The sequence below is a fragment of the Eurytemora carolleeae genome, unplaced genomic scaffold (genome assembly GCF_000591075.1).
Source record: "Eurytemora carolleeae unplaced genomic scaffold, Eaff_2.0 scaffold1511, whole genome shotgun sequence".
Classification (NCBI taxonomy): Eukaryota; Metazoa; Arthropoda; class Copepoda; order Calanoida; family Temoridae; genus Eurytemora; species Eurytemora carolleeae.
In genome coordinates this window covers 68-72,156 of record NW_019397400.1, presented here as the reverse complement: position 1 = coordinate 72,156, position 72,089 = coordinate 68, and the positions used below count along the sequence as shown (strand labels likewise).

Here is a 72,089-nt window from a genome sequence, read left to right as displayed (position 1 = left end):
CAGTATTGAAAAATAGACATTTAAAACTTAATTTTAGTTTACTCACAGAGAAAACGATTCATAAATACTGGGACAAGATTTAATAATCAGTGAGAAGTAGTTGAATCACGTACGACCGGTTCAACCAGTTCTCTTGTAAAGTGGTTTAATTTTATCCATGTCGTTGAACTATATACTTCTCCTTTTCATAAATCCTGAAAGGAAAATAAATAATCAGAACTTTTTTATTGAACTCAAAGCACAAAGATTCAGCCTGCTTATAAAAAGTCTAATAAATTTTTAAGACAGGGTCGAATTTGAAGTGTCGCAGCGCCTTGGGCTTTGATTTTACCGCTCTAACTCGCTTCTACATTTCTGTAGTCCTTTACATGTACTGTACAGTGTACATACACTATATAACTATTAAGCACTTATTGTTAGCTTTGTTTTTTAAGAAGTAATTGGCAAATCACAATGAAAGGTGATATTATTTTTGATTTGGCCGTTTTCATCCTTTTTTGTGGTCACACTACAACCATAGATTAATTAAAATAACAGATAAGACACTAGATGTCGTCTTTTACAGATTTAGGGGTTTTTCGTTCACAATAACCCTGAGGGAGAGGACCAAAGGAGTTCCGCGTAGGTCACTCTCTGTCTTGTAATTCAACGCTGCCTACGCGGAACTCCTTTGAACTTCTGCCTCAGGGTTATAGTGAACGAAAAAAACCCTAAATTTCGAAGAATGGTTATTTCTAAAAACTCCTCTAATAGTTTTCCTGTAATAATGCGCAAGTCACTTTTGCAGAGAAATCACAATCGAAAATAAGAATTGCATGTTGAATACTTTTAACATGAATATATGATTCATAATAGACCAGACAAAGCTTTAAAGGGTAATGTTGTGAATCGAGCATTGCCATCTTCGGAGGGTCACTTGAAATTATGATCTCCATCCCTTTAAACAACGCGTAATTAACTTTTTACATTTGGATATATTCAAACTGAAAACCCAAACTAAAGTTAACAATCAAACAGTTCACACTTTTGTAAACAGACTAAAGAATCCTCCTGACCCTTTCAGTTAGTGTCATGTCAAATGCACAATGGTACTATTATAACCTTATCCTGATGAAACATTTATGAGATGTCCTGATTTATTTATCTGAAAATTGATTATTTTAATTTATGGTTTCTCTGGAGACGATAAGGGAAATTGACAGAAGTAAAAACTAAAGACAAAGACGCCACTTTATTCCCTTTTTGTTTCTCAGATAGTGGTATAAGAGGGTTCCCCTGTGAATCTGAAATGCCACTTTTTAAATGGAGAGGGTAACTTAAAATCACGTCCACAGCCTCTTTATACAAAACATGAAACCCAAATTTAAAAATATAATTGCAAAATTAAAAGTTGCGTTAAAGGGACTGTATGCGTAATTTCAAGTGACTCTCGACAATCTACATGCTAAGATGGAATGTCTGATTCACACCTGTATCCTAAAAAGAAGCTTTGTCTTATTTATTTTAAATTATATAGATAGATATGTTTTGTTTACTAGCCTTAGAGGGCGCTTCGCGCCCATCTTCTAAATTAATTGTGAACATGTTCTCTTTGTGTACATCGTAAAACAAAACAAAAATAATTCGCAGATTTTCACAAAAAATTTCGTGGATTTTCAAAATTTTTAAAAATTTAATGAAGATCGAATTTTGATTGAGACAAATATTTAAAATTTCAATCATTCATAAACCTTCCCTGGGGTCCTTAGATGTCCCACAAAAAATTTGGGCCCGATCGGTTCAGCCGTTTTGACGTTTATTGGATACAAACAGACAGACAGACAAACAGACAGACAAGCCAAATTTATATATAGATTTAAACTGTTTATTTTCTTTGTTGGTTTGTGAATTGCGTATTTCTTGCTTAAACGAAGCGATGGAGAAAATAACAAAAATATAACTTTTTATAATCTACATTTTTGCATGGAGGGTCACTTAGAATTACGCTTTCATTTTCTTTAATTTTGTGAAGGTTTGGTTGCACCAGATGGAACACTGAATCCAATAATTATATTCAAGAGGAACTCTCATTTCTGAATACTCAATTCTCAATTCTTATTCTAATCTTGGATTCATTCTTTTCATATTACCAGGATACAGAGAGACAGAGAGACAGAGAGACAGAGAGACAGAGAAACAGAGAGACAGAGAGACAGACAGACAGAGAGACAGAGAGAGACAGAGAGACAGAGAGACAGAGAGACAGAGAGACAGAGAAACAGAGAGACAGAGAGACAGAGAGACAGAGAGACAGAGAGATAGAGAGACATAGACTCAGAGAGACATAGAGACAGAGAGAAAGTGAGACAAAGAGACATCATGCTTGTTACTCAAAAATTTGAAAAATTGGTTTGAATCTGAAAAGTTGTTTATTTTGATGCTATTTTTTTGCATCTCTTTGTGCACTCCTCGATTTTGCACGATACAGTGTCTTAATTCCTCCCACGAATGTTGCAAAAAAATGAAAAATAATTGCGTAAATCAAAATAATCAAATCATAAACTGTATTCTCAGGTCACATTGTGCAGATAATTGCATTCTAGGGTTTCTACTATCCTGTTGCCATAATGCACCTTCAGTTCTCAAATATAAAAATTTGAAGAGAAAAACTCTTTTAAATTACAACTTATTCACGACATAACATTTACGACTTTTTGTCAACAGCAGCAATTCTCAATATTAGCGAATTCAAATTATTAAACCAACGAAGGGGGGTCGATTATTATAAAATTGCGCTTTGGTCAATCGGATCAGGAATCGACTTGAACATACAATTGAGCAACATTCAGAGAAGACGATTTTTGAAAATCAAAATTGCCATGCAGATTGACGAAACCGTTAATACTTATTTTAAAGCAAATAGATGTACTAAGGAAAGTGAGAAAAGAATATTTCTTTACAATACGTTCAATTTCGTATCAAAAGATTCGTATTGAAACACAGAACTTAGATACGTTAAATTGAAAATTAAACATGTTATATAGGCAAAAATCCGGTTTGGGTGCCCTAGATCCATGGCCATTTAAAAATATATAAATCGACCCCACTTTCAGGTATTCATCAATCGTTTTTTAATCGTTATGTTTGTTTTCGCTAAAAAGCATTAGAATTCAATAATTTGAAGTAATTGTTCATTTAAAGAGTGATACCATGCAATTCATTACAGCACTCGTTTGGAACGCTTCGCAACACATTTTCTAATAATTAAGTAAATTATTAAAATCTAAATTAAATTGTTTTAAAATTTGTCTAAATTTCGACTGACCATGAACCTTTCCTGTGGTCTTCCTACAGAAAACGTTTGGCCCGATCGGTTCAGCCGTTTTGACGTTTATTAGATACAAATCAGTAAAGGAAGATACACATATATGTTGCTTCATAGCCTTAAAGAAAAGCAAGACGAGAGAAAAATTTATTTCAACTTTCAAGTTAGGGTTTTATCGAAAGTTTTCTTATTTCTGCAATTGTGCAAAATCATCGTTTTTGAACAACACACAATTTAGATATTTATTTCCTACATTTAGTTTAAGGTATATGAGACCAATTTTAGAAAACTTTGCTTCTGAAATTTTAGTTAAATGTTGATAAATTAAAATGAAAATACTTTATAATCGTTTGTCTAAAAATTAATACGAGTGCAATAATTTGAAATTTAAAGAGATGAACTTCTTTATTTGAATTTTTATGTTACCAAGTGTGACCGTAAAAGCCAAGCAAAAAATCGAACAGCCTTTTTTCAATTTTAATCAAAAGCTAGTTTGTAAATGAAAAAGTATATATGAGCATTATTACGCATAGTAAATCCAAAGGCCAAGGAGTTGCGACGCTTCAAAGTCGAAATGGTCTAGAAAATTGATGCCGAATTTTCAGAGATCTCTTGATCTCTGTGATTTCCAATGATTGTACAATTTAATTGTCACACAATTCTGATGATGGGATCGTACACGTCACATGATTTTTAGAAACCAAAATATTCAGGATTCATTATTCAGGTTACAATATTCAATTATAACCAGTAACAAATTCAATCAAAGCTGAACGATTGAGAGTGGATAGAGGATCAATATGGCTCTTTCATTAGAAACTCTAAAAATTCGAAAATCCAAAATTTTTGCAAAATCAAGTTTTATGTTGATATATTGTAAATAATACCATTTCAAATATGCAATAATGGTTTATTACTCTTCACGGACTTCATTTTTCATTTTTAAATGGGATGTGCGTCGGGTTTTAACCGTTCGATCGAAAAAAGTTTTACGTTTCGTTTTCGTTTTTCTAAAAACGAAGGGTCACAACGAACGAACGATTCGTTTGGAACTTTTGTTAAACGAAACGACGATACGATCTTGTCTTGAAAAAACGATCGTTTTCGTAAAAATAATCTATTCTACAAAGACAGATCTTTAACGAAGGGCTGTCACGTCAACGAATGTGCGGTCATTATAATAATAGGGTCCGAGGTCGTCGTCAACGGTCGATAACGATCGTTAAAATCAAAGAAACGACTTTTGTGTTTTTTTTTATTTAAATACTGATGTTTTTAAAAACCACCGTTTCGTTTTTCGTTTTTCGTAGTTGTGAAACGATCATCATCTAAATTACATTTCAGATCTGAAAAGTCCGGGATTATTCAGTTTCTGTTTTGATCCACTTTTTGGCCAAATGTTAATATATTTTTTTGCACCAAAACAAATAGATCCGCGCAAATAAAAAAATTATATTTTCAATTATTCCATTTGTATTGTAGACTAGAGACCTAACATTACAGCCATTTATTATTGGACAATATTGAATTGTATAAATTATACAGAGGGGGATATTCATTAAATGTGACGGGGGCCTCCAAACCACTTTTAGCAAAAAGTTTCATTGGCATGTTAATTACATCTTGCAGGCTTTAATTCCTTGGATTTTATGTCATGCATAGTTTAGACATGTGTCAAATTGAATACAACATTCTCGCATATATATTGGAGTTCAGTTTCTAAAATGCAAAACAATGCTTTAAGTGCTGTTTAATATTCAACTATTTGAACTCAATAATAAATCTTAATTTTTTTATCTAGGATCAGAATTAAGTCTATCTGTCAAATTGAATATTACTTTTTTGTTTTCCATAGCTTGGGAACCCAACCTTCTTTGGAGTTTTTCCATTACAAGTCAACCCACTCATCTTAGAATTTTCAAACCAGTCTAACGAACATTGCCGTTGTTCCACCGACTTCCCTAATCAAAATTTGAGGCAAATCGGTCCAGGGGTTCATTAGTTCGGACATTCAAATAGAGATTATTACTTTACACATATATAGATGTAATTTGAAGTTTAGTTTTAAAAGATGTTCAGAATTCATCTATGAAAACTTAATTATAAAATCCTAATTGTTTAACAATAAAGCGTATTTTAACGCTCGAATAGATGTTCCTGTACGCAAGAACAATCAAAACTATTGGTTAATATCAGAAAACCGGTTTTACAGTTTTGATACTTTTCGCATATTGGATTCGACTAAGGATTTAAAATAGGTTGTTTGAAATTAAAAAGGTGAACACAGAACAATGATTTCTCTAAGTGCATCAAACAATTGCCAAAATTCACTTAAATCCATAAAAATCTTAGAGATATTTTTTTAAGTTGAATCTTTAACAATAATGTATAAAGGTTGGAAGGGGAAAGGGAATAAGGAGGGGGGGAGGAGAGAAGGGATAGGGTAGGGTAGGAGGGGGAAAGAGGATAAAAGGGGGAGGGGGAGAAGGAGGAGTTGATTGCTGTCAAATCCCAAACTGCACTTTTGGTTCTCATGAACCTGACCTTGGAAAGGATGTCACATGACCCCAAGAAATGCATCTAAACTGCATTTTTAAATCTCAGTTTATGACTTTTGTCATCTCAAACTTCCAATAAAAATGGCGTTGGTCCTTAAAGGGACTTATCACTATTTTCTACTCAAATGCCTGTATAGTAACATTTTTTATGGGATGGCGAGGTAGGGGGGGGGGGGGTTAGATTTATCAATTAGTGTCCAATGTTTTTTTTTATTATTTTAAGGAATCAATCTGTGAATTCCAATCAAGTAAAAAATATCTGAATTTAATAACCTCCCTGTAAAAATTATCAGATCGAAAAAAACGATGCAAAATTTATCTTGCAGCAATTTGAAATTGAAATGAAAATGCGCACAATGCAAGTTTTCCCACAGTTGCAAAAACAAATTAGGTGGATTATGAATAAACATTTTTTAATCAGTTTTTCTCATGATTGCTTTAAAAACAAAAGTTAAAATAATTATCTCGACAAAAATTTTCAAAAACCTAATCCAAAATTTTCAAAAATCATTTAATAAAATTATCAATTATGATTATACAATTTCTCATTTTATTGTAAAATAGGTCAAAGTTCATCCTACAGTTGAAATGACTTATTTTGATCAACTGACGATCTTAAGATGATCTTCTGGTGAATCAAATGTTGAAATTAATCACAGGACAATCAAACTGTTGAATTGATAATCAACAGATAAATTGTGCAATTATGCAATTGATCTAAGGGCGTGCAATTGATCTAAGAACGTACAATTGATCTAAGGGCGTGCAATTGATCTAAGGACGTGCAATTGATCTAAGGGCGTGAAATTGATATAAGGCCGTGCAATTGATCTAAGGGCGTGCAATTAATCTAAGAACGTGCAATTGATCTAAGGGAGTGCAATTGCTCTAAGGAAGTTCAATTGATTTAAGGACATGCAATTGATTTAATGACGTGCAATTGATTAAAGTCGTGTAATTAATCTAAGGATGTCCAATTTATCTAAGGACGTGCAATTGATCTAAGGGCGTGAAATTGATATAATGACGTGCAATTTTTGTAAGGCCGTGTAATTTATTTAAGGGCGTACAATTGATCAAAGGACATGCAAATGAGGTAAGGACTTTAAAAAATTAATAAAGGCTGCTTAAAGGGGGTATAGTTCTGCACCCTTCCCCCCCCCCCATCCCTCGAGAAAATATTGTATTTTCTTCCCTTGCTAAAACAAAGTTACCCTGCGATGCTTGGCTTGCAATCCTATAATGAGTGAAAATTGAAGGAGAAACTAGAAAGAAACATTTTAAAGAAAATTAACCTTGATATTTGCGTTTGACTGAAACTACTGAAAAAAAGAGAAAAAATAGGAACAATAAAACTTTTTAAACGTTTCTTTGAAAGGTGGGAAGAGGGCAGGGAAAGAATAGACCATGAAAAGAAAGGGCGGGGAGGGAAAGAAGGAATCTACTTTCTACTTTATCATTTTGTTCTTGCTTTCTACGTTCTACTTAACTCTTTACATCTTGCTTTCTACTTTATAATTTACTCTGTAGGTCTTGTTTTCTGGGTGTTCTCTTTTATTCTTTTATTTTTGCTTTCTTCTTTCTAATATAATTTTCAAATATTGCTTTCTTTTTTGTCAGTTACTCTTTAATTCTTACTTTTTTAGTTTTCACTAATTTCTCTAATTTCACTATGCTTACTTCTTTCTTCTTTACGCCCTAAGTCTTGCTTTCTGCTTTCTTCTTTACTTTTTCAGTTATGCTTTCTTCTTCCTACTTTACTTTATAGTTCTTGCTTTCTTCTTTCTACTTTACTTTATAGTTCTTGCTTTCTTCTTTCTACTTTACTTTATAGTTCTTGCTTTCTCCTTTCTACTTTACTTTATAGTTCTTGCTTTCTTCTTTTTACTTTAACTATTTAATTACTCTGTACCGCTGAAGCCTTTTTTTTGTATTTTCTCTTGGTTTCTGGAAAAAGTCTATGATGTCTTGAAAAAGTCTACGGTTTCTGGAAAAAAACTATGGTTTTTGAAAAAAGTCTATGGTTTCTGGAAAAAGTCTATGGTTTCTGGAAAATCACAATGGTTTTTGGAAAATGACTTTGGTTTCTGGAAAAAGTATATTGTTTTTGGAAAAAGTCTATGGTTTCTGGAAAATGACTATGGTTTCTGGAAAAAGTCTATGGTTTTGGGAAAATGACTATGGTTTCCGGAAAATGACTTTGGTTTCTGGAAAATGTCTGTGGTTTCAGGAAATCTTGTCTATGGTGTCCAGAAATATTATTTATGGTTCAAGAAAACTTGCTTATGGTTTCATGCTAAATTGCCTTTTGCTTCATATAAAATTGTCTCTGGTGTCTAGAAAAATAATTTATGGTTTCAAGATAAATTGCTTATAATTTTAGGAAAGTTTATCTATCGGTTTCAAGAAAAATTATCAAAAAAGTTTGAGGGGTTCAGGAAAAATTAAACATGGGTTTAGAAAAGAATTGTCAATGGTTTCATGATTAGAGGGAAAAAAATCTTTGGTTTCAGGATAAAAAGTTTATGTTTTCAGGATAAAAAGTCTATTTTTTCAGGATAAAAAGTCTATGTTTTCAGGATAAAAAGTTTATGATTTCAGGATAAAAGGTTTATGATTTCAGGATAAAAGGTTTATGATTTCAGGATAAAGGGTTTATGTTTTCAGGATAAAATGTTTATGTTTTCAGGATAAAAAGTTTATGTTTTTAGGATGAAAAATTTGTGTTTTCAGGATAAAAGGTTTATGATTTCAGGATAAAAGGTTTATATTTTCAGGATAAAAAGTCTATGTTTTCAGGATAAAAAGTTTATGTTTTCAGGATAAAAAGTCTATGTTTTCAGGATAAAAAGTTTATGTTTTCAGGATAAAAGGTTTATGATTTCAGGATAAAAGGTTTATGTTTTCAGGATAAAAAGTCTATGTTTTCAGGTTAAAAAGTTTATGTTTTCAGGATAAAAAGTTTATGTTTTCAGGATAAAAAGTTTATGATTTCAGGATAAAAGGTTTATGATTTCAGGATAAAAGGTTTATGTTTTCAGGATAAAAGTTTATGTTTTCAGGATAAAAAGACTATGTTTTCAGGATAAAAAGTTTATGTTTTCAGGATAAAATCTCTATGTTTTCATGATAAAAAGTCTACGTTTTCAGGATAAAAAGTTTATGTTTTTAGGATGAAAAGCTTGTGTTTTCAGGATAAAAAAGTTTTATGTTTCCGGGATAAAAAGTTTATGTTTCCAGGATGAAAAGTCTATGTTTCCGGGATAAAAAGTCTATGTTTTCAGGATAAAAAGTTTATGTTTTCAGGATAAAAGGTTTATGTTTTCAGGATAAAAGTTTATGTTTTCAGGATAAAAAGTCTATGTTTTCAGGATAAAAAGTTTATGTTTTCAGGATAAAAAGTTTATGTTTTCAGGATAAAAAGTCTATTTTTCAGGATAAAAAGTTTATGTTTTCAGGATAAAAAGTTTATGCTTTCAGGATAAAAAGTATATGTTTCCGGGATAAAAAGTCTATGTTTTCAGGATAAAAAGTCTATGTTTTCAGGACAAAAAGTTTATGTTTTAGGATAAAAAGTTTATGTTTTCAGGATAAAAATTGTATGTTTTTAGGATAAAAGTCTATATTTTCTGGAAAAATTGGCTTTGAACTATTTTATTGCAAAATTTTTTAATTTCCATTGCTCTGTATTTGCAATTTAATGCGTAAGAGTAGTTTTGGATCTCGAAGATTGCAAAGCTGTTTTCAACCGAATTCAGCAAATATATTCATTACTTCAATTTTCTGTTTTAACTATTTTTCCTCAATTTTTTATTCTTTCCTGAAGTTAACATTGACAATTTCATGTTTCCTTAGAAAGGACAAGTTGTTTGTTGGCTCTGAGGCGGTCTCAGAATTGGATTGAGTAAGGCAGTAGTAGCTTCTGGTTTTACAAAGGACTCTTAGGATATTTATACGAAAATCGACAAAAAAGACAATTATTATTCATAATTTTACTGGCAGTAAATTTACATCAAATAAGACATTTTGGTCACAGTTTCAAAACAAAATTTTATTTAGTTGTCCAATTTGTCGTTAAAATACTCTTCTACAGGGGTCCTACTGATCCATGCAGGGCCTACACAACCCTTTGGTCTTGCTTGGTCAGAAGCAATGTAGCGCCGCCCTCTCTCATTGGTTGAATATAAACAATACACCGCTATATTTAGATAGTATGGTACACAATACAGAGATACAGAGATGCGAGGTTATAAGGATACAAGGATACAAGGATACAGAGATACAAGGTTACAAGGATACAGAGACACAAGGTTTCAAGGATACAAGGATACAGAGATACAAGGTTTCAAGGATACAAGGATACAAGGATACAGAGATACAAGGTTACAAGGATACAGAGATACAGAGATACAAGGTTTCATAGATACAAGGATACAAGGATACAGAGATACAGAGATACAAGGTTACAAGGATACAAGGATACAAGGATACAGAGATACAAGGTTACAAGGATACAGAGATACAGAAATGCAAGGTTACAAGGATACAAGGATACAAGGATACAGAGATACAAGGTTACAAGGATACAAGGATTCAAGGATACAAGGATACATAGACACAGAGATACAAGGTTTCAAGGATACAAGGATACAAGGATACAGAGATACAGAGATACAAGGTTACAAGGATACAGAGATACAGAGATACAAGGTTTCATAGATACAAGGATACAAGGATACAGAGATACAAGGTTAAAAGGATACAAGGATACAAGGATACAAGGATACAGTGATACAAGGTTACAGAGATACAAGGTTACAAGGATACAAGGATAAAGGATACAGAGATGCAAGGTTACAAGGATACAAGGATACAAGGATACAAGGATAAAGGACCAAAAATATATGTAGAGATACATTTATACAGAGACAATATTAGAGTTGCAGGGATACAAGGATACTAGGATACAGGGCCAAATGGATATGTAGAGATAAAGGAATACAGAGAAAATAGATACTAGAGTTGCAAGGATACATATGGATACAAGGATACCAGGATACAGGGCCAAGTAGATATGTAGAGATAAAGGGATACAGAGAGACAAATAGATACTAGAGAGGAAAGAATACAAAGATACAAGGATAGTGGTACAAGGATAAAGAGATATAACAAAATATATATATTTATATATATAATCATATATACATTTATACATATAACGAGAGAGAGACATATACAGGGACAAATAGATATCCCCAGGAAATCAAGGAGTCATCAAAAAAATGTGGGGCCTCAGATGATATGGCAGTACGTTGAGGTCTCAGACAGTACTCCAATGATTTTTTCCCAGACACTCTGTTATTATCTTTATAGAAAATGTTTTCTTTTTTAGAATCTATTACAGAGAGAGATATTTAAAATTTCTTTAAAAATATATTCTTTCCAATGCGCTAAGGGGGCGGGATGTATATTGATGGGGGGGGGGGGTATTTATATGATATCTGAGAAATTCATCAATCTAACCTGAAAAGAGATATTTGACTTTGGGTAAAAACTTACTCTCTTGATTGAATAACCTCAAAACCAAACCAAAACCTGCTTTCTTAAACCAAACCAAAACCCACTAAAACTTTCTCTCTTAAACCAAACCAGAACCAAATCAAATCCTTCTCTCTTAAACAAACCTAGAACCAAGCCAAAACCTTCTCTCTTAAGCCAACCAGAACTAAACCAAAACCAAACTAAAACCTTCTCTCTTAAACCAAACCAAATCATTCCCTCTTAAACCAGAAACAGTGCCTTCTCTCTTAAACCAAGCCAAACCAGAACCAACCAAACCTTCTTAAACCAAAATAGAGCCAAGCCAATCCATTCTTTCTTAAGCCAAGCCAAACCCTCTACTCTTAAACCGAGCAAATACTTTTCTCTTAAACCAAGTCAGAACCAAGAAACCCTTTTCTCTTAAACCAAGTCAGAACCAAGAAATCAGGTAGAGACAAGGGTAAACATAAATTATTTATAAATAATAAATAACTCTTTGCTACAACTCTTTGCCTAGAAATGGTTTTGAAAGTTGGATAACTAGTAAAAAATGTTCATTATTTAAAGATTTAGAAATAAAAACGACCTAAAATATTGAACCATTATTACATCAAATCCCATAGAATTTAAAAAAAGGAAAAAAACATTCTTGTCTTTTCGAGGAAAAACTTTTACAATTAGTCTCTATATTTAGTAAGATAGATGGAATTGTATTTTCGGCTAAAATAACGGTATATACATTTTAAATTGTATAATTTATAAATAAATGATTATTAGCCATGGCTCCTGCCTAACCATTTCTGGCTATTTTAATGGGTATCTAAAACTAAGGTCCTAGGGTGCTTCGCGCCCATCTTCTATTTCAACTTTTAATTGTGGTCTCATCTGTGAGCATCTTCTCTTTGTACAGTATAAAAAAGAATTTTTAAAAATTTGCGGATATCATAATATTTTTTCGCGAATTTTCAAAATTTTACAACAAAAAAAAACTTTTAAACAAAGATGTTTGAAATTTTGATCATTCAATAAACCTTCCCTGGGGTCAAGTGAGGTCCCACACAAAATTTGGGCCCGATCGGTTTAGCCGTTTTGACGTTTGTTGGATACAAACAAACAAACACCCAAGCTAAATTTATATAGACTAGGCTTTTAGGGCGCTTCGCGCCCATCTTCTATTTAAGTTGTGAACATGTTCTTTTTGTTTACATTTTAAAACAAAGAAGAAAAAAATTTTGCGAATTTTTAAAAAAAATTCGCGGATATTTTCAAGAATTTAATTTTTTTCAAAATAAAAAACCTTTAAAACACATTTTTAAAAAAAAATTTTATCATTCATAAACCTTCCCTGTGGTCACGTGATGTCTCACAAAAAAATTGGGCCCGATCGGTTCAGCCGTTTTGACGTTTATTGGATACAAACAAACAAACAGACAGACAGACAAGCCAAATTTATATTTAGAGAAAGAAGGTTTACCTAGGTTGAATTTTCGTTTTTCATTCTCTAAGGGTGGCACCGACTCATCTCCTTTTTAAATCTTTGCACTGATAAAAGCGCGTATAGATTTAAATAAATACGTTTTCTTATCATGATCTTGGCTTTTTGAATTGCGCCTTTTTTACATTATAAAATGATAACAATAAATTTATCAAATTTTTCTGTTTTCGTTTGCGAATTTTCAAAAATTGTAAAAAAAAATTTACCGGCCCAAACCTTCCCTGATGGGGTCAAGTGTGTTACCCCAAAAATTGGACCCGATCGGTTCAGTTGCTTTGACGTTTATTGGATATACCCATCAGGGAACAGCCCATAGAATAATTTTAAAAAAAATAGTTTTTTAAATGTACGTTGAGATAAACATAAATGGAGAAGATGTTTTAATATTTAAACCATATTTTAGAGAAAGTTCGAGACACACCTTTATCCCGAGTCCATTAGCGCCTCATCCAATCAGGATTTAGTCATGTGGTTGTTGTTTATTCTGAACCAACAGAAATAGTATGGCGGTAACATCTATCTTTCGATTTTTCTAATTATCCAATCAGATCGTTATGAATCCTTCAATCGGCGCTATCAGTAAATGGAAATATTTACTTCTGCTGAAACTATAGCGGAGAAAGAAAATAATTGAAAGTAATATTTACCCCTATATATACCCTTTTAATTTTAAACATGAAAATGAATTTAACCATGAAGATGAACATGACACCATTAACGTTGAAAATTTAAACATTAACTTGGAAAATGAACATGAACATAACCATAAACATTTATATAATTTATATCCATCTATATATCTGTTTAACAGTTTTATCTAGGAATATTCAAATCATATTATTACTTCCCCCTAAACTTATTTAAATTTTATTTCAGATTTTGAATAACAAACAAATTGTATTTAATTTGTAGTTTATTAAAAATTAATAAACTAACTTTCACTCTTAGTGAAAATACATTAAACTTTAAGTATAATTATAAAGGATAAAGGGAATAAAAACTAGGTTTACTAAACTTTTATAAACTTTTCTTCAATCCATCTTACCTTAGGCGCCACCCGTAGACGCTCTTATTTTTACTCTAGAGGTTTTCTAAATATATTCATTTCATGTTAGAAAATAAAAAGAAAGGGGAAATGGAAAATAAAGAAGAAAAAGCCTGAAAAAAAAAATTAGAAAAAGAAAAAATTGAAAAAAGCAAGAAGAGAAAATAAAAGAATAGAAGAAGGGAGAAAATAATATTAAAAGGAACTGGAAGAAGGAAAAATAATATTAAAAGTAACTGGAAGAAGGAAAAAATAATAATAAAAGGAACTGGAAAAGGAAAAATAATAATAAAAGGAACTTGAAGAAGGAAAAATAATAAAAAAGGAACTAGAAAAAGGAAACATAATATTAAAAGGAACTTGAAGAAGGAAAAATAATATTAAAATGAACTGGAAGAAGGAAAAATAATAATAAAAGGAACTGGAAGAAGGAAAAATAATAATTAAAGGAACAGGAAGAAGGAAAAATAATAATTAAAGGAACTGGAAGAAGGAAAAATAATAATAAAAGGAACTGGAAGAAGGAAAAATAATAATAAAAGGAACTAGAAGAAAGAAAAAAAATTAAAATAGACAAATCAAAGGGAAAAAAGGAAATTGAAAAGTATTAAAAAAAGTAAATGACAAAAATATAAAGATAACAAAGAAAATAAAATAAAATTTGAGGAAAGCAAAGAAAATGAAGGAAAATAGAATAAAGAAAATGTGCCGCACAGAAAAAACTTGAAGAAAAAAAGAAAAGAAAAAAGATTAAAGTAAATGGCAAGGAATAAAAAAAGAGAGAGAAAACTAAAAAACGAGATTATCAGAAAAGTTAAATGAAAAAAGGAAAATGAAGCAGAAAAAAACGAGATTATCAGAAAAGTTTGAGAGTAAAAGAACGCTATGATGGTTGTGAGGACTAAGGAGGATTGTCTATTATTATGGTTTGACCAATGTCATCTATCTGATAAATGATCTTTTATCCTTAAAAATGGGGCAAAAATTGACTTCCCCTCCTATCCCCCCTTAATAGTGCTCCTCCCTGCCCTCCCTTATGCTCATGTGGAGGGGGCTGATTTACTGCCCGCCCCCCCCCCGTTAAAAAATAAATGCTCTGTGGTTCAAAATTAAGAAAAAATTTATTGATTTTGAAGTAAAAACTTTCCTTGTTCTATAATTTAATAATTTCTTAAATCAAGTCTGAGTGTGAAATCTCCCCCCCCCCTCCACACAGTGTGGTATAACCCCTGATAGGAAATCTAAGTTGAGGTTGCATTAGTGTAAAGTGGGGGGCGTTCCTGATCCGCCCACTTCAAAATTTTATACACTACTTCTGTCACTTGTAGCGGGAGATAGACAAAACTATCCAACGATTAGAACAATAGAATATATGATGCTATAAAACAAAAAAATAATTATTCTATTTTCATTAACTAGACAAACATCCTGTCTCCTTCCCTATAAACAAATTTAGTCTCTAATTGTTGCATTTTGAATTAGCGCATTTTCATAAAAAAAAAAATTTCCGGCTTGATTTTCTTCATTTTTACGGGCCTTCCCTGGTCATGTATGTCAATTTGTCAATTTGTGACATACTTGTAAAGATCATGATGATAATTAATTTTGATTATTCAAAGAATAAATTTAGAATTTTCTAGTTAAACTATTCAACTCACAGAATAATTTAAAATCATTATTCAAACTCCTCAATTTTTATAAAAAGTGTTTCAATTAGGATTAAAATCATAATTAATAAATAGCAAAAGTAGTCGAACTAAGTACAGACAGTTAAACTCATTTTTAGCCAGAAAAATAAGGATTTCTTCGTCATCTCAACCTTGATAGACCAATGGTTAAAAGGATCGTTGTGAATCAGACAAGGGTCACGTGACATCACGTTTTTATATATTGCGAATATTCCAATCTCTGGTTTCTTTTTTGAAATTATACAAAATTTTGGTTGAAGAATTTCTTCCGAGTTGATGGAACGTTTTTGCGCTTCCTTCCGGGGGTGGTAACCTCACAGAGTTTCGGGGATTTGACATTTAAAAAAAACAAAACTTTCAAGAATATTTAAATGTAAAGGATAAATGGTGAATTTACAAGTTCTTCACCAAGGTTTTCACACATGTAACCCTTTTTTTAGAAAAAATTGAATTCCTCCTGAAATCCTTGTACTCATGTCTTATTAATTTTCAGACAGAAAATCAAAGATTTCTCCATTTTTTAACATTATTTTTATTCAATCTTTTCTTTTATTCTGTCTGCAATATTTAAAAATGGCGGAACGAAAAAAAATCTTTTATGTGCATTAGAATTTTCTTTTGTTTAATACAAGCATCAGACATCTTATTCAGCTAATTTTTCACAGAACTCAACTTTTTACGACAAGAAACTTTTTTAAAACAGATTTTTGTGGCTTTCATGGATGACCAGAAAACGAACTTGAGATTTAAAAAAAAAAACAAGATTTCTTGATAAAAGTTTAAAATTCCATTAGTTATCACAATTATTTTTTTTTCTCATAAACTGGAAAGACCCCCTCCCACCTTAATTTCCAAAATTGATATAAAACTAAATCTACACAAACCCCTGATGTAAAATCTCTGACATGGGCTGTGTTGAAAACATCAATAAATGATGGGGCCGGGGGGTTCCTTTACCATCTTATACTTTAGATAATGTTTTGTGGTTAAATCCTTAGAGTATTATATTGATAGAAGAGTACTATATAGAGATAATTATCTATAGGTTTAATCCTTAGAGTATTTTACTGATAGAGGAGTAATATATAGAGATAATTATGCATAGGTTTAATCCTTAGAGTATTATACTGATAGAGGAGTAATATATAGAGATAATTGTCTGTAGGTTTAATCCTTAGAGTATTATACTGAAAGAGGAGTAATATATAGAGATAATTATCCATAGGTTTAATTCTTAGAGTATTATATTGATAGAGGAGTAATATATAGAGATAACTATCCATAGGTTTAATCCTTAGAGTATTATACTGATAGAGGAGTAATATATAGAGATAATTATGTATAGGTTTAATCTTTAGAGTATTGTATTAATAGAGTAGGAATATGTAGAGATAATTTTGTATAGGTTTAATCCTTAGAGTATAATATTGATAGAAGAGTAATATATAGAGATAATTATGCATAGGTTTAATCCTTAGAGTATTATAAGGATAGAGGAGTAATATATAGAGATAATTATCTATAGGTTTAATCCTTAGAGTATTATACTGATAGAGGAGTAATGTATAGAGATAATTATGTATAGGTTTAATCCTTAGAGTATTATATTAATAGAGTAGGAATATATAGAGATAATTATGTATAGGTTTAATCCTTAGAGTATTATACTGATAGAGGAGTAATATATAGAGATAATTAAATCCTTAGAGTATTATATTAATAGAGTAGGAATATATAGAGATAATTATGTATAGGTTTAATCCTTAGAGGAATATACTGATTGAGGAGTAATATATAGAGACGATAATATATAGGTTTAATCCTTAGAGTATTATGTTGATAGAAGAGTAATATATAGAGATAATTATGTATAGGTTTAATCCTTAGAGTATTATATTTATAGAGTAGGAATACGTAGAGATAATTCTGTATAGGTTAAATCCTTAGAGTATTATATTAATAGAGTAGGAATATATAGAGATAATTATGTTTAGGTTAAATCCTTAGAGTATTTTTGACTCCTTTTTTTATTTTTTTACTTTATTTACGTCAGAACTTCAATCACAGAATTAGCAAAAAATTTACCTCTTGAATAAATGAATGAAAATTGAAAGACGGTTAGAAGGTTTTAAAATTATGACTTCAACACCTTTTTTTAATTTATTGAGAGTCTGTTGGAAAGTAATTGAGTGAGTGAATTAGGTAGTGAGCAAGTGATTGACTAAATAATAAAGTGATCATGAGTAAGAAAATGAATAAATATGCAAATAATTAAGTGAGTAACCGGTTGAGTAAGTGAGTGAGTGAGTGAATAAGTGAATGAGTAAAAAGTCTTTAAACGAGTGAGTGATGATAAGACAAAAATGTCGGACATAAATTCATAAAATATTCTGTGCTGAAAGTTTGAAGGCTGAAATAAACAATTTTGAAGAATGAAACCTTAGCATTGTTTTTATATCGCCCCGTAATAGGATTTTTACATCCATAAAACACTATAAACCCTTCCACCTCATCAAAATCTAACTACAAGAACGGAAACTAGAAACTAGCTGTATCATAGGATTCAATATAACTAGCTGTATCATAGGATTCAATATAACTAGCTGTATCATAGGATTCAATATAACTAGCTGTATCATAGGATTCAATATAACTAGCTGTATCATAGGATTCAATATAACTAGCTGTATCATAGGATTCAATATAACTAGCTGTATCATAGGATTCAATATAACTAGCTGTATCATAGGATTCAATATAACTAGCTGTATCATAGGATTCAATATAACTAGCTGTATCATAGGATTCAATATAACTAGCTGTATCATAGGATTCAATATAACTAGCTGTATCATAGGATTCAATATAACTAGCTGTATCATAGGATTCAATATAACTAGCTGTATCATAGGATTCAATATAACTAGCTGTATCATAGGATTCAATATAACTAGCTGTATCATAGGATTCAATATAACTAGCTGTATCATAGGATTCAATATAACTAGCTGTATCATAGGATTCAATATAACTAGCTGTATCATAGGATTCAATATAACTAGCTGTATCATAGGATTCAATATAACTAGCTGTATCATAGGATTCAATATAACTAGCTGTATCATAGGATTCAATATAACTAGCTGTATCATAGGATTCAATATAACTAGCTGTATCATAGGATTCAATATAACTAGCTGTATCATAGGATTCAATATAACTAGCTGTATCATAGGATTCAATATAACTAGCTGTATCATAGGATTCAATATAACTAGCTGTATCATAGGATTCNCCCCCCCCCCCCACCCCCAACGCACTCTTTAGGCGTTTAAAAGCTTGATGTAGGTTCAGTGAAAGGAAACGCCACAGATTGTCAATTATAAAAACTGGTCGGACGCATTCTAACAAAAGTTATCTGAAACATTGTGACATACGGCATAACGGATGCGACTTTGTGACATCGTAGCTCCTCTAGTTTTAATTTGACGCACAATTATGAGAAAAGAATCCTGCAACAACATTTTAGAAATTTAAACATTTTGTTCTTCTCAAAAGTTCTTCAAGAAGGAGGAGTTATGATAGAAAACATAAAAGGTTTTATACCTACGTGTAATTTTACTTTAGTTTGTCGTGAGGAAAACTCAATTAACCAATTGTAAGACTTTTGCCCCCAGTTTATATTTTGGGTTTTCCTTCGTTATTTTCTCACATAGATTCTTATGACTTTTCATAGACTAGGTTCTGGGATTTGGATTTGGATTTGCACTGCATTTCGGTTTCAAACCCTTTTAGTTGGCAATCATCATACAGGAGGGATAATTGCCCGTTTGAAATCAGTCAAATAAGTCACAATTGAAAATTGAAAAAAAACGTTATAATTTTAAGCAACAAAAGGATATTATGCAAATAAAACATTTTAAAGACTGGACATTTAATAGATCGGACATTTTAAAGACTGGACATTCAAAAAACAGGATATTTTAAAGAATGGCCATTTAATAGACATTTTAGATACTGCAGACATTGAATAGATCAGAGATGTAAAAAATAAGACTTTTCAAAGACAGACCGGACATTTTATAGACAGGACATTTTATAGACAAAGACATAAAAAAGATATAGATTGTTTAATTTTTTGAAAATTTTTTAATTCTTTCTCGAAAAATTGTACAATAATATTTTTAAGATAAAAACCCTAGATTTTTCTCTATCTTCGAATTGTCGTTATCTATGAATTTTCCATATCTATTATTTTCTTATATATGAGTGCAGCTATAAAATGCCTTTCTATGAAACGACCCACGCGTCCTAATTTTCCAGTAAAACGTCTTTTATGCACTTTTTCATATTTTTTTTTCATGAATGCTTTTTCTAATGACCACCTTTAAATAAAAATACCTTTTAAACGATTTTTTAAATCCGTAAAATAAAATATGGCGGCGTTTCTATATAACTCGATATTTAGTTTCAAACTACTCAATAATTAGGTTAAACACCCTTTATGAAGGTTTTAAACGTTTTCTATCTAGAATCCTGTATACAGGGGAAACCAGAACCCAGAATGAATGAGACTTCAAAGACGACTGTAACGAACTTATCTATATTTTTCTTTACATTTTTGTTCCGGTGTAAATTGTAAACTGTGTATTTTTTCTGTTATTGTAAAATCTGTAAAAATAACCATTTAAAGACTGTTTCTTAGTAAAAGGGCGCACATCACTTTTATGACTTGTAGGTCGTCCTTACAGTCTTAATCTTTGTGGGTAACCCTGTCTATTGTTTTGTGTGGCAAATACAAAACCTGCTCTAGATTTGAAAATAATAATATTAAAGTTTGTATGTGTACTATTTGTACTGTTTACGTATTTAACCTTGACTTTCAGGGTACAACAATAACAACAACAAAAACATGTTATTACGCAAACCTCGGAGTCTTTCTCCAGTATTTCTCTTACACCCCACTTTTTAGTTTTTCTCCCGAGTCCCCATTTTTTGAACTTTTCCTTAACAACTTTTCTATAATTCTTTTCTCCTTTGAAATTATTGTGAATTGTGTGCATATATGTGGAGTTCAAAAACCAAAAGAAAATAACAAGAGTGAGATAGATTATTAATGTTAAACAAAAATTTATCAATAATATCAAAATAATCTATTTTGAATACTTTCTTCCTCTCTTCCATTTTTCTTCTCCTGATGTTCTTCCTTTCATTCTTCTTTTATCCTTTCCCCGTCTTTTTTCTTTCTTGTTTCTTCCCTTCTTTTTTCCTTTATTCTCTCCTCATTTCTTTCGGGGGGAAAGAAAGAAGGAGAGAAAAGAGGAAAAAAAGAAGAAGAGAAAATAAAGGAAAAAGAATAAAATAAATTAAAGGGGAAAAAAGGGAGAATATAAAGGAAAAATGAAGGAGAAAATAAAGGAAAAATTAAGGAGAAAATCAAGGAAAAATGAAGAAGAGAAAATAAAGGAAAAATAAAGGAGAGAAAATAAAGGAAAAATGAAGGAGAAAATAAAGGAGACAAAAAAAAATTAAGGAAAAATGAAGGAGAAAATAAAAGATAAATGAAGGAGAATATAAAGGAAAAATAAAGGAGAGAAAATAAAGGGAAAAATAAGGGAAGAAATCAAAGGAAAAAAGAAAGGGAGCGCATAAATGAAAAAAGAGGGAAGAAAATTTGTATCAAAGCTGAGAATAGTAAACCGACCATCCCCCCCCACATACTTTACTTACTTTTACCACCCCGTTCAAAGCGTTCCACAATCTATACAGCCCCCACCCCCTTCAACCTTGTGTCCTAATCTACATCCCCCCCATCCCCTCTCCCTCCCCCCTCCACCCATCTGCATATTGGAGTTTACCGACAGCTATTCAGGGTTCCCAGGCTTTCCCATAATCGAAATAAAGGGTGTCCTCAAATATAATCATGCATATAATCTACAACAGGGTGTCCTCAAATATAATCAGGCATATAATCTACCACAGGGTGTCCTCAAATATAATCATGCATATAATCTTCCACAGGGTGTCCTCAAATATAATCAGGCATATAATCTACCACAGGGTGTCCCAAATATAATCATGCATATAATCTACCAAAGGGTGTCCTCAAATATAATCATGCATAAAATCTACCACAGGGTGTCCTCAAATATAATCATGCATATAATCTACCACAGGGTGTCTTCAAATATAATCAATCATATAATCTACCACAGGGTGTCTCAAATATAATCATGCATAGAATCTACCACAGGGTGTCCTCAAATATATGTATTCAGACTGACCTTAATCCTTATGATTTTGGTTTTATACACTGTACAGGGTGTCCTCCAATTTATTCATGGAGCTCTTAAATATGTAAAACTGATACTTTAATACTTTATACTTAAATTATTTCTTTTTTTTTGGTTTAAACTTGACAGATGAAACAGCAATATAACTTTCAGATGAATAGTTTCATAAAATTAGTTTCACCTAAATTTTATGTGAATAGTTTTATATAAAAAGCTTCCATAACTTTTAAGATGAAACTGGAAGTATTTCTTAAAACGATGATCAGAGAAAAAAAAAGATACTATTTAACACGGAGCCAGAGAACCAAAAACTGGACCACTGTTTTTTTAGATAGAACAGACTACGGTTCTATGATAGACAGACTACAGCTCTATAGATAGACCGGACTACTGTTCTTAAGATAGAACAGATTAGTGTTCTATAAATAGACCAGACTACTGTTCTATGGATAGAAAGACTACTGTTCTATAGATAGACCAGACTACTGTTCTATGGATAGACACTAGACGGACTAGTGTTCTATATATAGACACAAGACAGACTACTGTTCTATAGATAGACAAGACTACTGTTCTTTAGATAAACACAGAGTACTGATCTTTAGATAGACCAGACTACTGTTCTATAGATAGACCAAACTACTCTTCTATAGATAGATCAGACTACTGTTCTATGGATGGACAGACTACTGTTTTATGGATAGACCAGACTACTGTTCTTTAGATAGAACAGACTTCTGGTCAAAAGATAGACCAGACTACTGTTCTAATTATATACCAGACTACTCTTCTATAAATAGACTTGACTACTGTTCTATAGATGGACCAGACTACTGTTCTAGATAGACCAGATTACTGCTCTAAGGATAGACAGACTGCTGTTCTATAGATAGACCAGACTACTGTTCTTTAGATAGACCAGACTTCTGGTCAAAAGATAGACCAGACTACTGTTATAATTATATACAAGCCTACTGTTCTAAAGATAGACTACTGTTCAATACTGGACTGAAATTTTGTTTTGTGACTGAATCACAATTTTCAACTTAAATTCTATATCATTTAAAATCGTTCGCATTCTAAGATTTAATATAGATTAAATATAGATTTAATAAAACCCAAAACTAACCAAAATAAATATCCTTTCTCCTCTGGAAAACAATGTTCTGGCCTACTACGCACAAACACCACATTCAGTAAAATATTTTATGGAATGAGTTAGTTGAAAATTTATTACAGTATGTGCCTGGTGATAATTTTCTTTTATGAAAATATTTTTTTTAAGCAAAAGGAACTGAGTTTTTGCCACAAACTATGATTTTCTCATTCCTTTATCTTTGCAACCCGATGTTGTAGACCCTTGCGAATTCAAACTATGCATTCTGTTAGATCATTTAGTCTATAGTTTTAATTAGCAAAAGTGGACACCATCAGGTTGTAAAGATATAGGAATTAGAAAATTTGAGTTTGTTGCATTTAACGTAATTTTCAAGTTCAAAATTTTCGTTCTTTAAAATTTTAAATATACATTTTTATCTTGTATATTGTATAGGACAATTGAAAATAAACCCAAAAAATTTATCTAGCTTTTCAGACCTTTGACATCAAAATTATGATTTCTCAAATAGTCAAAATAAAACATCAAGGGTGGTCAAAGCATGGTAATAAAAAATGAAAAAAAAAAAACACGCTGGGAATCTCTTCTCTTAGTCTAACTATATTACGTTGCTGATGATATGACATTGATCAACAAACCAATAAAATGTCTCTAGGTTGGTTCCTCAGAATCATCAAATTAGTTAAGTACTAAACCCAGTTTTATCCATTAGTTTTTAAATAGTCAATTACTTGCTCAATGCAATTTAAAAAGGCCTTTTATAAAATCTTATTGACCTTTACGGTTTTCTTTAATCATCGTTTGGTTTTATAGCACGATTTTTCAATTTTTGTCATATCTTAAAAAAAGCTTAATTATCTACCATTTTACAAAATCTTTTGCTTAGAATTAAAAATCTATAATTCTAAAAGCCATGATTAGATATAATTCTTTCGGTGTGATTTTCTTCATGAGACGACATTTCTGCCTAATTCACCATGGCATGCATTTCTAACCAACGACGATTAAGATATTCTTTTTTTAGCTAAAAATTGAATGTTGTTTCTCTTTTTATAAGTGACCTGCGGATTTATACTATAGAAAAATGAAGGAAATTTAGAGAATGAACACTTTTTAAGCTAAAAACACAAAGATGTATTCCACATTCTTGATCATATAAAGGTTTAAACTGTTGTGAATCGGACATGGCACTCTTTTGATGAGAATTATATCGACAGTCAAGACAAAAAAATGCAATTTAGTGAAACTCCTTGCAGTGGAGTGTACAGGGTGTCCCAATAAACATGGGAATTAAATGATGACTTCTTTATCACCTTTATTCCATGCGGGATTATTTCGTGAACATGAATTTGCAGTATCACAATCAAAACATTTAACATCGAAAACTAATAGTGTCGGGATTTCCAAAATGTGGTAAAAACCTTCAATATTGACAGAGATATCAGGAAATGTGTCCAGATTCCAGTTTATTTTAAATCATCAATACTGATCAAATGTTTAGTATCTCCGTCAATTTTAAAGATACAAAGAAGGTAGACCTCATTTTGGAAAGCTCATTAGACTTTTAGTCTCTTTTTTTGATGCGCTTTATGTCATTTATCAATTATCGGAATTCGAAGACGATATTCAAGTCGTCTCTCAATTTTACGGGGACACCCTGTACTTGATGATTTTTGGTTGTACCAGGAAAGATGCAAATTGCCCGGGGCCCTTAACTCGCCTTTTATACATTCCCCCAACCCCCCATTCGCTAATACACCCATCGCCCAGATTTAACTACAAAAACCTTCCAGTTTCATCCCATTCTTTCATCTTCCATGTTTCCATCCTTCCTTCCTTCTTTTCTTTATCCTTCCTTTTCCCATTCTTCACTCCTTCTTTTCTTCATCCTTCCTTTTCCCCTTTCCTTTTCCTTCCTTCCTCCCTTTGTTTACCCTTCCTTAACCTCCTTTTCATATTTCCCTGTTTCCTACTTTTAAAATTATATTTCATTATTATCTATTAATTTCAAACTTACTTATATGTCTACCTAATGAAAACCCATCTGAAAAATATACAGGGTTACCCACTAAGGATGAGACTGTAGATACGACCTAAGTCTCTTAAAATATGACGATCCAGACTCTTTTGTTACAGACACACATACATAACGTTTCGGTCCCCTGGTTTCATCATTACCTTGTGTTATAGCAATAGAGGTTGTACTACAGAGAGTCCCATTCCAACCATATTGGATTATCTCCAAGTTTTATCGCCAAAATACGCAAATAATACTCGAAAAAACCTAGTATTTTCTGCAAGAAAATTTTATATTAAGCCCTAAACAAATTTTTTTAATGATTCATACCTTTTAAATTTTCTGATTAGAAAATCCCAATTTTGAGGTACAGGGTGTCCCACAAAACATGACAGTTGGTAAATAATTTGGAATGTCTTCTTCCCTATACTGTAATAGATATTAAAGACTTTTCGCATTTTTTTCTTTCAATAAAATCTTTTACTAAAATGTATTTTACTATAATATGACTACCTTTAAATATTCTTATATTTCTCTTTGGTATTAAACAACTTAAGTAACTATGGAAGAGAGCATTTTAAATTATTCACCAATTATCATGTTTCGTGGGACACCCTGAATAAACGGTCCAATATGATGGGGGACACCCTGCCAACATAGAACGATATTCAAGGCATTTCCGTAGGTATAGAAATTATGTGTAATTTAACACACTTAAATAGTTTTGTACGTAGAAGTTGATTGGCGCTGGGCCGCCAGCATTACGTGGTGTCCCACGAAACTAGACAGTAGAAAGACGACTTGTCAAGGTCGTCTTTAGTCCAGGAGAATATAAATGAATGCATCTAGGATCTAGAGTCTAGGATATAGAGTCTATATGATCTAGAGTCTAGGATCTAGAGTCTAGGATCTAGAGTCTAGGATCTAGAGTCTAGGATCTAGAGTCTAGGATCTAGAGTCTAGGATCTAGTATCTAGGATCTAAAATCTAGGATCTAGGATCTAGGATCTAGAATCTAGAATCTAGGATCTAGAATCAAGAATTAAATTAAATACCAGTTAAGGAGGCTTGGGAACATTAATTAAATTCTTTTTTCTCTTCTCTAACTGGACAGTAATTACCCCCCACCCTCCCCCTCCTCTCCTCTCCTCTCAAGTCAAGTACAGGTAGAGGGATGATGTCGACTCATGGCTCTAAAAACTGAATATATAATATGAATAATTACCCCATTCACTACTCTATATGAAGACTCTATTCAGAAGTGGGACAAAAACTTTTATAGTGTCATGTAGCAGGCTTCGAAGGTTTATGAACATTCATACAGAAAATACAGGTTTACAAACATGTGTGCAGTTAATACAGGCTAAAAGACATTAATACAGTAATTACAGGTTCTGTGACATTTATGCAGTTAATAAAGGTTTATGCATATTTATGTAGTTAATACAGGTTTATGGACATTTTTGCAATTAATACAGGTTTTTAGAAATTTAAGCAGTTAATTCAGATTCATGTGACATTAATGTAGTTAATACACGTTTTTTGACATCTTTTACATAAAATGCAGGTTAGCAGAGATCATTACAGTTAATACAGGTTTATGAACATTTATGCATTATATACAGGTTTATGGACATTTAGGCAGTTAATACAGGTTTATGGATATTTACACAGTTAATACAGATTTATGGATAATTACGCAGTTAATACAGATATATGGATCTTACGCAGTTAATACAGATTTATGGACACTTACGCAGTTAATACAGGTTTGTGGACATTTATGAAGTTTATACACAGTTAATACAGGTTTTTGGACATTTATGCTGTTAATACAGATTTTTTTACATTTAAGCAGTAAATTCAGGTTTATGTGACATTTATGTAGTTAATACACGTTTGTGGACATTTATAGATAAAATTGAGGTTACTTGACATTAATACAGTCAATACAGGTTTGTGGACATTTATAAAGTTTATACAGGTTAATAGACATTAATACAATTAAGACAGGTTTATGGACATTTATGTAGCTAATTCAGATGTGCAGACATTTATAAAGAAATACAAGAAGAAAAATGTTCACCTACCCGTGAGAATTGCTGCACACCCTGTAAGATATGTCAGATGCTACCATGATACGCAGTTCATTGAAACCATACTTAGCATCCATTCATATATGCATCTTCCCACATTTAATATTCATCCATATTCATTTTCCATCCATTTTATTTTCATAATTTTACCCTTTTTCGTACATATTTACGCAGATTCATATAACAAGAAGCGTAAGTAAGTATGAAAAAATCAGTGCTCATGAAAAAATCAAACAAAATGATATAATGACGCTAAGAACCAGACAACTGTGCAATATGAAGACGACATTAAACAATATTTAAGAGTATTTTATGTTGCATACAAATTAGATAGATTTACTACATTGATTAAAATTCAATTATTAATTGAACATTAAATAAATACAGGGTTCGGAAAAAAGCAAGATCTTTCTAAAAATAGTTCTTTTTTGTAAAGTGGCTAATTACAAGGATAATTACAAGGATATCCTTCATGTTCAAAATTAGCCGATATATGATTGAAAGATGTATGAAAGATGTAAACACGAAGAAAATAAAGAACCATAGAAATCTCAAACTATTTTCATCTGATATCATATAAATGTTTAAAAATATTGTAAAATTTAATTAAAATGAATTATTAAAGTTAAAAACGTATAAATTGAACATGGTCTTTACCCACGACATAGTTGCTGTGCTTCATGTTCCTTAGACTATTTTAAATCATAACTTGAGATTAAAAGTCGTCTTACTATTCTTCAGTTTTCAGGTTATCACTGTAGTGTTCGAGAGATCAAACAGTCGGCAGTCAACTTCTTTTTACATTCATCTAATAAACATTTATATCAGCACAAAGAGAAGTATTTGCAATCTTTTTTGTATGAAGTAAAAAAGAAAACATTTCCACACGAAAATTAAAATTAGAAAGCTAAATCTGTTACTAAAAGCCTATTTAAAGATATGTAATATAACTTCTCAAATAATCATTAATATGAATATGTGGAAATCTTGACGTCTACTTCATCTTACATTTGATGCCCACATGATTATATTTTTTATGATGACGTATTTGACGTGATAAAAACTAGGAAAACCAAATTATCATGTAAAATAGGTGGCAACAGAGAAATGGACCAATTTTACACGACGTCACAAGTGTCAAATATAACAAGGAAAAAGAAATTTTCACACATTAGGTGCCATGTTTTCCAAGATTAAATAAAAAAGTGTAAAATTAGAAAATAAAGAACACATAAAAATGCTCTTATTTTACCGTAAGAAAAGCACTTTATTCTAAAATTATTACTATTAATAATTTTGTCGGACACGAAAACTGAATTTACACTGGTGACGTCAGAATACAGCTGTACTGAGAGTGTACAAATTCTACGTTGCCATCTATTGTACTAGAATCTATTTGAGGAAAACGGACATGATCGTTTATAAACAGGGACTTTTCATGCTCTTAAATTATGGAGTGCCTGCAGAAACAGTGGATGAAAATGTCAGAAAGAAAAACGAAGATATCTCTGTTGTTGTTTTTGAACAGAGAAAGGTTTGAAAGGTACTGCTGTGAATTGGTACAACTTATATCTTTAGAGAGCTCGATTTGAAAAAACTTGTATTTGTATCGAGGTTTCGTGAATTTTATATAATATAAATACATGCAGGAGGCACTTTACTTTTATTCATTTCATTCATTTTTTATTCAACTACAAAGCACGAGATAATACAAATAAAAAATCACAATTTACTATGTAGTTTGGACCCGCCTAACCAGAGTAGGTTGTTTTCATATTCAATCCTNGGTTTATTAAGATTTTCGTAAATTTTATTCATTAGGTGTAGTAAAGGTTGATTAGTATTATGTTGTGGTCTAAATCCATATTGATGTTGATAGAAAATCTCAAACTTGTTAAGATATTTAAACATTTGAGTCGCAGCTATTTTTTCAAGAAGTTTACTTAGCGCTGGTAGAATACTAATTGGTCTGTAGTTATTAAATTTATCTTTTTGTTCAGTTTTAAAGATAGGAATTATTTTTGCACATTTATAATCACTAGGGATATATCCTGTTTTAAAAGAAAGGTTAAACAAATGCGCTATAGGATAGACAATACTTTCAATTATTTCCTTCAGTAGCTTGGTAGAAATATTGTCCTTACCTGAACTGTTTTTAGGTTTAAATATTGAAACACAATTTAATCTACTTTTTTAAATCATATAGTTTTTTTTTCAAATATTACTAGTATATGCTAAGACAAAATGTTGTCTTTGTTGTTTTCATGCATTTTTATAAATCATTACTGAATTTAAACATCGACGTGATCATGGGTTATCCTCTTTTTGTGTTGGCATGTACCATTTACATTGGTACCCTGTAAATGCCTCTGTAAATGTAGGTTAATTCGAAATATAACGTCTCTTTAATAAAAAGTGAATGAAAAAATTCAATGTTAAAGCTTGTCAAAACTTTGAGTATAATTATACCCTTTTATTTTACTCGTAGATACTTTGATAGTTTTTATATTGCATACAGGGAACTTTTCTCATTTCAATTTCAATTTTAGATTTTCACCGTCATTTCTACGGGAAGGCATTCCTAGCTTTGCAGTTTTTTTCTGCCTCACTTCTGCTACTGAAGGTGACAAGACATGAATGTGTTGAAAAAATGCAATTTTACGATCAAGCTTAAACCCCAACTGCATTATATTCTACATTCCACACTGTAGTCCTCTTCAATTTTTAGTTTTTACAATCATATTTTACAGATCTGAGAAAGGAAGGAAATAATGAATGAAGAAAATTCGCAAAATAGGTTATAGCAGGACAACAGAGGCAAAGAAACAGCACAGGACAGGACAAGGCAGGACAAGACAGGACAAGACAGGGCAAGACAGGACAAGACAGGGTAAGACAGGGCAAGACAGGGCTGACAAGACAAGACAAGACAAGACAAGACAAGAAAAGACAAGACAAGACAAGACAAGACAGGACAAGACAGGACAAGACAGGGCAAGACAGGACAAGACAGGACAAGACAGAACAAGACAGGAAAAGACAGGGCAAGACAGGACAAGACAGGACAAGACAGGACAAGACAGGTCAAGAAAGGACAAGACAGTGCAAGGCAGGGCAAGACAGGACAAGACAGGACAAGACAGGACAAGACAGGACAAGACCGGACAAGACAGGACAAGACAGGACATGACAGGATAAGACAGGACAAGACAGGACAAGACAGGACAAGACAGGACAAGACAGGAAAACACAAGCCAAGATAAGATAATACAGAAAAATAAAAGACAAGACAAGACAAGACACGCCAAGATCATACAAGAAAGGGCAAGATAGGACAAGACAGGACATAATAGGATAAGAAAGGGCAAGACAGGATAAAGGGACAAGACAGGAAAAGAGCAGGAGAGGACGTTAAAGAAGATAGCGGATTTTATAAATGGTTTTGACGAATAAAGAGAACCTGAGTGTACGAGTACAGCAGTGCAACTTTTTATCATGCAATTTCAGGGATGGATAACCCACTTGACACATTATTAAATTCCATTCTTCTATTTCTAAATTGATAAAGTAAAAATCAAAAACACAGATGTTTAAAGGTTAATATTCTGCCCTAAAATTCTTTTGTAGTATATGATAAAGCTCCGGTTTAGGAATAATTAACCCTTACAAGATCTGAACTCAGGCCCTTTCAAGAAAATAGCTGGGGTTGACCCCAGTCCTAGCAGCAGATCCGCCGCGCATTATCTTCACACATTTTCCCCCCTTTTTTTCAATTTCAAGAATGCACCAATATTTTCTCTCAAATTTAAGGAAAGCCTGGTTTAGCTTACAGCTATAGGTCTCCATGTGCCATCTTAATTAAACACAATTGGGAAAATTGGGAAAACTACGCGGAATTCATAAAGTTTCTGCGCGCAACACCAACGAAATTACGCAAAGGCCAATTTTCAATTTTTAAGTCCTGGAGATGCTACGAAAACTTAATCGTTCATCAGAAATCTTTTAAAAACAATCCTGTCAACCGTAATTTTTTAATCATGATTCAACCAAATTAATCGAGTATATTATTGAGTATATTTTCAGTTACTGCGATAAATCTAAATTTCAAGTTTGTCTGAACTCTAATTGTCCGATCTCTTTACATTTTGAGATTACCCCTGTAAAGAATGAGGGGGGGGGGTCTGAATCTATGTATAGCTTGGGGGGCGTCCTACTCCGCACCCTCCTTCCCCTCCTCCCCCTATAGAAAAGACCTGAAAGTAAAAGTATAGGATTGCAATGTATATTCATAGCCCAATTTTTCAAGGCCAGCTCATTGAAAAAATTAAACCGCCAACTTTAATAGTTTGCGTGCTAGGGAGGTTGAAATAAATGCCCAAAAATGTTCGAAAAAATGTAAAAAACATTTTTTGTTTTGTTTTTGACAAATGTTAAGATGTGGCTCATGTAAAACCTCTCATCATGGCTGTGACAGGTCTTATCATGCATACAGCTAATTCATATTTTATAAATAGAACAAACTTAAGTCATTGGTTCACAGAGGATATATTGTAAATTCAATTTTGTGGACTTCCAACAAGATATGTCTTTACCAATTGTACTTAATTTTACTTACTACTAAGTTTTTGAGGACAAAGAAACTGAGTCTTTGCCGTTCTAATGCCCATATCTTTGCAACCTGATGGTGTAAACCTTTGATATTTCAAACTTGGATTATTTAAAAATAGCAAATTACCTAGTTTGAAATATCTAAGGCCTTCAACATAAGGTGGCTCTGATTATGGGGATTTGAAAATTAGAGTTTGTGGCAAAGACCCCTTGTTTAGACCTTCTTCAGACTAAATTTATATATGAAGAAACGCACTGTTAACCCGGCCTAATATTTTGTTCGATCTCTGAAGCATTTCGAACAAAGTTTTCGTTTTCGGTGATTTGATATTCAGAGCAAAATGTTATGTTTAAAAACAGTTAGTTTAACCATATTTATTATGCTAAGAGGGGAAACCTTTATATTACAGAGAGTAGATCGACATAAGAGTGGCTACACAGATTATTCTTTTGTATTTAAAAGATCCCCCCATTTAGTTTTAATGGTACTACCATTATTTAAGGTTGACCAAAATTCTAACAACAATTATTTTTTAACTAGTTCTATATATTGCGTTTTTTTTATTTTAGTTAATATAATTTTTCATTTCACCGTGTAATAATTTTGGTAATTTGCTGTTGGACTGAAGAGAATATAAAAACGTATCTAAATTAATTTCCTATCCCGTTTTTTTCTATCTGCAGGAGTGATATCCTTTATCTGCCAATATGGACAATTAACAGTTGATAGATAAATAGATAGATAGCTAGATAGATAGATGGATGGATTAATAGATAGAAAGATAGATAGATAGATAGAAAGATAGATAGATAGATAGATAGAAAGATAGATAGATATAAAGATTGAAAGATAGATAGATAGGTAGATAGAAAAATATATAGATATAAAGATAGATAGATAGATAGATATATAGATAGATAGATAGACAGATAGGTACAAAGATAGACAGAAAGATTGATAGATAGATAGAAAGATAGTGAGATAAGATAAGATAAGATAAGATAAAGTGTATTGCTAAAATAAATGTATCTGTATACAGATAGAGTTTACAATCACAAAATTGATGATTATATTAACAGTACAAGTATAAAGCAATTAGGTGGAAAATAGCTCTTGGCTGTTTTGATTATTTTTTCCACCTAATTTTAGTAATAATAACAAAATATTTCAATTAAATAGATTTAAGGAGAACGATTAGAGATCAGGGTGCGAATTTATCATATGCAAAATAGTTTATACACTAATTCGAATAACTAGAGTTTAAAGTAATTTTCTGACATGTACACAACAAATATCAAAGCATATTAAAACATATCTAATTAGTTTTACATGAATAGCAATTCGGTTTATAACACATTGTCCTATAATTTTCAAAAAGAGAATTTAGTAGTCTATTTTTAAATATACTTAGAGAGTTGCTTCTTTTTAAGTCAAGAGGCAGGTTATTCCAAATCTTAAGAAGAGAGCTTGATGGTAAATACTGTAATGAGCACATTTTGAGAATGTCAAGTTGATAGTTAAGAGATCTTTCAAAGTTTCCAAGCTTTTTAAAAATATTTTCAAAAGATGCAGGAAGAAGTTTATGTATATATTTATACATAAATATAGCTTGGTTAAAGTCTACCAGATCATTAATCTTTAGAATCTTATACTTAAGGAAAAGAGGATCACTATGAGACGTGGCTTTTGAGCTATCAATTAATCGTATTGCTCGTTTCTGTAAAATGTGAATTTCATAAAGATAGAAAGATATAAAGATAGATAGATAAATATAAAGATAGATATATCGATATAAAGATAGATAGATAGATATAAAGATAGCTAGATAGATAGATAGATAGAAAGAAAGATAGATAAATATAAAGATAGATAGATAGATAGATAGATAGATAGATAGATAGATAGATATAAAGATAGGTAGATAGATATAAAGATAGATAGATTAATAGATAGGTAGATCGAAAGATAGATAGATAGATATAAAGATAGATAGATAGATAGATAGATAGATAGATATAGATAGACAGATAGATTGATAGATAGATAGATAGAAAGATAGAATGATAGATAGATATAAAGATAGATATATAGATAAATAGATAGATAGATAGATAGATAGATAGATAGATAGATAGATAGAAAGATGTAAATGAGAATGATTACTATTCCACTAGTTCCCCGAGATTCCAATACCGAGGTTGAAAACTTTAATTTCGCCTAGAATAAATCAAATCACACAAATTCCCTTGTTTTTATCACAAGGATATTTTTTTCATTCTCATTTTTTAAAAAAATACATTTTTTTTTAATTTGGAACACTTTTAACTAGTAACTAGTAAATACTATTGAAGCCAATCTGACAACTCATTAATGTTTCTGATCGCCAGAATAATCGAAAGTATCATTGGAATTTATATATTTTTTTTTAACTGTTTCATTAAAAATAAAGCAGTTGCATACTTTGTGAAGACGAACCTGAAAGATTTTCTACTGTTCTCGCGGATTCTTGGAAATTTTTAATGGATTTTCGTTTTCAGAGGTTAAAAAATAATTAAAAGGAATTGAGTCTTTGCCACACATTCAGTTTTTGTAAAACCTATATCTTTGCAACCTTATGATGTAAACCTTTGATATTTCAAACTTACATTATTTGATCTATCAGAATTCATAGTTTGAAATATTAAAGGTTTACGACATTGGGTTGCAACGATATTGAAATTAGAAAATCAGAGTGTGTGGCAAAAACTCAATTCCTTTGACGGTTTAAAGCGGACAATAGTGTTAATAAACTTTTTTGCTTCATGTTTCTTTTGTTCACCTGATCATTTGCTAAACTTATAGATAATTATTTATCGAATTCAATTGAAATCCTGGAGTTGCTTCTGTATTTTAGAACTAAAAAAGTTTTTGAGCATAACATTTTCAATGCACAATGACAATTTTAAAAGAAGAATGATTAGCTTAATTCATTTTTTGTACAAATTTGTGTTTTGACCGTGTAGTTCAAAATTAAACATTTAAATAGTTTTTTTTTCATATTCTAAAATTCTAAGTCAAAGTTTCTTCAGACTTTATTTTGGTTTTGATATTTAATGAATACAAGATTGGAAAATTTATCAGAGAGAAAAAGGTAGATGGGCCCTGGGGGTAGCATGAATAGGGTTTAGGAGAAAGATTCTAAAATTCTAAAAAAGAAGCGCCGTTCACTGTGTTGATTTTTGAAATAAATAAAAACTGATGTTGGAGAAATATTGGGGTCAGAAAACTTACATAATATTCCAGACCCATTTTCTTCTTCCGGGAACCACAGATTGATTGATTGAGAGCGGCGTCTTCCTAAATCATTGCCGAGGAACTTTTTCCAGCTGAATATGATTAATCGTTTCAGATTTGAAGATATTGATATTAAAAGAACTCCCATCAACCTTTCCAGCTTCTTCATATTAAATAAATAGACTTTACATGGATAGCGGACACATTTTTAGGACAAGGTTTCATTTGAAAAGAAATAAATGCAAATTTGAAATCGGAATCAAATAATCGGAACAGCCATTTCCAAGCGAGGTTTATTTATATTGCCATGTATACAGGGAGTATTAAGAAGAAAGCACTTTGTGGAATATTTCAAAATCATTCAAATTCACTTCGACAGTTTATGTAATATAAAGTTTTCATTAATAGTTAAAATAGATTTTAAAGTTTACACAATGTGCATGAGGAGCCTGATGAAGATTTGAAATTTTTAGTAGTGTGTCAGAAACATTAAAGTTAACGCAGTGTTTATGGAACCTATTATAAATTTGAAAGTTTGCGCAGTGTGAAAAAAACAGCTTTTTGAAAGTATACAGATTGTATAAGGAACCCAAAAGAAATTTGATATTTTACGCACTGTGCAAGGAACAAACATAGAAATTAAAGTTACGCAGCCTGCAAGATTCACAACAAATATTCTAAATTTCACGCAGTGCAAAAGAGACATTACCAAAGATTCTGAAGCTCACAAAGTTTGCTAGGAATAAACCAAATATTTAAAAGTATACACAGTGTGCTAGGAATAAACCAAATTTTTGAAAGTATACGCAGTGTGTTATTAGGAATAAAAAATATTTGAAAATATACACATAATAAAACAAATATTTGAAAGTATACGCAGCGTGCTAGGAATAAACCAAATATCTGAAAGTATATACGCAGTGTGTTAGGAATAACCCAAATATTTGAAAGTATACGCAGTATGCTAGGAATAAACCAAATATTTGAAAGTATACGCAGTGTGCTAGGAATAAACCAAATATTTGAAAGTACACGCAGTGTGCTAGGAATACACCAAATATTTGAAAGTATACGCAGTGTGCTAGGAATAAACCAAATATTTGAAAGTACACGCAGTGTGCTAGGAATACACCAAATATTTGAAAGTATACGCAGTGTGCTAGGAATAAACCAAATATTTGAAAGTATACGCAGTGTGCAAGGAAGATCGTACCATTAAACTGATAAAATAACAAATTCTAATCCTAAGAAAAGAATATCAGGAGAAGAAAATTTGTTTATCTTAACAGTTATACAGGGAGAAGGGTATATTCTAGAAAATATACATATAAGAGGATAATAGATGGATAGATAGATAGATAGATAGATAGATAGATAGATAGATAGATAGATAGATAGATAGACATTTAGATAGATATGCATAGATAGAAAGTTGTGTTGGTAGGTAGATAAAAAGATGAATGAATAAATGGATAGACTGCAAAGATACATAGATAGACAATTAGATAGTTAGATATAGTAGTCAGCGTTAATATCAATACAATGAAGACGACTTTTCTATCTAAAGTTTTAATTTCTAACAAACTTTTCAAATTACAAGTTTACAAGTAAACATTAAAAGAATCTGTTAATTGACAGCTTCTCTTTTTTAATTTTTATGTATTCAAACTGTTTAAAAGCAATCAAAATTTAAATATAAAGTCGTCTTCATACGACGACGACTGTAGCTGAACAGATAGATGAATAAATTCTTAGATAAAAAAATGAATATCTACAATCATGGATTTATACTCAATTTTACTTTTCACATTTTTTTATTTTTTAATTATTAGTTCTAAATCTTTTATTAACTTGAAATTATAAATCGTTATCGTATTTTATCCATCTATTAACATAATTATGGACAGACAACAAATAATGAACTGTTAAAAACTTCAGCTAGAACCAGAAAATTCTGGAATAGTGGAAAGACGACTTTAAGACTCAAGTTATGAATTTCAATAGTTTACTGAACGAACTGAACATGAAACATGTCAATTGTGCAGTTTAAACAAACTCATTCATCCAATAAAAGTTTAAATGAGTTACTAAACTAAAACTATTTGTTTTTAACAACATCAAAAACACTTAGAGCTTTAATGTCGTCTTCCTATTTTACAGTTCTCTAGTTCTCTCTGTATGATTAATTAGTCTTGCCACAATTTATTAATTAAACTCATTGCACGCACATCAAACAATTTCTCTCAGTCCTTTTTTCAGTCGTTCAGAAAAAAATTTAATTCGTTCGTTTTCATGATTTTCGTTCATTATCTATCTTATTTTGTTCTTTTGTTCTTTTTCTAAATTAACGATCGTAATTAAATCATTCGCTTAGTGAAATCGTTCATAAAATAAAATTGTTCGTTCAGTAAAAAAACAATAGTTTTTTTTCCAAAATTTTGTAAAAAATCGTTTATTCAGTAAAAAACGATTTTCAAAAGTTCCTTCAAAATCGTTCGTTTAGTTTTTTTTCAGGTTCTGCAAAAAAAACCTTTGTTTAGTGTAAGAACAATAGATTTTCAAAACTTGGAATGAAAAAATCGTTTGTTTTTGGTCTGGCTGGTCCAAACCATGTGGACGAAAGTTTTTTTATGTTCTCTTACCGATCAGAATTGTTCGTTGATATTTTAAAACAAAACCATCATTCACGAAAAATTTTGTTCTTTTTGAACAATTTTGTTCCTGAGATTTGGTTCTTGCTCGTTTTCAAGCACTACCAATTTTTCAATAAGAATCTATTACAGTTTGAATTTTTTTATTTGAATCAGAAACTTGAAATTTCTTTAAAAATCTATATTTATATATACATATATATAAATATAGATATATATATAATATCCATTTAATTATACTTAGTGGTGTGGACAAAGAGTAAGTGATTAATGAAAACTGATTTTAATTTTAGATAGAAATTCTCGAAATCCTCGAAATTAAACCTCTAAAAAACCTCCAACCTTTCGAGTTAATTAAAAATTACCATCTTTGGGATTCAACCAAAAGTCTGAATTTTCGTTTGAAGTTTTAATTTAAATTGCTAAAAAGGGGACCTTATATATTTATATATATTTTCATAATTTAAAGAATGTGCGGTGCCGAAGATTTGCAGAGTACAACTTGCAGAATTTAGAATTCGCAATTCATTTCCCCCGGGAATCTTCTAATCCCCTATTCCTGACCGGGACAAAGAGACAGCAGATTTAAAGAAAGAAAGACGCTCAGGGAAATTAAAACAAATTCTCTTGAAAAAAATTGTGCTAAAAAAGCAAAAATCCTTAACCAAAAATATTGGAAAAAATGTCAAAAAGATCTTGATGAACTTTGCAACCATCTAAACTTACAGGTGTTTTCTATAATAAATATTCCCCAAGTAACATATTACATATTTTGTTTTATTTATATAATGTATTGAAAGTACGCGTCTTACAATATACTTATGTTATTCTAATCTTAAAATTACAGTTTTCGATCACTTTTTATTTAACTTTTTATACCAGTTAAACCCAAGATAAGCCATACTTGGAAAGAATTTATCAAATGTTGTCTTGTATTTGCGAAAATAAATAAATAGCCATGAACATGCGGGAACAGTTTGAAAGAGTTCCATACAATCATTTAATTAAAAACTAAATATCTGCAACATTCCATTCATGGATATATAATAGATGGATATATCATAGTCAAGGTTTGATGTAATTTTTTCACTGGGGTGTTATGCATTGGACCCTGGAACTTACAATTTGTCTTTGGTTTTCGTAAAATGAATAGATGTCAAAGGAGTATAGAAAAACATTGTAAGTCTTCTCTAATTCACTTCAATCTTTTTTAAAAGTACAAATTATTTTTATAGAATGAACAATAGCCAGAATAAAAATTTGTTATAGTAAAACCTAAAATTTCCTTTGCAGAGGTTTTAGAAATTTTCTAAAAATATCTAGGGTCCACTGAGATATAACAGCCGCGTAGCCCACCGACAAAGTTACATGTACACTAGCCCAGAATAGTATAGATCGGTAGATAAAAGCATACATATAAGCGGGCCGTAATTCCATTATCAGAAAGTGAAGAATACGACATTTGATGAATTCTTTCGATGTTTTTAATATTTAGGGTTTAACTGTAGAACTAGGGGTAAAACTATTTCATCCAAATTGTCTAAGGTTTTTTTGCACCAGCAAAAGATATACACAGCAGCAAATTAGAAACAACAGTCAATAAAGAAAAAAATTTAATTTAAAAAGTAGAGATGATAATGTTAAAAATAGATTTTTTTTTGGATTCTCTAGCATTATTATTCCGGCTTAAATAAAATTTGAGCTACGTCGCTAAAATATCTACGACTGGTTCAAGTTTGAACCACCGATTAAAAGTTAATGATTAAGGAAGAATTCGAATCGGTGATTCAATTATGAATCTGTCTGGTTGACAGTTCAAATTCATTAAATTCAGTCTCATTAGCTTGATAGTAATTGGTATTGTTTTAAACGGATTTTTCGATCTTAATGATTCTGACTTCAGTGATTCAAGACGTGCATTGTCAATTTCTTAATTTTCATAACTGAAGAAACATGAAGGATACTGGCGAATTCAGGAATATAGTTTTTATTTTACAGAGAATAGAATACTGTTTAGTCAGGGGTCTGCATATAACTTCATTTCTAATCCTAATTGAGATCGGGGTTGAAAATACATATAGGCAGGCCCGTAACCAGGGGGGGGGGGGGTGCAAGGGTGCAGGTGCACCCCCCTTTCTTCTTCATAATATCATGATGAGGCCGAGGGACAAGAAGCCTTGATTTTAAATAATGAATTTTTTCCTTAAGCTAAAGTACCATTCATTTATTTTTTATGTATATTGTATATGTAAACTGAAAAGTTTCAGACACTAAAATGTAACCCTTAAAACTTGTTAAAAAGGTTAGTCTTTATAGCGTACATTGACAATGTAATAAAGAAAACTATATACCACCGTAAAAAAACCAAGCATTGCTTTTTAAAAAAAAACAAAAAAAATAGTATAGTGTGTACTGCATTTGGGGTGTTAAAAATGTCAATATCAGTAATCAAAATAAGTGATAAATTTTGATATACAGAAAAATAAACAATGCAGCATGGATTTTTTTCCTACAACTTGACATCATATTTCCAATTGCTTACAAAAAGACCACGGTTGGTAAATTTCTGCCCCTAATATTAATTAGTCAACATTTGGGATCATACTAGATAGAATTATCAGAACCCCTGTTCTTAGTTGGAATCCAACTTTTAGCTACAGGGACAGGGCACACAAAACATGAGACTTCAGAGATCTGTTTCATTACAGTCATAATTCCCAGCAAGTAAAAACTTCTTTCTTTCTTTGCCAAAGTCATTTAAAGACCACACTCAAGGCACAAGACTTTAAAATCGTGGATCGCCAAAAAAATCGTCATTGAAATGCATATCTAATCTGGCGCACATCTATACCCACTGCACATAATAGGCATAGATTTATAAAGTTGATCAAAGTTGTGAGAATCAATTTATAAGTATTTTTTAATTTTTTTCTGATGAATCATTAAATGTCGAAAAACATCAAAAAAAATAATAAAAATGCTTGTTAAATTTGTTTTTATAAAATTAAGCCAATCAGATCGAATAGCCTAATGTCAACGTTAACAGCCTTTATATATTGTTACATTTGAAGAAATAATCGCTTGTTAAGATACTTTTTTTAAGAATACATGATAATGTCAATAACATATTTTCAAACTTTCTGTTAAGAGAAATCTTAATTTTTTAAATATCAATAAATAATGAATGAAGTTTTGATTCTTTTTCATTTCTGTGCTAGTTATTTAGCATCTAATTTTTCGTCATCTGAATCTATCCTTCAATTCTCCTGCTGTTTGATCTATACAGATCAATCGATAATTTTTCATTTTTTATGCAGAGAATAAATTTAATTTTGATTCAACGGACAAAATTGTCTAAGCTGACCGTAATTGGTTTAATGAGTCACGTTTGTTAATTGAGCAAATCTGTAAAACTTCGCCATTTTTAAAAATTGTATCCTGGTGGCTTTCAAAACGTCAATCCCATAACTATCAATTTTTCAAAAAATTTCCACGAATTTTAGTTTTAAGTAAAATAAGGAATAACTTGATAAGTATAAAAGAAATCAACATTTTTTTTAATGGTGTCTGCTGTGATATTTTCTTTTTTCATAATTTAAAACCAGTTTAAGATCCGCTGTCCGATTCTGATTCACAACGATACTTAAAACTTTTGTCTAATCATCAACGGCAGATTAATCCGTTTCTGTAGATAAACAAGGAAGGGTTTCTGTTTCTGTAAATAAATAAGGAAAGGTTTCTGTTTCTGTAGATAAATAAGAAAAGGTTTCTGTTTCTGTAGATAAATAAGGAAAAGTTTCTGTTTCTGTAAATAAATAAGGAAAAGTTTCTGTTTCTTTAGATAAATAAGGAAAAGTTTCTGTTTCTGTAGATAAATAAGGAAAAGTATCTGTTTCGGTAGATAAATAAGGAAAAGTTTCTGTTTCTGTAGATAAATAAGGAAAGGTTTCTGTTTCTGTAGACAAGTAGGAAAATTTTCTGTTTCTGTCACTTTTTAATTTCATGGGTATATTGAAAAAAATTTAAAAAGAAAAATGGCACGAATTGGTAAGATCATTCATTATCAAGCGAAAATGCTTAAAAATCTTGAGTTATAAAAATAACTTAATTTTAGCCTATTAGAAAAGTTAAACTTAAACGATTCTTCATTCTGTATTATATTCCCTCTTTTGGTTTTGATTTACGTCGTATCTCAAAATTATTCCCCCCGTCGTACCATTAACTTTCACCCCTTAATTGGTCGTTTGCCTTTTTTTAAAAAATAATGTTGATTTTTTTACCTTGACCTTAATATTGCTCAACTAACTAGACTTTTTATCTTTTATCCAGCTTTATCTATCTTTTATCTTTTATCCAGCTTATCTGTCTTTTTATCTTTTATCCAGCTTTATCTATCTTTTATCTTTTATCCGACTTTATCTATCTTTTATCTTTTATCCAGCTTTATCTATCTTTTATCCAGCTTTATCTGTCTTTTTATCTTTTATCCAGCTTTATCTATCTTTTATCTTCTATCCAGCTTTATCTATCTTATTTTTTATCCAGCTTTATCTATCTTTTATCGATCCTGCTTTATCTATCTTTTATCTTCTATCCAGCTTTATCTATCTTTTATCTTTAATCCAGCTTTATCTATCTTTTATCTTTCCAGCTTTATCCATCTTTTATCTTTTATCCAGCTTTAAGTATCTATAAATCTTTTATCCAGAAGAGATCTGGGATTAAGCGTCCTGGAAAGCTGAAGAGTATGAAGGCGAGTGCTGCTGGCTCAACTGCTGAGGAGCAGGCAGGTATCCTTCCGTCCCAGCCTTCTCCTGGTTCATCCGGAGTTAGGAATGGGTTCGAAGGGATTGTCTCCGTGCCTCAGAAGGAGGACAGATGTGAGGAGGTGGTGAAGTTGGATGAGGATCACAAGGTCTTCCTGGAGGAGAAAGAGGAGAAGGAGGTGGAGGTTCGTGAGCCAAAGAGGAGGAGTGCTGCGTTGAGGTTCTCTAGGAAGGTTGTGGAAAGACCTCCTACTTATGATGAACTGATAGAAGGAGTTCCTCAGATTGCGTTCCCTGAGGATCTGGACATAGAGCTGGAAATCCCTTGGGAGGAGAGGTTCTTCTAAAGGAGAATGTGGAGTTAAACCTAACTAGTGATAATTATCGGTGATTAAAGTGAACTGTTATTTTCAGGTTGATCTTAAAACTTAGGAGTGTTCGGTCGCGGGGTGCAGTTAGAACTTTTTTCTCTTTCTTGCTGGTGGGCGAGTGTTACGCTAGCACATACTTTGTTATGAAAGTCTATAATGCACCCCTGTGTTACCAATATTCATCCCTATTTTCAAGTTGAAGATGCTGGAGATGAAACCTGTTTTTGCCGGTGATTTATCCTATCTGCGCATGCTCGAGAAACTTGCATAGTACCCGCTCAGTTTTTTCTTCCAGTAGTATTGTTAAAATTTTATTCGTGTATTTATACTGTTATCATGCTAAGAATTTGAGGACTAATGTGGTAATTATCTTTTTAGAATACTTAAACCCATTGTCCATGTTATTGTATGATTATATATGTATGTTTTCTAGCATAATGCTGCAGTTTTTATCGCCTGAGATGATATTTTTGTGTTGTTTGATGTATGAATAGTATGAAATTATCTCTCAAAGCTTTTCTGTGGTATAACCAAGCTTTATTTTATTTAAGATTGAAGATCTGTCCCTCAATAAAGCTTGAAGCTATCCTGAGTTTTATTCATTATGAAGAGAGATGCGAGGAAAGGATCTTACGGTCAGGCCCGACGAAATACAGCACGGTAGTTGTCTATTTATCATTAGGTCTTTAGGAAAATCGCATAGTCACGGAATAGGAATTAACCCCAAAACCTCACTTCATCATTACATCATTACATGTCTATTTTAAAAATCTGTATCATCAATGACTATAAATTTTTACACTAATTATAAAAATTAGTTAAAAAAAGTTTATTCACCAAAATATGTAAATTCTCTAGCTTAAACATAGGCGCGCACTACTACAGAATTCACTGGTTGCAATCTTATTTTTCTTTACAGGAAATATCACAAAAAAGTGCAACCAAGATACACCACAATTTACGAGACAAACTTACGTACATTAAGTACATTAGAATCTTTGTTCTGCACTGCTTGGAAGCTATGCTGTTGAGCAAAGATAAACAAGGTAAACATTGCAAAAAAAAGGAAGAAACAATGAATATGTTAGAATGATCACCAAATTCGGACAAAAAAGTAATTGAAAAATGTTATCTTTTTAGATTATTGTTTTTTCAAAAAATAATGCAGATAAAACGAGTCATAAAAAGTACAAAAAACATGATCAGTTAGTAGATTTTTTTTTATACATTAAAAAAAATAAAACCCCTAAAAACACCCAAACAATAAGTACATTCGAAATTTTTATCACAATTTCACTAAAACAGTTAATTTTATCTAAGTACATGCATAGAAAAGAAAATAAAACAAAACAACATAATGGGTTACAGAATTTAAACGTTAATGGACATTTAAATTAACACAATCTATAGATTAGATCTGTTTTAATAATCTTGTAAATGCTGATAATTGTGTGACAAATAAATAAGACTAAATAAAGGACGCCATCTTTAAAGAGATGAAGGAGAAAAAAGTAAGATAATTAACTTTAATTAAGTCTTTTAAAAAGTTCTTAAGGGGGTTCTTAAATGTTCTTAAAATGAAAAGTTTGCACTGTTTAACCAGTTGTCTTAATTGTATCCTAGAACTCGTCTCGAACCGGTTTCTCTTCCACGTGTTGCTGCGCTGGTTTAGTTTCCTTCCTTGCCGCTGCAATCTCCTGACCCAGTAGCCTCATCTCATCATCATAGTCAGTCCATTCAGATACTATACGTCGGGCAGCTGACAGCTTAGGCTCCTGCAAAATCATATCACACTTTAAGGGATGGCCTACTTACATTAGCGAAGTGACAACACAATTTTAATGCGACTTTTTGATGCAGTGGAATATATTTTTCAGGGGGGTTGGGGGGGGGGGAGTGGAATTGATCTTTGATGATTTGAAAAAAATGAAAAAATGGACATCAAAAAGACAACTTTTTAAATACTATTTGATAATTTGTTGATTTTTCCCCTTCAAGCAAGCAAGGAAAACAAAATTTGAAGAAAATATAAACCCCTATTAACATGTAACACTGTAACAGTTATTAAAGCAACATTCATGAGGGTAATTTAATTTTAGTAATTAAGTCAAAGTACTGTTACAATATTCAACATTCTGATGGATTGGCAGTTACCACTTACCACTCCACTACTGGATTTCAATTTGGATTATTTGTTCGAATCATTTCAACAAAATAATACAAAATAACTCAAGTCTTTGGACTGGCAACAATCAACATATCTGAAAGCTAATTAATAAAGGCTTTTTTTTCTTCCCTTTCATGTCTTTGATCTTATGACGAGAGTAAAACTTGCCTGATTTTTGCGAGGCAATTCTATAAATAAAAGCCGAAAAAAACTTATGATGCTTAAAGGCTACCCACTGCAAAGCCCTGATAAAGTCAGGGTACAATATCAGATATGTAATTTGTTAGAAATTATATATTTAAGTTGCCTCCCCCTCCCCCCTCCTCGCTGAACTTCTTCTGGCTAATTCAAGAGTATAATTATTGTAATTTTAAAAGTTGTGTTTTTTCCTGTAAGTTTATTGCCTGCATTTACTAAAATCCAATGAATAAAGTGCATTAATGAGTTTTCTACGTGAATTGTGCAAATAATACAGGTAAAATACAATGTTTTCGAAAATTGAAACAACATTTTTTAAATGAAAGGAGGGGATAACTTGGAAAATGTAGATGCATTATGATGATGGTGGTGGTGGTGGGGGGGGGGGGTTAAACTTGAAAATGGATTTAATAAATGCAGGAATTAGTTAACCTATGTAAAGATACTTTAACTACTTCTCTTGAATAGTCAAGAGAGCACTTATTAAGTAGTTAATCTAACCAAAACTAGCTAAAATACTTTGAACTATTCATTGATTAGGTGACTAGGTCTGGGGTCCTAACCAGTTAAACGTAAAGTTTTTTAAGTACTAAAAAGTTCGTCAGAATAGAAGAAAATTTTATTCCCAAAAGTAAATTCAAAATTATTTTTTAAAAAATTTCGTCCAAAACTGTTCACCTCTTAAAGGTAAAACCCCAAACAAACTTTAAATAAAGAGGTTAAACAACCCTGCAAGGATAAGGATATTGTTAAGTGTTGATTTCACAAATGAACTAATTAAAAATTGTCCTTAAATTATATATGTGCGAATTCAAGTGTTCATCTAGGATTGATTTGGGTTAAAAACTTAACATTTCACATTATACACCTATCACACTCACATAAATTCAGCCTTTTTACAAACAGTCTCATCAATTTTTAAGACAGGGTCGACTTTGAAGTGAACCAACGCCTTGGGTTTAGATTTTACCGTTCTAACTCACTTATGCTTTTAGGTAACCCTTTATATGTACCTTTTAGCACTATAAAGCACTTGTTTGCTTTAAGAAGTATCTGGCAAAACTCTCATCGATTTTTGCTTGAGAGAGTGGGACCTTTAAATCACAGTGCACCCCATAAAAGCCAATTTATATATTTTTTATTCAAATATATAAATCTGCCACAAATAGTATCTTATTTACCAAATCTGCCATAAATAGTGTCTTAGTTCATAAGTCTGTCAAAAAAAGTATCCAAGACCGTAAATCTGTCACAAATAGTATCTTAGTCCATTATTTTGTCACAATCCGTAAATCTGTCATTAATCTGACAGAACTGGAGTTTTAGTTCATAAGTCTGTCATAAAAGTATCCAAGGCCGTAAATCCGTCACAAACAGTATCTTAATCCATAAGTTTGTCACAAATAGTATTCCAGTTCACAATTATGACGCAAATAGTATCTTAGTTCACAAATCTGACATAGAGTATCCAAGTTCATTAATCTGCCACCAAAAGAATTTTAGTTCAAAATCTTACACAGAGTATCAAAGTCCTTAAATCTGTCACCAATAGTATCCAAGACCATAAATCTGCTACGTGAAGTCTTACACCTGCCACAAAATCTCTAACTATACCTCTGGCCCTATTTTAATATTTAACAACATTCGAACTTCACCTTTAATCCCGATAGCTTAATCTGAATATCCAATGTGAACACTCTTAATTTCCCTCAGCTCTTTTTCTCTCCCTGCCAGTGTCCGACCAATGAGAGTTCTCTCATTAAATTGCGCACAAATTTCAAATTTTCAGACTCTCTGATTGGCTGTTTTGGTTTCTCCAAACGCCACTCTATTGGTTAAGGTATATACACTTTTATGAATACAAACTTAAGATTAAATTAATCTTGACATTAACAAAAAGAGAAGATCAAGCATTGATCTCGATATCCATAATTCTAAAGTTTTCAGCTCTGGTATGTTTACCTTTGTGAGTGGATTATTGCACAAATCTATTGATTTAGCGTTTTTGAGCTCATCAGTAGAACACCAGGTTTCACACCACAACCATTCTTGCGGCAGACTCTTGATTGGAACCTACAAACAAAAAATAACAAAAAGTTGGACCTATTTGAAGATTTAAAGCAAGACTTAATCCTTTAATATATATTTGAGAACACGTGAAAATAAAAAACCTGGAGATCAAAAAGTAAAATTTTTTAAAACCCTTTAAGACTTATTTACATATCTCAAAGATAAAAAAATAACAGATTATTTAGAATTAGATTTTCTAAGACGACATTTTATTTGATGGCCTTTTAGTTCTGAATATTCATTATACTCGAGTCTTAAAATAATAAATAATCAAACAAAAAACAAATAAAAAAAACAAATAAAGAACTTATCAACCACGGAACTGATTATAAAATGTATCCATTAATTTATTATCTAACTAAAAACCAAATGACCGATTACACGATCCAACCACCCCAACCAAACACCCATCCAACATTAATCAATCATCCAACCAACCGCCCTCCCAACCATCTAACCAATACACCCACCCAACTAACCTGATGTATCATATTGTTAGGTAGATCCTGATCAAGATTGGATAAACTATTTGGATCCTGGGACAGAGCTTGATACTGACCTAAAAATAAAAATGAAAATGAGCGTTGAGCATGTTTTTCAGGGTTCAATAGTTTTGTTGATCCAGGGTGTCCCTTTAAATATTTGGGTTAAGAAAAATAGCCTTTGTTAAGAATAAGCGCTGTAATATCGAATTTCATAAGTCACCCAAAATAACTTCTGCTCGAGAATAATTTAATGTAAACGGTAAAAGACGGTTTTGTCCAACACGTTGTATATAATGTGTCTGAAACATTTAAGCAATGATAACAGTGAATAGGAACTATTTGTTATCACCCAGACTTAGTTCTTCTATGGATATAAAAGGGTTAACAACAAAGGATTGCGACTTAAAGATGGCAACCGGAAACCATTAAAAATGAAATTAATAATTTTGATCTTTTTCTTTGTCAAAGATATTTCAATGGTTTATTAAATGATTTGGCAAAGATGAAAAAGAGTTGCAGGAAATTGATAAAAAAAAATGACTAAATATTTTCCTAACAGTCATCTTTGAAGTCCAGTCAATAGTCCTGTAGAAAAAATGACCTACCTCTGAGCCGGTCACCAGCAGCTATCTGCCGGAATTTCACTAAATCTACAACATATATGGCGGAGATATGATACTTCCGCCCTGCTAGATGATTCCGCCAGTAGCCCTAGAAAATTAATAAAAAATGATGAAGCATATGTAGTTTTTTTTAGCATGATTGTATGATGAAAACCAAACCTGTTTCCAGAATCTAAATCCTTCCATATCTTTATTAGAATCACAGAATGGAGTATACCCATATGGAGCTCCTTCAAGGTCCAGATCCCTAGAAAAAAACTGGATTACAACCGGATTTTAATCTATATTTATGTAGTAAATGCCGTACTCTTAAAAGTTCGTCACATAAACTGTATCAGTCCAGGTACAACCAGTCCTAAATTAAATTCTAACAGGATCCACACACACACAATCCCGGGAACTATCAACGCCACAGTCTGGGCACGATCTTGTTAGCTATTGGTGGTGTCAATACGAACACTAGCAATCAATTGATCAATGTCTCAAACCGGACATGATCCACACGGCTACAATCCCGTGACTTATCCTTAAACATTGTACAATGCATATATAAAGGCATGTTCTAAAAATCATTTGCTACATCTATTTCTCTACCTATCTTATTATTATTATTATTAAAGGACAACCCATCATTCAATGAAATAGGGGTCGGCGCTCCTAACCGTCGAAACAACGTATCCACGGGGTATACACCCTAGGGAGAAGACTTATTCTAGGCGATCTGCCCAGGACAGCTCCAGTTCGGAGACTCTCCAATCTATCAATTTGATCTATTATTTATATAACCTGAGTTCTACTAGATCCGTCCTAACAATCTGATCTAACCTGAGTTCTACTAGATCCATCCAAGCAATATGATCTAACTTAAGTTCTACTACAATTCCGTCCCTACAATCTATCTAACCTGAGTTCTACTAGATCCGTCCTAACAATCTGATCTAACCTGAGTTCTACTAGATCCGTCCTAACAATCTGATCTAACCAGGGTTCTACTAGATCCGCCCTAACAATCTGATCTAACCTGCGCTCTGCTTGACCCGTCCATCAATCTGATCTAACCTGAGTTCTACTAGATCCGTCCTAACAATCTGATCTAACCTGAGTTCTACTAGATCCGCCCTAACAATCGGATCTAACCTGCGCTCTGCTTGACCCGTCCTATCAATCTGATCTAACCTGAGTTCTACTACAATTCCGTCCTAACAATCTGATCTAACCTGAGTTCTACTAGATCCATCCAAGCAATATGATCTAACTTAAGTTCTACTACAATTCCGTCCCTACAATCTGATCTAACCTGAGTTCGACTAGATCCTTCCTAACAATCTGATATAACCTGAAATCTACTAGATCCGTCCTAACAATCTGATCTAACCTGAAATCTACTAAATCCGCCCTAACAATCTAATCTTACCTGAAATCTACTGGATCCGTCCTAACAATCTGATCTAACCTGAGTTCTACTAGATCCGTCCTAACAATCTGATCTAACCTGAGTTCTACTAGATCCGTCCTAACAATCTGATCTGTATCGACGAAGATGATCTTCTTCAGGTTGAGAGGGAAAAGAACGTCCAGGAACAGGATTTTGTATCCCCAAATGGTTCTAAGAAAGAAAAGTTATCAATACAGAATTTAAATGTTTACCTTCACTGCACTGTTAGAAGAAATATAGAATGATAAAATTCACATAAAAGGGTGGATGCTATCCTATATGAACAATCGTTGTTTGAACTATTGTTTGCTTGAGCTACTGCATGTGGTACCACGTGAGAAGTTTAAACAACCAATTGTTCAAACAAGTTTGCTTCATGCTCATTTGAACTATTTTTTTTTGTTCATTTGAACTACTGTTCATTAAAATTATTATCATGATAATTCAAATAAACCCATAAAAATAGTGCAAATAAACAAAAAATAGTTCAAATGAACAAGAAACAGTTCAAATGAACAAAAATAGTTCAAATGAGCAAAAAAAATAGTTCAAATGAACAAAAATTATGTTAATTTGTACAAAAAATAGTTCAAATTAAAATATTTTTTTTAAAAATTAAATTCATGAGTCTAAATGAAATATAGTTTACAGGAAAAAACTAGTTTTTTGACTATTATTTGGTTCATTTGAACTAATAGCCGAAGCGCTCAGCCTCCTAGCATGTCCTAGCCGTAGCCCTTGGCCCAGAAATTGTCTTAACAATAACCTAACCCTGAAATAGTACATAAATTTGAACTATATTTTTTGGAATTCCAATTTAATAAATACACGTTTGAACTATTTCTTGGAATTTATTTGAACTATTTTTCTGTTCATTTGAGATATAATTGTTATTGAACTATTTCTTAAAACAAAATTTCGGTTTATTGAAAATATTTTATTTGAACTATTTTTACGTTTATTTGAAATATTGTTCTGTTCATTTAAACTATTCTTTGATGCTCATGCCAATCTCTTAATTATATAACTGCTTCATGTTTACAAAAAATAGTTCAAATAAGGAAATATTGTGTTAATTTGAATTACAGGATATGACGTCATGTCAGTAGTTCAAATGAACAATAGTTTTAACGACCAATAGTTCAAATGAACAATACTTCTAACGACCAATAGTTCAAAAATCAGCTTTCTACAAAAAAGCTAAGTTATGTTTATTCACTGTTTAAATTTTCCGGCGAGTAATAGGATTCTTGCCCCCCCTTTTTTTTACACTTCAGAAAATTTCACTGAAACATTTCGAATTCCTTTATCATTGAAAACTAATGGTGTCAGGCGAAGTAAACCATTGATGTTACAAACTTGAACTATTTGATCTTGCAGAATTCATAATTTATAATATCGGGGGTTGCAAAGATAAAGGGAATTTAAGACGAGTTTAAGACGAGTAATCAATTTCTTAAAAAAAAAAAATTCAGAACGACATTACTTAAAATTTTGACTTTTTAGGGTGAATAATTTGTTTATTTTAACTACTTGGATCTTTCACAAGTAAATTCACCGTCACCAATCAATTCAAGGTACTGTCGTTGAGATGAAGGGACCCTCAATCTGAAGAGAGTAATGCCCGATTCACAACCTTTATCTTATCAATAATAAGAAATGTATCGTCGTATTTTTAGCTTTAACGGGTTTTAAAATCATTAAATTTTCAAAAATGAAAAATTGCATTTTTTCTTGAAAACATCAAGTTTGAAGGGTTACCGTTGTGAATCGGACACTCAATTGATGAAGGGTCACTGAAAATAACGTATCCAGTTCCTTTAAAGGTAATGTGAATTCTAACCTCTGCTTCTCACTCTGTTGGTTTAACCATCTCGGCCACTTGTATTCAACCCATTCATACTCAAACCCATACCTCCGGGCATACTCAGGGATAAAATCCTAACAAATATATACACTTGTATTCAACCCATTCATATTCAAACCCATACCTCCGGGCATACTCAGGGATAAATCCTAACAAATATATTATACACTTGTATTCAACCCATTCATACACAAACCCATACCTTCAGGCATACTCAGGGATAAAATCCTAACAAATATATACACTTGTATTCAACCCTCTCATACTCAAACCCATACCACCGGGCATACTCAGGTATAAAATCCTAATAAATATATACACTTGTATTCAACCCATTCATATTCAAACCCATACCTCCGGGCATACTCAGGGATAAAATCCTAACAAATATATACACTTGTATTCAACCCATTCATACACAAACCCATACCTCCGGGCATACTCAGGGATAAAATCCTAACAAACATATACACTTGTATTCAACCCATTCATACTCAAACCCATTTACACTTGTATTCAACCCATTCATATTCAAACCCATATCTCCGGGAATACTCAGGGATAAAATCCTAACAAATATAAACACTTGTATTCAACCCATTCATATTCAAACCCATACCTCCGGGCATACTCACTCAGGGATAAAATCCTAATAAACATATATACTTGTATTCAACCCATTCATATTCAAACCCATACCTCCAGGAATACTCAGGTATAAAATCCTAACGTTTTAAAAAAACTTTTTTATATTATACCTTTAAATCAGGAGACAAAAAGTTCTTCAGAATCCAGAATTTGACAGGAGCCTTGGTTGTCTTCAGTACCGACAACATCATTATCTATATCACAATAAATATTAAAAACCGGTTTTATATTTATTATCATTCCGCCTCATTTCCTACTAAATGCCCATCAGACTTGACAGTATTAGACCCATCAGACTTGACAGTATTATTAAGACCCATCAGACTTGACAGTATTAGACCCATCAGACTTGACAGAATTAAAGGCATCAGACTTGACAATATTAGACCCATCAGACTTGACAGTATTAAACCCATTAACATTGACAGTATTAGACCCATCAGAATTGACAGTATTAGACACATCAGACTTGACAGTATTAGACCCATCAGACTTGACAGTATTAGACCCATCAGACTTGACAGTATTAGACCAATCAGACTTGACAGTATTAGACCCATCAGACTTGACAGTACTAGACCCATCAGACTTGACAGTATTAGACCCATCAGACGTGACAGTATCAGACCCATCAGACTTGACAGTACTAGACCCATCAGACTTGACAGTATTAGACCCATCAGACGTACCAGTATTAGACCCATCAGACTCGGCAGTATTAGACCCATCAGACGTGACAGTATTAGACCCATCAGACTTGCCACCACAAACTCATAGATATTTTATTGAACAAATTCATTTAAAAACTATGTTGTGTATCTATTTTACGAATCTATGTGTAAAAGTCCCAAGCTCAGCATCCGACTATTGTTTGATTTATGCAAAAATGACCAAAGACCAAAATTATGTAAGAATTTGTCTAATATTGCAAATGAAACCTATGTAGATAAACTGTCCTTGAACAAATCTCTAGAAAAGTCAAACATGATTTACCCAAATCCAGCTGAAAATAGTTTTATACCTTGAGCAATCTGACATACAGATGCACAGTTGTCAAACAGAATATATTTAATAGATTTATACCTTGAGCAATCTGACATACACATGCACAGTTGTCAAACAGAATATATTTAATAGATTTATACCTTGAGCAATCTTTCATAAAGATGCCCAGTTGCCAAACAGAATATATTTAATAGATTTATACCTTGAGCAATCTTTCATAAAGATGCCCAGTTGCCAAACAGAATATATTTAATAGATTTATACCTTGAGCAATCTTTCATAAAGATGCCCAGTTGCCAAACAGAATATATTTAATAGATTTATACCTTGAGCAATCTTTCATAAAGATGCCCAGTTGCCAAACAGAATATATTTAATCCCTCATCCACTTCCTCCTCCTTCTCCGAACCTGAGAACTTTGACTTGATCGAGGACCATATTCCAGTATCCTCACCACCTAGAAGAAAAGAGAACTAAAGGGACTGTAAATATAATTTCAAGTGAACCTCTTCTATAGAGTATCTGATTCAAAACAATAAAGAAGATATCGTGGTTTTAAAGATAGCTGCTTTAATAAAACGAGTTTTAAGCTGCTTTAATAAAATGAGTTCTAAGCTGCTTTAATAAAATGAGTTCTAAGCTGCTTTAATGAAATGAGTTCTAAGCTGCTTTAATAAAATGAGTTCTAAGCTGCTTTAATGAAATGAGTTCTAAGGACCAAAAGGTTAGCATAAATGTTTTGAAGTAACATTGTTACAGAACCACAAAATGGCGGTTTTACACTTTTCTAGAGTAATTATTTGTATTCTTCACACTGTTCTCTAAGTGTAGCGTTGTGAATCAAGCCATGCTAACCTAAATAAATGGTCACACAAATAATTACAACTTCTGTCCCATTAATTGTACAAAAGGGTTTACAAAAAGCAAAATGGAACAATTTTAAAAATTAATATAAATTGAACAACTAGACTTAAATATAACTTCAAATAACTGATGGTCAAACATTAAATTTATAGATAAATAATAAAAATATAAAGCCTCTTTAATTTTAAAACATTATATTCTTAAAATTTAATGAACAATGAATTCCTCTCGTAATAGGGACTGTAGAGTGGAGAAATAATTTAAAGTAACCCTCCATTTATAGAATGGCAAGTCACATTCACAAGGAGGCACTTCAAACCTCTAACTTCGTGTTTAAATTTGTTATCTGAAAAGTGTCGAATTCTACAAATTTCCTTCATGTCTATGAAGCATGAATCCCCAATACGTTGATCAGTAAAAAATAATTCAAATTTTAACAATAAATAATCAATTCTTACAGAGCTAAACAATAAACATGGATATCTTATTATTTTAACCCTATTCCTACTGGGGGGGGGGGGTCAATTTGATCCCCCTGTAGTTTTTTAAATAACTCAAAAAGTCTGACGCTATTAAAATGTTCCGACTTTTCCTAAATATCCAAAGCCCTTCCTTTAGGTCTAAAACCGTGCTTTTATACTAACTGCCTAAATGACTACTTTTTCCTCTTACAAACTAAATCTTTGTTTTAACCCACTTTCAGTTGTCAGATTTTGATAATTTTTATTTTTTTGGAAAGCCAATGACATAAGAAAGCAGATTGCACAAGTTTTACAAAATTTTTTTGTGCAAATTATTTGCATACAACCTGTCAAAAGAAATTTGCACATTTTTAGTTTTTCTTAATTAAACATCAGGTTTGTTAAAATTTAGCAAATTTTTTTGCAGATTTGTAATTTTTAATTCTTTGCATATTTGTAATTTTTTGCAGATTCTAAAAGTAGAGCATAAAGAACTTTCCAATGATATATCATATTAGACCCATCNCCAACATATCCTTGTTTTCAAGTACCCCAGCAGGGAAAGGGTTAAGGGAACCTTTGCAAAAACGTACATACCACTCTATAAAGGGAGAGTCGCTTGAAATTGCGTCTGTTGCCCCTTAAACCATTTTAAAATGTAATAATTTTTTAGCCATTTTTGATAATACTACCTTTGTCCGAGGGAAGCAGTTCCTCGTGACGCATTTCAGGCTTCTTTGCAACTTTCAGCTTTACAATCCTGCAATTAACAGTTCTAATGATATCATTAAGTTTCAATCAACATTTCGTATGAATTTTTAGTGCAGAAACATTTACTGGTCGCCATTGTAAAAGGGATTTATTTTAATTAGTTGCGAATCCAGATCCTCGATCCGATCTTTAAAAAATGGATCCATATTCTGGATCAAGTTCCTTTTCTAAATTTTTTTTTTCTCCAAAATGTTCTTTTTTCTCCATCAATAATTTGTATGTAGGCACTTAATTTACATTTAATAATTCAAATTAAGAAGGGGTTGGTGATCTCTCAAAGTCATTAGTGACAATTAAAATGTGCAGTGTTTTAGTGAACATTTTGCTACTTTGCTACACACACAGTCACAGACTTAAAAGACTACATAGTACTCACTGAGCTGTACAAAAGGGGCCCCCTGGATCAGTTTAATCTAAAGTTTCCAGAGGGGTATTGGCGCCGCAAAGGGTGCTTACTGCTGAATGAGCCCCCCCCCCCCCCCCCCAAGAAAAAAGTTATGATCCCCTGGACAAACTCCTTAGTACGCCCCTGATAAATGTTTACCTGGAGGCAAAACTATTCATTAGAACCGGGATATCCTTTTCTCCTTTTTCACTATCCGTATTCTCGTGACTTTTAAAAACCAAATATTCAGATATTCAGACGTTAAGAACACACTTATTCAGATATCCAGGATAAATATCAAGAACACACTTATTCAAATATCCAGGATAAATACCAAGAACACACTTATTCAGATATCCAGGATAAATATCAAGAACACGCGTATTCAGATATCCAGGATAAATATCAAGAACACACTTAATCAGATATCCATGATAAATATCAAGCACACACTTCTTCAGATATCCAGGATAAATATCAAGAACACACTTCTTCAGATATCCAGGATATATATCAAGAACACGCGTATTCAGATATCCAGGATATATATCAAGAACACGAGTATTCAGATATCCATGATAAATATCAAGAAGACTCTTATTCAGATATCCAGGATAAATACCAAGAACACACTTATTCAGATATCCAGGATAAATATCAAGAACACACTTATTCAGATATCCAGGATAAATATCAAGAACACACTTCTTCAGATATCCAGGATATATATCAAGAACACGCGTATTCAGATATCCATGATATATATCAAGAACACGAGTATTCAGATATCCAGGATATATATCAAGAACACGAGTATTCAGATATCCATGATAAATATCAAGAACACGAGTATTCAGATATCCGGGATAAATATCAAGAACACACTTATTCAGATATCCAGGATAAATATCAAGAACACACTTATTCAGATATCCAGGATAAATTTCAAGAACACGCGTATTCAGATATCCAGGATATATATCAAGAACACGCGTATTCAGATATCCAGGATATATATCAAGAACACGAGTATTAAGATATCCAGGATAAATATCAAGAACACGAGTATTCAGATATCCATGATAAATATCAAGAACACACTTATTCAGATATCCAGGATAAATATCAAGAACACACTTATTCAGATATCCATGAACGATAAATATCAAGAACACACTTATTCAGATATCCATGATAAATATCAAGAACACACTTATTCAGATATCCAGGATATATATCAAGAACACACTTATTAAGATATCCAGGATATATATCAAGTACACTCTTATTCAGATATCCAGGATATATATCAAGTACACTCTTATTCAGATATCCAGGATATATATCAAGAACATACTTATTCAGATATCCAGGATATATATCAAGTTATTCAGATATCCAGGATAAATATCAAGAACACGCGTATTCAGATATCCAGGATAAATATCCAGAAGATGTTTTTTATCTAAAATACTAGTATTGCATCACCAAAACCGACGAGTAAAATTATTAAAGGACTATATAAAGGAAGGTTCGAGAGTTTCTTTCTTAATTCCGAATTATTTGGTTGCCTAACGATTTCGTAGATGAGATCACTCCGTCCTGGTCTGAGGTTAAGGTACCACGCTCCTGGGTCCGCCTTTAGCTGGAAATAACCAAGGTTGGCCATCACTATCGTGTCTGTATGATTAGGGTTAGCTTTGGTTCCAAGATTCAGTTGAAGACCACGTGGTGGATTTCCGGTTCCTGACTCGAAACAGTGTCCCTCAAGAAGAATCGAACCTAGCTCCCACTCTGAGGAGACTCCATGGTCTATTCCTTCTAACTTGATGTTGTCTAAATCGTACACAGACTTGACAGGCTCCACCAGCCAGTTGTCTGGAACATGGTAGTTCTGTGTGAGGATTGGTTGCTCTGGGATATTGTGGAAGGCTGCACGCGGTCCAGGTAGGAGTTGACCCGTCTCTCCAAACTGCAGAGATGGCTCTAGAACAACACGGAAGAAGGACTTGTTCGGCATCTGGCTGTGCTTATCGACAGGGTTCATGAACACCCTGATCCTAGCGTTGAGAACCTGCTGGAGCACAAGAAGGACGGGAGCAATCTTCTGCGCTCCTCGAGATATCGGATCCACGATAGCGACGAGATCAAAGGCAGGACGATCTGGAAAGCGTGGTTCTATTTTGATAACACTGTGTTCATCCGACCGGAAGCTTAGCTCAGTGCGCGTCTTTGCACTTGTACGCGAGGTCAGTAGTCCTCCTAAATAAAGATTCAATGAAATTTTCTCACATAAATTTAGTGATTTATCATTATATTAGGGGCTTACCTAGGATGAGGGCAACATCACTGATATCCGGTTTGTTGACGTCTAGATGATTGTAGAAAGACTGAACCAACTTCTCTCCATACATGCTCATAGTTAGCTTCTCCAACAATTCGAAATCATTGGAGGTAAGCTCCTCGTCACCAGCCATTGGACCAACCAACCTTCAGTGGAGGGCAATTATATCAACAAAATCAAGACGAATTTTTTAAAAAGTTTTGATTTAAGTGAATAAATAATCATTTTATAAATTTAGCAAATTTAAAGATGAACACTGATTATACCTTCCATTGGTGAGAACAGCTGTTTGTTCTGTTGTAAGCTTAACCACCTTCTCAACATAGAGACGGTGCACGTTGAAGACATCTTCAGGTAGTTCAGCCTTCACAATATTTATAAATATATATTATAGTAAACATTTAGTAATCCACCAAGAAATTATCAGAAGTACACGAAAATTTCGTGTTGCCGGAATCAAGCATTTATTTATTATTTATCACTAACCTCCATCTTTTGAAGGAAATCTTTCATTTCAACCCCAGGGATATCATAATCCACAAGCTTCTTGGTTCCTGCAGTCAGTTTCACAGCAGTATCTAGGATCAAGATCAGGATCAAGATCAGGATCAAGATCAGGATCAAGATCAGGATCAAGATCAGGATCAAGATCAGGATCAAGATCAGGATCAAGATAAAATATTACCTTCAATATTTTAGCAATAAAAGTAGCAGCAGCTGACGGTTTCATAAATCTAACAGCAGCTTCAACTGCCTTACTTATCGAACCTGAAATTCATGGAGAAAATCAAGATTTACAAACAATGAAAAAAGATCTCTGTAATCTTTGTTTATTTAATACTTTTTCAACTTGATGGTGTAAACCGTAGAATGTTCAAACTGGTGCTTTAGCAGAACTTTTAGTTTGAAACATCAAAGGTTTACGGTATCAGAAAGCAACAAAATAGATTTTGAGTAGAGTAATCATATTTTAATCAAAGTAATCATTACAAACATGAGTTAGTCAAGGTTAATGTAACTTTCAAACGTTTTACACGTAAAATCTGCCACTATAAGTATCTTATTCTTAGTTGACGAAATCTGCGAAATTGTGAAGTCTTGGACTTACCAAAGCCATGAAAAACTAACCTGGGTTTTCTGTATTGTGAATGAACGCAACACGCATTTGGTTTGAGGACTTAACGTGCTTGACCGCAGCAAGCGCAGTTGCACGACCAGCCTTAGTCTCAAGGTCACAGACAACCCAGCTGGAAACCATACGAAGAGAAGACATCTGGGGAAAGATTTTATTTTCAAATTCAGCGTAACCAACTCCCAGGGAATATAATTCCGGATTTCTGTCTTGAAAATTCCCAAAACCATTTAAAAACTACTAATTTTTTATGATACTGAATCAAAATACTGAAAAAATGCTGTTAATGAATATCAACTCTCAAAAACCCTTAAAATCAAGCATTTTTAGTATTTAAAAACAAGTTTTAGGAAAAATTACAGTGACAAGGATTGATTTGAATAAGATACGGTTTAGATTACAATTAAAACTGTGTCGAAAAATAATTCATGACAGAAATTAAGATGAATTCTACCCTGCACAATAAGTTCAGAAAATTTACTCCATCATCGGACCAAAGATAGTTTGCTATGATCTCAGCTTTTTTATTGCAATCTGATAAGCTTAGAATTAACTGACAGAATGAAAAAATCCCTTTTTAATAACAACAGGTACATTATTAGCTTAATATCGTAAAGCTCGTATATTAAAGTCGAAATTTAAATCCACGCATTAAATACCAAAATGGTTATCCTTGGTTGTGGATAAACATATCTTTATCTTTATCTTTTTATTTTTGTAAAAATTGGCTTAAAAACATGACTAATTTAGACAGTTTTAAACTAACCGTTTCCATGTATTTCATCAAACAATTTGTTGAATTCATTAATATCTATCCAGTAGTATCCTTGTCTTACAAGAACCTCTAGTTAATGAGAAAGGTCAAGGAATACCCATCATTCAGTGAAATAAGCGTCAAATGTGAACTCACCTTAGATCCTTCCTTCCCAGTAATGTAGAATAGATTCTTCACCATAGTTGCAGACATTGATCGTTTATCAAGGCGGGAGAAAGACGTCATTTTCAGAGAGTTCAACTGATCTCCAGCCATATTCAACACCTTGGGATATCAATCAATCAAATGATAAAAATGGAAAATCAAAAATAATAATTCGAAAATGATCAATCAAGGATGACAAAACGAAAATGAATAATCATCAATAAATAAAAAGTATGACCCATCAGTATTGGTTCTATAAATAAATAATTTCTAAATACCTTAGATTCACTTGAGTCTAGAATTTTCTGATTGAGACGCGGCATAATATTCTCCTGTGACATGAGGTAGTCTAGAACATCCTGAACACGTGGTTACTGGTTACAGAATCCAATCAATCAAGCAATTAATCAGAATATCAATCTCAAAATGAACTTTCAAGATTTAGAATACTTAAATCAAACAAAATATTGAAAAACAATTGAAGCCTGTTTCCGACACAGTATTGTATGTTACATGCAACATTGGAATTTGTTTTTTTAATAGAATTTTATTCCCACCTGTTTATCTGAAAGCTGGTTTTTATAAACAGCTCTCTGAAGGTTTTGAGTTTCCTTCATGAGAACTCCAAGAAGCTGCTCTTCAAAATCCTCTTCAGTTAGATACTTCTCATCAATAGGGACTCCGTTTATCAGCGCCTTAATAGTTCATTCTAAAATCCATTCTAAAATCCTTTCTAAAATTTTGTCCCGTCCGATCCCGTCCCGTTCCGTTCCGTCCTACCCTGTCTGTCCTTAAAATAAACCTGTGGCAGTGAGTTTAATCCAGTCTTTTCTATGAATTCTGCGGACAACTGCCGCCCAACATCATACTCCGAGTCCTCGCCAAACACATCCACCATCTTAACATCAGATCCGTAGGCCTCCAAGAAGGTCTCCTTAACGTGTGCAAGGTCGAGGTTGTCTCCCTCCTCTAACTTACTGTACAGGTCTGTGATGAAGGCCAGAGCGTCGTAGGTTTGCTTGTTGGTGGAGATGTAGTTAAAAGCGTTGTTAATTGCTACTCCGACATCGTTCTCTCCGGTCTTTTCCAGGTTTGAGTCTACCTAATAATTGATATTTCTTACATTAGAGATTAGTTTAGAAAATCTTTAAATGGAAGGGTCTTGTTTTGAGGCATTTAACTGTTAAGAACTATCTATATATTTATACTTGGGTTTCTAACGATCTATTCAAATCATTCTTTAGGGACATCCTATCCCCATATTTCTTAATTTTAGGGACATCCTATCCCCATATTTCTTAATTTTAGGGACATCCTATACCCATATTTCTTAATTTTAGGGACATCCTATCCCCATATTTCTTAATTTAAAAGTGTGTCACTTTGAAATTAAGAAAGATGGGAGTACCCAATTACAGAAATGTGACCAAATAGCAATGCCCCAAACTTACAGCTTCCGAAGGGCAATTTCTCAAAGAAAATTCAAAAATTTGCATAATCAAAAAACTTAATAATTAAGTTCCAACCTGAAGTACAACTCCAATCCTAGTTGGAGCTCTGTGCACGTAGAATGACTCTACAAGCTTGAGAATGCTCTTGGAGTTAAGGTTGGTCGGATCACAGAGAATCACGATATTGAAGAAATTTTTCCGGATACTCCGCAACATGCCAGGGAAGGTTGGGCGCAACAGCTCCTGATAAAATTAATAAAATTATTTAAATATTAATCATATAAAAGCAGAATTTTAGGTACCCAATCCCTCTTTCCCACATTGAAATAAAGATCGAGCTTTTATTTATCATCTACCAAAACTTCAAAATTTCATATTAAGCGGCTAAAATTGACATTCATAGGATTGAATTTTGTTTTTAATCTTCCTGGCAGAAACGATCTCTAGAACTGACGAGGGTCAATCCAGACTGACATATATTTTCAATAACATGTGGAATCGACTTTATTTACTCTATAGAGATTTGGTTCATCCCCGAATTTTAATTTGAACTTGTTAGTTTAACAGCAGGAAAGAATTGTAATTTATTCTTCATGTTCCTCTAAATGTTACCTGTACACTTTCAGGCCAACCCTTGTACAGTTTATCAGTCTCTATGTTGTTTATCCAGTGTACCGCAGAATCCCTAATATAAAAACAGACATTATCCAGTGTACTGCAAAATCCCTAATATAAAAAAAGACATTATCCAGTGTACTGCAGAATCCCTAATATAAAAACAGACATTATCCAGTGTACTGCAAAATCCCTAAAATAAAAACAGACATTATCCAGTGTACTGCAAAATCTCTAATATAAAAACAGAAATTATCCTGTGTACTGCAGAATCCCTCATATAAAAAAAACCATATCCAGTGTACTACAAATTCACTAACATAAAACAAACATAATTCAGTGTACTGCAAAATCTCTAATATAAAAACAGAAATTATCCTGTGTACTGCAGAATCCCTCATATAAAAAAACCATATCCAGTGTACTACAAATTCACTAACATAAAAACAAACATAATTCAGTGTTCTGCAGAATCTCTAATATAAAAACAAGCATTAATGTGTATCTATGTATATACAAGATAGTAATCTGTTTTTTTTTCTGTTTGTATGTTTAATTATAACTCTGGATCCCCTTGGCCGATTTGACACAAATTTTGATTGGGTCTCAAATTCTGAGTTGAGTTGGTCGACTTATATATATTTTCGGGTAAAGCTTGGTTGCCATGATAGTATTATATATAATTAAAAACCTGATGTCAACTCCATAGGTTTGCTGCTTGGATCCAAGATCAAGGGTTATAAGACTACTCGTCTGCTTGGGGGTCAAGCCCAGCCTGCCAAGGCCGCTTAGCACACGTTCCTCTTGTCGAACCTAAACATAGGTTACTGGGTGTCTTAAAACCACTCATTAAGATAATACCGCACTCATCGTGGTTCGACTTAATGCTACGTAGGGAGCCACTATTTATTAGGTCAAAGTCCTGCAGATCATTGTACTACACCTATACGCTTGGTTTTGGGTGATCCATTAAAACATCTAGGGTCAAAAAATGGTGTCCAGCTTCTAAATTAAAACCTTTAATTTGAGACACGGATATTAGGCCAAATCTGGCGGAAAATATATCATTTTTGTGGAAATAAACCCATTTTAGTCGTTTTTGGTAAAACCCATGCATAAATGCCATTTCAAATCGCATATCAAGTTTCATTTTTACATACTACCGACCGGAAAATTTTGCAATCTGACTGTACGGTACAGTACTGTACACAGGGTACAGTACTGTACACAGGGTACAGTACTGAACACAGGGTACAGTGTACATCCATGAAAAAATGGCTTATATTTTCTACTCATTGCACGCTAGTATATTTTAAATAAAATTTGACCCAAAACTAAACACGCCTCCCACTTCTCCAATGGGGGGGGGGGGCAAGAGTGTCGTTAAAAAGACGTTGAAAAACTTACTGTGTCCAATATGGTGAAGATATCAGTATAATCCATATCGTATTGCATCCCGTTTATAAACAGAGCTGCGTCACTGCTGGTTAAACTGAGATGGGAGTAGAACTGTTCAGAATTCTTCTTGGTTTCCTAAATCATTATATTTCACATAGCATCCAATAATATTTGGCCTAGCATAGGAATAAAGCCTAATGTTGTGAATCGGGAAAGGCCTTCTTTTTCAAATGGTCACTTGGAATCTTTTTATTAATACAAGCCCCAATAGATAAGTACATGAGATAAGTTTTATGGAGAAATTGTTTTGTGCAAAAAAACATTTGATCACCACCAAGCCCCCCCCCCAAAAAAAAACACCAAAAAAACAACTAACCTACACTAAGAGTAGTTGACAATAGAAATTAGACCCAGTTAAAAATTATGTGAAAATAAAAAATAAAAATTCCAAAACAGAGGACGACAAAATTTATAATTTTTGAAATATGTATCCTGCCTTTTTCAGATCCTTGCCCACACTCGTTCTAGTCAGAGACCTAAACAATAACATCTATATAATAAGGATTTCTACCTGTCCACCATTTTTTAAGTCAATATTAATTTTTTACATCTCAATTTATTTATGTGAGTTGTTTTTTCTCTAAACCTCTTCAAATCATTTTAAAAGATGGATGTTAATTCCATTCGTGCGCTATAATTCATGAGTCATTAGTAATGACTTATGAATTCATGACTCATCCAGAGGCGCAACGAGGGGTCACTGCAGAAAGAAAAGAAAGATTGGTGAATATCATTATCCCAGGAATCAGGAATAATAAAACCAAAAGATTCTCAAGGCTAAAGGCTATTGTAAACATTTAATGTAAAAAAGTTACGAACTGTATTCAAACTTTGAATTATTTTGGTAAAATATTCTAAGTTTGAAATATCAAAGGTTTACACCACTCGGTGCAAAGATTTAGGGATTAGAATATTTAAGTTTGTGGCAAAAACCCAGTTCCAAATCTAGAGAACATTCTGAAACTGAACCTGGCAAACTTCTAACTGATTATCATATTTGATAACAGTAACCTGATTTTTTTGAAAAAACTTCTATAAAATCGAAAATGAAAAAAGATTTTGAATGTTGGTTAGAATGATCATAAATAAACTTCAGGAGAAAAAGTAACATTATCTGTCGTTTTTCAATGTAGATGATTAAGATTATATACATATTTTGATGTTGTTTTTTCAGAGTATATAAAAAATTATTTCTTGTAATTATATCTGAAATTAAACAATGTACTTAACAAATTTTCGTTTGCGCTCCGCGCACACATATAAAGAATTGATTAACTCATATCGTTAATTTTACAGTTGTTGAAAGTATAAATTTTTAAAAAACACAAGAAAAAAAAGATTTGAATTAAACACTGCCAAATCTGCATGCAACAACTGAAAATTTCCTTAAAAAGGCACTTTTATTTTGAAATTTATTTCTAAAGGAGGGCCCCTTTTCCCCCCCCCCCCCCGACCATTACAAAATAATATTTTGCCCACCCCTACCAAAAAGTGCTAGTTGCGCCTCTGGTCATTACTTAGATAAAAAACTATTAACAAACCATTTAAAAAATTAAATAAATCCATTAGCTTAATTTTATGTGAGCTTCCATACAAATATGGCGATGACCGATTCACAACGATACCTTTAAAAGCTTTGTCTGATCAAGTATTAATTAATTATGCATGATTTTGTTTCTCTAAACTGTTTAATTTTATTTGCAGTTTTTCTGCATAAGTGACATGCACCTTTAATGTTTATAAGAAGCAATGGAAAAATTCACAGAAATAAACACTTTTCTACATCTTCGATCAGATGTAGGTTTCAAGGGTACCGTTGTAAATCGGGCATTGCTATCTTTGCATGGATTTTCACTTAAAATTACGATTACAGCCCTTTTTAGAAATTCTCTTTTCGACAATTGTATTGAAAATTCCTTCTTTGTTTTTACTTGGCATGTGTTGGAAAGTTGGCGGCTAAATCCGCCATAACTGCCAGCCGTTCCGCCGCGTCACTGTTCATTATCCGCTGCGCTGCCTGTAGGCTCAGATCCTGCAGCTGCCAAACCTAGAAATAACGATTTTAGTAGCAGTTAAAAATCCGGTGTCGAGTTCAATAATGCCAGTGTTAAATTTGTTCGGTCGCTAATCTCACTATGCTGGATCAAATAAGCAATTGAAGAGTGCCAAACTTATAAATCTTGTCACGATTTTAATCGCCTAAAAAATCCTGGATGACTCATAATTAACATTATTAAAACAAAATAATAAAAATGAATTTAATAAATTTTGAAGAAATTAAATAAATCAAAATGGATCATAATGAACCAAAACGAATCAAATAACACAAAATGTATCAAATCGAATCAAAATGCATCAAATCGAATCAAAATGCATCAAAATGAATCAAAATGCATCAAAATGAATCAAAATGTATCAAAATGAATCAAAGTGAGACAAAGTGACACAAAATAAATCAAAATTTATCAATTTGAAGAAATATTAAATAAACTTGACAAAATGAAAAAAATTTTTTATAAAAATGAAACAAATGTGAGAGAAAGTTAAACAAAATATTTAAAAATTAAACAAAATAAATCAAAATTAAGTCAAATTAAATCAAAATCAAATCAAAATTAATCCAATTACCTTCATGGGTGCCATGTCGTTGTTGTTGTCTAGCAGATGTTGTTTTAGTTCAGTAAGTTTATCTAGTTTCTCTGGATGCTTGTCTTTTAGAGTGGAGAATACAAATCCTAGGTTATTGTTATTATTGGGATACACTTTAAATAGGCCTCTTAAATGAATTTTATTAGTAACTACTAACTAGCAACATATTTAAAAATTAAGACGGGTAACATAATTTTGGAGTTTATGTCATAACATTTCCCATTAAAAATATCAACTTGCATTATATATTTTATTGTAAGTGTCTTCAAAGGTTAAATTCTGATAAATAAATGATATATAGAAAACCTTTATTTATAGAAAAGGTGACATTTTGTGACATCTTTATAAGACCAATTAAGGCGTATGGTTCTGCGTATAAAAAGCTGAGGCATAATCTTTAGTTCTTTACATAATACTGTCTTTGCTTGAAACCATGCAGTATAAAGTTTCTTTAAGTTAATACTCTACGTATTATTTCTAACCTTCTATTTCCTCATCCCCTGCTTCATCATCCTCATTACTTCCATCCTCTCCTTCCAGCTTAGTGTCGTCCTGGGCCTTGTATTCGGTAGATTTAACCTGCAACTCAACCCCGTAACCGGAGAGACGAACCTTTCCCTCCCCCTCTGGGACCCGATGTCGGAAAACATACTTAACCTCTCCGCGTTCTGCGCGCGCAAGCATATCATTATGCGCCGTGGTACAGGCGGCGGTACCCAGCTCCGCGTACATGATCACAGTTGGCGCGGTTTCTATATTAATGCCCGGGTACACATGGTCTACGGTGTACACCACCGGGCTCTTCAGCTCATCAAAGCTAGGGGGTGGAGCACAGGTCAGCTTATGGTTTATATCGAAGACGATGGGGCATGCGAGTTCGCTAACTCCTCGATCCTTCGATAGATGACGGTGCATTTCAAGCTTAGGCGATTCAGTGCGTAAAGAGAGAGAGAACCTAAACCATATAATTGTAAAATGAGTCGATATGTAGAAATAGTTGCACCTTTTTAGTTATGAAATCAGTTTATCCCTAAAAGTAAAATAAACTACTTTAAAAGAAGTTAAATTGATTCAAATTTTTTATTTAAAACATTTTTTTCCCAAATATCTTCTTATTTCTGCTTTAAACCAAATTCCAAGATTTTCTCGCCAATTTGATATATTCCTTAATTTCAGTGCAATGCATATTTTGCCTTCCCCCCTTCACAACTATTTTCCCCAGTTTGCTTTTTAACGTTTTTTGAGATCAATCACCAAAAGGTGGAAAATTAATTTTGGTTGAAAATATCAAATGTGAAAGGAAAAACAATGATTTTTAAACATTATAAATAATAACCCCTTTTCCCCTCCCACTTTAAATTTCTAAATTTTGTATACTTCTAAATATATATCCCCCCCCCCCCTGCTTACTTGAGTATATCCAGCTGTGCCGGGGTCAAGTATCTGGCGGTCAACTCTAGAATCAGCTGATGAACCTCTTCGTCAGTTTTCATCCTCCAGCTCCTCTCATCTACCTGCAGTCATCCAAGGATTTTTTAAAGGTATACTCATCCAAGGATTGTTTAAAGGTATACTAATCCAAGGATTGTTTAAAGGTATACTCATCCAAGGACTGTTTAAAGGTATACTCATCAAAGGATTGTTTTAAGGTATACTTATCCAAGGATTGTTTAAAGGTATACTCATCCAAGGATTGTTTAAAGGTATACTCATCAAAGGATTGTTTTAAGGTATACTCATCCAAGGATTGTTTAAAGGTATACTCATCCAAGGACTGTTTAAAGGCATACTCATCAAAGGATTGTTTTAAGGTATATTCATCCAAGGATTGTTTAAAGGTATACTCATCCAAGGATTGTTTAAAGGGATTCAATTAATAAAACAAAGAATTCAGAGAAAATTTGTTTTTGTTTTTTTTACAAATTTTATAACAATTCTTCGAATTAATGTTTTACTACTTGAACAGGACTATGCGCGTAATTTCCAGTAACACGAAAATTGACTTTTACGATTCACAGCAGTACCCTTTCCACCTTTGACTGATCAAGGATGTCGGACTTGTCCTTATTGACCTAAAGAAACGCATGTAAATGTTGAACACTGCAGGGTTTGCAGATAATAAATATTTAAATTAGAAACTTTTAAAACACACAGAGTTCTCTGGCCTCTATGCTTTCATCATTTAAATGTTTAAAAAGTATCGTTTCAACAAATTGGAGACTGTCATCTAGCCAAGCATAAAGCTACGCTGACAGTCCCTTTTAACTATGCAGTATGCAATAAACAGAAAATAAAGAAATCCATTCATGAATCATCTCTTATTTTTAAGCTCTTGTGAGATTAACTAACTTAAACCATATAGGGGTTGTTGTCTTAATTTCCATTGACCATTTTTAACAGATTCACAATGAAAAAATATCCTTTAACTTATCGGCAAAATTGCTCGAGACATCGTAATGAAAATTTTCAAATCACGATTTCTCTGAAAAAGTGGCCTGCGGAATTATGCATCAGAAACAAGGAAGAAAATTGACAGAATGTGTCTCTTTACAAGAAAGAACAAAAATGGATTCAATGACATTCATTGAAAGCGGGCACGTTGCTTTTGAAATGGGAGGATCACTAGAAATTATGTAGTTTTCAATGAGGGTAATGGGGGAGCCATGAGCCCATCAGTATCCTGTTCGAACCCAGGTACTCCTCTTAGCTTAAAAATAAAAAAAATGTTTTAAAACTCTTTTTTGTGTAAAACATGATCTTGCATATAAATGTATTTTGCTAACTTCTTATTTATCATTCATTATTGTAGTGGTACACCATTCATACAAAAATGTGTGGAAAGTATTTTATATATCATAAAAGAATTATAAATATCATAATTGAATACTTTCTCTACACATTTTTGTTGAATGGTGTATCATAATGAATGATAAATAAGAAGTTGCAAAATACAATTATATACAAGAATTTACAAATCACCTATTTATCATTGCGATCATTCCATCTAAAGTATTTCTTAAGAAGACAAAGTTTTACACTAAAAAAGAGTTTTAAAACATGATTTTTATTTTCAAGCTAAGAGGAGTATGAAACCTGTTCCCCCAAGTTTTCATTTTTGAAATTTCTTCTTTTTTAAGTCAATTTTCAATAAAAGTTTGTTTTTTTCGAGCAGTCTTTTGCTGCTCTTGGAAAGGATATTGCTGGGCTGATGGCCACCCCTCTCTCCTTCAATATTATACATTTCTAGAACTCTTAAATGAAAATCCTCCTTTTTCATGTGAATTAGAAAATTGGCTTTATTGAGAACATAAAAATAACCTAGAGAAAAACAGCAATAATTCTTTTTAACAATCTTGTTAATATTATCTAAGAATCAGATTGAAAGCATTGATTTATAACTCCCCCCCCCCTCCCCTCCCTTCTTCTCCATGATTAAGAAAATGAGAGGTTTAAAAAGCGGCACTATGTCCTTCTAAATGCAATTTGATATTTCATATTTTTTTCTATCAATACGCAAATGTGGAAGATACCATCGTTTTCTTGACTCAAAAAGTGTTTCTTTCTGTGAATTTTCACCATTGTTTCTTATAAGCATGAAATGCGTCAGTTACTTTCGCAGAGAAAACGCATTTGCAAATAAATTGTTTAAAGAAACAAAACACGGAATATCTAACTGATACCTCATCAGACAAAGCTTTAAAGGGTACCGTTGTAAATCGGTCATTATCATCTCTGCATGTAGGTTCACTTGAAATTACGCTTACGCAGTCCCTTAAATAAAAATGGCCTCAGCCCTACCTCTCCAACATCAGAAATGAATCTCCAAAAGTAATCTTTACTCTCACTCGCCAGAAACTCGGCAGCCTTAAATACAAATATTTGCGATTAAAAAACAAATTTTTAATAGTTTTTATATAATTTAGAATTTACCTCTAAAAGCATTGGCGTGTTGTTCCATTTTGCGTTCAGCAAAGTTGTAATTGGTTTTTTCTTTTTTTGAGCAAATGAAGACTGCACACTGAAAAAAAGATTCATGTGCTCGAATATTTTCAACAAATATGGTGAAAAATGCAAATATGGCAGTTTAAATTAATATTTAGATTTTAATTTATGTGAACCACAACAAAGAGTCAGTTGTTTCTCCATAGACTGATTTACCCTGTGATATAAAACCGCACCAACGTTAAGTACTTTTAAATCCAGATATGATAAATATGTAAAAAATGTCTAATCTAGTTTATTTTGTTTGGACAAAAAGAGCCAGAAAAGATTACTTTAAAAGAAAACAGAAAGGCCAAATAAGAAAAAAAATAATCTAAGAAATTTTTTTTTAAAACATGTCGAAAAATTTAAAAATGAAAAAATTTCAAGGAAGAGAAAAAATAAAAACTCTACCAAAAAAAAGAAATAAATGTCCCTTATTTTTAATCTTGATTCACTGGATATTCGTAATTATTTAATATAATATACTCTGTATATTAATGTGATATATGCAACCATATGAATATCATAACAACAATCGGAAATTATATACTCCGCCAGGAGTCCTGAAAATAATCCTAACATAAACATAAACAAAAAGAGGAAAGAGGGAATTATTTTCAAAAATCAAAATGGAGGGGTTCTCACCATAAGCACGTCAGGATAAGAAGAAGTTTAACCCCTCGACAAGGGACTTCAGATCGGCCCATTTTGGACCTCTGAAAATATACTTTTTAATATCATATCAATGTAAAAACTCTTTTTTTTAGATCTGTAAGTGTGCAAAAATGCATAAATCATTTCAATTAGACAGATTCAGAAATACATTTTTACCCACTTAAACCTTACAATAGATTAGAATCGATTGCAAATACATAAGAGAAAAATAATATAAAAAAGTGAGATTCTATCCCGACAAACCAAATAAAATTTTCAAAATAAATGTTATCTCTATATAATAAAACAAGACATTTGTATATATTTTCCCTATAGCCGGCCAAACGGCTGAACCGAATATGGGCTGATTTTTTTTATGGGTCTTTCAGCTTGTTAATTATAAATTTTGTATAATATAATAATGATAATAAGAAGATCTGAAATTGGACCCGACATGGAACCCCAGACCTCAGGGTGCAGGGTATCTACATGCCACTTGGAACCTGTATGAGACTCTGTTTTGTACAGTTTGAAATATGTATGGCAAATACTTAGTAAATGAAGACTACTAAGCTCAAAGTTTAAAAGCTTATAAAATAATATCACAACCTCAAAATTAGATAACACCTGTTTTCGAAATTATAAACAACTTTTGCATATTTTTGTTGCAGATTCTACACATGTTTTAAACGGCACTGAAATGAAAGCCTAGGATCATGAAATGATAAAACAACCAATAAAAACGTTGCATTCAGCTTGTCATGTCACCAAAACTAAGCGGAGAGCTGTGATTGGTTGTACTCGAAAACACTCCCGCGTTCTACAAAAACTTGCCGCTTCTCTGGAAAATCCTGATCATCGACGTTTCCCTGAAAAATTGATAATCTCTGATATAAATCAGTGTAATACAAAGATTTTCATATGAAAACGTAGAAATTAAAAATAAAATCAATAAAACAGTGAACATCATTTACAGGAAAACTAGTCTCTTATAACCACCGTCTTATCTATAAATAAATAAAAAAGAAGGAAAAAAGTAAAGAAATGAAAATAGTTAAACTTTTTTTTTTATCAATGATC

The 72,089-nt window shown here is 32.3% G+C and overlaps 1 protein-coding gene across 3 annotated transcripts; it reads right to left on the bottom strand.

Annotated features, from left to right (window-relative positions):
* Positions 1-44,026: 44,026 nt before the first annotated feature.
* On the bottom strand, positions 44,027-71,103 carry LOC111714090 (UDP-glucose:glycoprotein glucosyltransferase 1). Of its 3 annotated transcripts, XM_023489125.1 has the most exons (33): positions 71,001-71,103; positions 70,302-70,389; positions 70,170-70,235; positions 67,782-67,885; positions 66,854-67,326; positions 66,351-66,457; positions 65,654-65,769; positions 64,159-64,198; positions 63,672-63,797; positions 62,956-63,077; positions 62,262-62,334; positions 61,725-61,892; positions 61,001-61,300; positions 60,756-60,893; positions 60,477-60,557; positions 60,190-60,318; positions 59,276-59,420; positions 58,832-58,915; positions 58,634-58,728; positions 58,414-58,511; positions 58,133-58,293; positions 57,375-58,065; positions 55,963-56,031; positions 55,340-55,407; positions 53,649-53,779; positions 52,428-52,511; positions 51,646-51,743; positions 49,860-49,973; positions 48,527-48,614; positions 48,350-48,455; positions 47,739-47,818; positions 47,152-47,262; positions 44,027-44,599 (listed from the first exon to the last, which is right to left on the bottom strand). In XM_023489125.1, exons 1-33 carry the CDS (start codon positions 71,060-71,062, stop codon positions 44,444-44,446), a joined length of 4,572 nt encoding a protein of 1,523 aa, XP_023344893.1. In that variant the 5' UTR covers positions 71,063-71,103; the 3' UTR covers positions 44,027-44,443. The 3 variants fall into 3 exon arrangements, with proteins under 3 accessions (XP_023344893.1, XP_023344894.1, XP_023344895.1); XM_023489126.1 differs by lacking the exons at positions 44,027-44,599; positions 47,152-47,262; positions 47,739-47,818; ... (1 more) ...; positions 48,527-48,614; positions 49,860-49,973 and adding an exon at positions 52,018-52,125 and having other exon boundaries at positions 51,646-51,711; XM_023489127.1 differs by lacking the exons at positions 44,027-44,599; positions 47,152-47,262; positions 47,739-47,818; ... (2 more) ...; positions 49,860-49,973; positions 51,646-51,743 and adding an exon at positions 52,286-52,318.
* Between the last annotated feature and the right edge of the window lie 986 nt (positions 71,104-72,089).

Coding starts and splice junctions, on each gene's coding strand:
- LOC111714090 (XM_023489125.1), bottom strand. CDS start 71,062: ATGGGCCGATCTGAAGTCCCTTGTCGAGGGGTTAAACTTCTTCTTATC. Junction 66,458..66,853: donor AGGGGATGAGGAAATAGAAG/GTTAGAAATAAT, acceptor ACAATAACCTAG/GATTTGTATTCTCCACTCTA. Junction 55,408..55,962: donor ATGAATAGTTTTGCCTCCAG/GTAAACATTTAT, acceptor TGTTAATTGCAG/GATTGTAAAGCTGAAAGTTG.